Source organism: Diceros bicornis, chromosome X, assembly GCF_020826845.1.
Source record: "Diceros bicornis minor isolate mBicDic1 chromosome X, mDicBic1.mat.cur, whole genome shotgun sequence".
NCBI classification, from domain to species: domain Eukaryota; kingdom Metazoa; phylum Chordata; class Mammalia; order Perissodactyla; family Rhinocerotidae; genus Diceros; species Diceros bicornis.
In genome coordinates this window covers 94,809,026-94,881,114 of record NC_080781.1, presented here as the reverse complement: position 1 = coordinate 94,881,114, position 72,089 = coordinate 94,809,026, and the positions used below count along the sequence as shown (strand labels likewise).

Genomic DNA, 72,089 nt, shown 5'->3' with positions numbered 1-72,089 from the left:
TTTATTTTTAGGGGAACCTCCATACCACTTTCCATAATGGCTGTATCAATTTACATTCCCATCAACAGTGCATTAGAGTTCCAGAGTGTATACAAACACACAAACACACATGCAGTGGGATATTATTCAGCCTTAAAAAGAAGGAAATGCTGTCATTTGAGAAAATATGGATGAATCTATAGGACATTACACTAAGTGAAATAAGCCAGACTCAGAAAGACAAATACTACACAATATCACTTACCTATAGGTGAGATCTAAAAAAAAAAGTCGAATAAAGGTGAACTCATAGAAGCAGGGAGTAGAATGGTGTTTACCAGGGGCTGGGGGGTGAGGCAAATTGGGAGATGTTGTTCAAAGGATACAAAGTTTCAGTTACACAGCATGAAGAAGTTCTAGAGATCTAATGTACAGCACGTTGACTATAGTTAATAATACCCTACTGTTCTTTGAAATTTGCTAAGAGAGCAGACCTACCACAAAAAGAAAGGTAACTATGTGAGGTGATGGAAATGTTAATTAGATTGAGTGTAGTAATCATTAACCATTTCACAACATGTACATATATGAAAATGTAATAATTGTTATATACTCTTGGTGAGTTGACCTGTTTATCAAAATGTAATGACTTCTTTGACTCTTGTGACAGTTTCTGACTGAAAGTCTACTTTGTCTGATATAAGTACAGCCACTCCTGCTTTCTTTCGGTTAGCATTTGCGTGAAATATATTTTTCCACCCCTTCACATTCAGCCTACGTGTCCACTAAGCTAAAGTGAGTCATTTGTAGGCAGCATATATTTTGATCTTGTTTGTTTTAGCCATTAGCCACTTTAGGTCTTTTGATGGAGATCTAGTCCATTTATACTTAAAAGAATTACTGATAGATAAGGACTTCCTATTGCCATGTTGTTAATTGTTTTCTGACTCTTTTGTAGTTCTTTTCTTCCTTTCTTCCTCTCTTGCTGTCTTCCTTTGTGATTTTTTTTGTAGTGCTATGCTTTGATTCTTTTCTCTTTATCTTTTGTGTATCTACTATAGATGTTTGCTTTGTTCTTATCATGATGCTTATGTAAAACATCTTGTAGTTATAAGTCTATTTTAAGCTGACAACTTTGATCTTTTACAAACCTCTACACTTCTACTTTTCCGCTCCCCCCCACCGCCTTTTGTGATATTGATGTCGCAGTTTACATCTTTTTGCATTGTGGGTCCATTAAAAAATTATTGTAGCTATACTTATATTTAATACTTTTGCCTTTTAACTTTTATACTAAAGTTAAATGTGATTTATATACAACCATTTCAGTGTTAGGGTGTTCTGAATTTGACTATGTGCTTACCTTTACCAAAGAGTTTTATATTTTCATATGTTTTCATGTTGTTAATTAGTGTCTTTCTGTTATAAGTTAAAGGACTCCCTTTAGCATTTCCTGTAAGGTGGGTCTATCAGTGAATATCTCCCTCAGCTTTTGTTTGTCTGGGAATGTCTTTACTTATCTTTCATTTCTGAAGGATGGCTTTTAGGAATAGAGCTGTCAGTTGTTTTCTTTCAGCACTTTGAATGTTTCACCCTACTCTCTCTTGGCCTGCAAAATTTCTTCTGAGAAATCTCCTAGTAGGTTTCTGCTGTTCCCTTGTATGAGACAAGTTACTTTTCTTTTGCTGCTTTCAAACTTCTTTCTTTGTCTTTGACTTCATATTTTGATTATAATGTGTCCTGGTGCAATCTTGTATGGGATGATTTTGTTTAGGGACCTTTGAGCTTCATGAACTTGGATGTCCATATCCCTCCAATTATTTGGGAAGTTTTCAGACATTACTCCTATAAATAAGCTTCTGCCCCTTTCTCTCTCTCTCTTCTCCTTCTGGGACACCCATAATGCATATATTGCTTCTTTTATTGGTATCCCATGAATGCCATAAGCTTTCATCACTCTTTCTCAGTCTTTTTTGTCTTTTTTCTTCTCTGACTTGATAATTTCAAGTGACCTGTCTTTGAGTTCATAGATTCTTTTTTCTGCCTCATGGAGTCTGCTCTTGTGGCCCTCAACTGTATTTTTCATTTCATTCATTGTATTCTTCAGCTCCAGAATTTCTGTTTTGGTCTTTTTTCTGATTTTTATTTCTTTGTTGAACTTTGTTTTCTTCAGGTATTGTTTTCCTGATTTCATGGAGTTGTCTAACTCTGTTGACTTGTAGCTGGCTGAATGTCCTTAAACAATTATTTTGAATTCTTTGTCAGGCAATTCATGGACTCCATTTCTATGAGGTTGGTTATTGGAAAATTAGCTCGTTTCTTCTGTGGTGTCGTGTTTCCTAGACTTTTTGTGTTTCCTGAAGTCTTGTGTTGCAGTCTTCACATATGAGGAAACAATCACCTCCTCCAGTATTTACTGACTTTCTTCAGGAGAGAAAGACCTTCACCAGTCAGCCAGGATAGGAATTTTGGGGGTCTCTGAGGCCTTTTCTACGGATGCACCCACTCCATATGTTTTGTTCACTCTTGTGGAGGAGGTGTTAAATTGTATGCTTCTCTCAATTACGTAAAGCCCGGCCACTTGCTGAGAGCGTCCTGTTGATTTTCATTAGGGCAGTGCCCTGAAGTGTTCAAGGTTATGTGCCTTCTCCCAATCCGGCAGAGCCCAGTCAGTTCACTTTGTGTTCTTGCGCAATATCTGCAGAGGTTCCAGTGCACTGTCTGCCGAGGTGCACGTGGGGCACTGGCCCTGGGGTGGGGGGAGTGGCACGTGGAGTGCTGGGGATGCTTGTGGGCTAGTTGGGGGTTCTGTGGGTGATGTGTCCTATGAGGTTTGTGAGTGGGCCTCTTGGAAGAGTCTGTGAGGGGGTTAGTAGAAACTGCAGCCCTTTGTCAAATTTGGTGCCCTGTTTGCTGTGAGCCCTTGCCCCTTTTCTCTGCTCCTTGCTCTCCCCAGACTATTCAGCAGTGCTCATCCTCTCTGTGTTCTGGGTGTGGCAAGAAAGAAGTGGGCCTCTTGGGCGATGTCTAGCACAGCTGAGGAAGCCAAGCACTGACTACACTCTCACTTTTTCCCATGGGAGACATTGCAGGCCGAGGGGGTCTCTCTCAGCATTGAGGTGTGCCACCTTGGAAGAGGATTGACGTTTGTCAAGGAAAGCTGTTCTTACCCTCATCAATGTGTCTGTTCTTAGATTTTTTTCCTCCAACAGGGTGCTGGTATTTCTCCACTGGACACTGGAGCTCGCACAAATGTACTCTCATCCATGATTGATTGGCAAAGTAAGTGTTTGGGTGGATGAGGGCTGAAAACTCCTATTCTACCAACTTCCTGACATTACACTCTAGAACTATTTTTTGAATGGCAAAAAATAGTTTGAGTGAATAACAAGAGGCAGTCCAGGAAACAGTTGATTTTCTGCTAATCATATACGAATGTGTGAACCACAATTGTTTCCTTTAATGTTCTGCACATGGAGGGGGTCATCAAAATGTACTAGAGAGTCATATCATCACAAATGACACAGCTCATAAATAAACATCCTATATAGAATCCTTACCTTCTCACATCTCTCCGTCCTCTGCCTGGAAGGAGTTTACATTGTGGATGTAATCTTCTATTTCCATGCCGTGGTAGTCCCCAAAGAATGAGCCTATCACCTAGAGCTGCTGAATTTTACATTATGATGGGGCGTGTGTGGGCATATACAGCACTTTGTCAGGGAGCACTACCTGCAACTGTTTCTCTTCTTTCCCACTGCTTAACACTGACAATAAAGTTACTTCTGGACAAGGTAATGAATTCCACAAAGGAACAAAGTAAAACATGTTTTGAATGCAATTTCCATAACGATACAGCCCCATCTGATGCCATCTCCTGTATACAGTGGCTAGGTAAGTCAATTTTGCTTTCTCAAAGTAAATTCACATAGGACATCTAGTTCAGTTGTACATATTTGTGTTAGAACCAAAAGCATTTGAGTATTTATATTTAAGTTAACAGCATCACAACTATTCTGTTGTTCCCCTTTCCCACTTCTCTGTTAGATAAAGCCACTCCTCCCAAAGCCACTAGCTCTGACCTCCAAAATGTCCACCACAAAACAAAAAAGATAAAAGAAGGAAAAGTTGTTCCCATTAAATCCTGCCAAATCACAGGCAAGAGAAATGGCTTATCATCCTGCCTTACCTAAATAAGCAGAGTGCCTGATAAATGCAATGCCTAGATTGGACCCCAGACACACAGATCTCTAATCATAGAGTTTTTTCCCTGCCCCTCCTCAATGTGGAGAGTGCTGACAGAGACCCACTTATGGAACCAAATGTTTTCTGAAAGATCCTAAGAAAATCTTGATAGTCTTCTCAGAGAAAGAATGATTGATTAGAGTATCAAGTCTGACAGGATCAAAATCTGACTTAAAGAAGAGTTATAACTAGAACCCCACGATTTGTCTTTTGGGGAAAAAAGTGGATCCTAATCACCATCAGTTGAGCATAGGTGGACTAGACAAAATTCTTCTGCATCTTACACTGTCAACCTGTTCATTTGTTTGTAATTATAAGAACCAGGTTTCCTGTGACTGTATATAGATGCTTGCAAAATCCAACTTAAAGTTTCTTAATAGGCTCTATGGTAACTAAACATGTGCCTCCATTTTTGTATCTTGAATTTATGTGTGTCCCACAAATAATCCTCCACAATTACAGGAGACACACTGACTTGCACAAATACTGTCTTCTCTTACTATTCTTCACTCCAAACATTTTGACTTCCCTCAGTAGGCCTAGAAGCACAAACACAGTCTCTTGTCTTGACTAAATTCCTCATCTTTAACTGCAGTGGAAAATTTGGTGTGTTGCATTTTCTTCAGCTTATTTATGTAGCCACGGCACATTGCAGAGACCTAGCAAAATAATCCCAACACATGTATAGCATTGTTTGCCTAAGCCAGCAAACCAGAAACAGCAAATGAAAATTTGTTTGGACATATAGACGAAGCTGCAGTTTCCCACAGTAGTCAGCAAAAGACGTGTTTGTGGAATTGCAATTTTAAAGAACTACAGTATATATTTTCCTTCTCCTTTATCTGTCCTTTTCTGGGGAGGCACAGACAGAATATAAATACAGCAAAATCTAATGAATTCAGATTCCACTCATTTGTAATTGTCGTAGTGCGGGCAAGGGAACAGGTGTGATGTTTAAACTTTACGATAGTTCCCTTTTCAGTGTTTACTTAAAAGGAAATTTATACACCACTCTTACATACACATATTCCACATATTAGTGATAGGTTTATATCTATACATAAAACCTTAGTTAGAGGTCGTTAAGTAGACTCAACTTTGACTGGGTCTAATTACTGATCGTACTTGAAATTACTTAAGTGACATTTCAGAGATCTCCCATGATCTCAACTTTTCAGTAACTGGGGCTGGTTTTCCAGGTTTTCTGAATTGGTAAGGCTGAACTAATACTACTCTCTGTCAAGGAACCTAGCGGGTGACCAGACGCCGAGTTGGAGCCAGACTGCCTATAGGCAACTCTTGGTTTGCCACCTACAATATCTGTGACCTCTTAGGCAAGTGATTTAATACCTCTGCACTTCTATGTCCTCATTTGTAAGTTTCTGTAACATTACTCACTCTATAGAGTTACCTCTCTTAAATGAGTCATCCTTTTAAAGTGCTTGGCCCACAGTAATCACGGTACATATTTTTTACAAATTAACAACTAAAACTCATTAGATTTGCTTTAATTTCCTTTAGGCTTGCATGGAATTTAAGTCAACCACACTTACCTGTACCCACTGCTTAGGCTCTTAAAGTAGTTTCTACAGTACACCCACGATTATGGTTTTTGGGAGGATGTATTTCGTTGTTCTGTATTAAATTTCATGTGTCATTAGGGAAAAATCACATAAAATTAGCACATTAAGCAGAGATGGGATTAGGTAAAGCCCAAGCTTGCAGTGCTGTGGAGGGTCACCTGGAGGCACCAACCTCACAGAGAAGACCAGGCACGTGGGCAATCTCAGATCTCGGGTCTCCTGAAGATATTTTCCTGAAACATGCAGATCAGGAGAATCCTACTGTCTTGGACCCTACTATCAGGAAGCTGACTCAGCCCTCCCAAGCACCTGAGCATTGCGGGTTCCTAAGGCTATGGGTCATGTGGATGCTGCCATCATGTGGACAATAGTTATGTTGCAGCCCCAGCCCTACCTGCCGTGTCAGCACCATGGGCTCTTAAACCCAAAGGTCATGCAGTCTCTTGGCCCTGTTGCCACTATGGTCATGTGGTAGATCCAGCTCTTCAAGTCACTAGAGCATCCTGAACTCCTAAACCCTGCCTGTCACCGGAATCCTTCTCTAATGTGACATTTACTGGCCACGAACATGTGGAAGCCTAAACCATTGACATCATACAGATGACCTAATGCTTAGGGTCCTGTGGATGCTATGGCTATGTAACCCCCCCCACCACGGTACATGTGAAACTCTACCGTCTCTGCCATGTGAATATCGTGAGCTACTAAACTCTTCAGATCCATGTATAGGCAACTCAACCGTCTCTGTCACGCAAAGATCGTGGGCTACCGAACTCTACAGATCCACCTATAGGCAACAATGTGGCTTCTACCACACGTGGCAGAGAAAGCCCTTGCAGTCACGTGAGCACCACAGCTACCACTATTGGTCACGTGGATCCTGTGGTCACATGCCAGGATATGATCACGCCAGAGTCAGCCGTCTGAGTCACGTGAAGACTGAGGGCTCCTGAACCTGAGGGTCACGGGGATCCCAGGGAGGTCATGCAACCCCTTGTGGTCGTGTAGCTCGGCTTGGCCTTCTGAGGAGGCGCCGCCATCAGGAGAGAAGACTTTAGAACTGCGGTGCACCCCCTGCCTCAGGTAGAACTTTGGTGAGACTGTGGCTCACATTCCCACCTTTCCACCAACTTTCATATCCTGCCGCAGTGAGCAGTAGTCGGGTAGGGGGGCCTGCAGCCGGACTAGAAGTTTAGTCAGAGAATTGGGTTTTTGTGGTTGGCCAAGTGGCCTCGGGCCAAGGCCTGGGCAAACGGCAGAGGGCCCGACAGGGGGTTGGGTGGAGGTAGGGGGAGAACTTCTGAATGTGGCTTCACTTTCGTACGTCTGGCAGAGAAAGCCTATGGGTGTGTGCGACCTGTTCCTGGACTCACGGGAGCTGTTGTCGGTAGAGAGTGAAGTGGAGGAGGAGAACGTCCTGCCTCGGAGGGTGGGGCGGCGGTGGAGGGGGCGGCCGGGGTTCGTGGGCTTGTATGGACTCTCTCAGCAGCTGGGCTCTGGAAGCCCGATGGGACCCCCTTCCCTGCCCCCACACCAAAACCTTACCCTTGCTTATCACCCCGCCATATTCACTGTCCGTGTGGTGTGATGGCCTCCTCTGACCATGTTCTGATTAAGGACATCAGAGACCTCCTAGATGCCAATTTGTATAGAGGAATCCAAACCTGATCCTAATTTCTGCCACGTATTCGATTTTGTAAAGATTGTCTTTATTCCCTTGATGTATTTTTTCCTCACAAACGTTCTAAACATGTGCTCAAGAAAGAGGCAAAGCGGGGCCAGCCCCCGTGGCCTAGTGGTTCAAGTTCAGCGCTCACCACGTGGGCTGCCCGTCTTCATTTCCTGGTACCAGAACTACACCACTGCCTGTCAGTTGCCATGCTGTGGCTGCGGCTCACAGAGAGGAACCAGAAGGACTTACAACTAGGATAAACAATCGTGCACTGGGGCTTTGGGGAGGAAAAATAAATAAAGGAAGATTGGCAACAGATATTACCACAGGGTGAATCTTCCCCTGCAAAAAAAAGAAAGAAAGAAGCAAAGCAGAGCTAGAGGGAGATGGAAAGGGGAGGAGGGGGAGACAGAGAGAAGGAGGGAGAATAATAGAGGGAGAGAATTTATTTTCGAGAATTTGATATTTCAGTAAAAGTGTCAAAGTAGCCATGCTGTGAAAATTCAGACTTTCTTTCTTTTACTTAATTTGAAGTTCATTAGTTTTACAAAGTACATCTGGGAGCTGGGCAACAATCTCTTTTGCACTTAGGTCTCTGAATGGCTTAAAGTAGTTCAACCAGACACTATCCGTTTCTGGTTTCCCCCCTGATTTCCTAACCATTGCTTCTTAGACTCCTTCTTGAAAACTCACTCCTTTCCTTCACTGGGAAAATAATAGTGAATTGATTTAAGAAAATATTCGGTCAAGTCGTAGGTGATACTCACATTTGGTACATCGTGAAAATGGTATTGAATGAGTAAAGTTGAGCAAATAGCAAGATTGTCCTTACATTGATGGGGGATTTAAGTACTTCTTGACACATGATTCAAAAATATTGTCACTTCTGGTAATTTATATTACATGTAGCTTAAATAATACACTTTATTTTTCTCTCATTTCAGCATTTCCAAGTTTGTTCTGAGGAACACTAGGGCCAAGAAACAGCAACAACAAAAATGTACTCTACATTAGAGAAGTATAGGACTAACAGGACCAAAGGTAAATGAATTTCCGTATAGTAGGAATTTTTTAGAGAATATGCTAACATGCAATATGAATCTCAAAGGGAGGGATATTTTCCCCAACTTGTATGGGAATGGAACATTTTTCCGCAGAGCATCTGAGTTGCTAGTGTTCTTCAAAAAACATTCTGGGAAACCCTGTCCAAACTAAATCCTCTACCACTTGAAAACCTTGTGCCTTTGTTTACTAAGAGCGTTGGAATGTGTGTTTATAATAGTTATAATCTACTCTTCTTTTCATTAAGAAATTACTTATTGCTCTTTTATTCATTTTACCTTATCTCATTGGCCAGTCTGTCTCCTGCTTAAATCTTTTCAGTTTTTCATTCTTCAGAGATAACCCCAATTTCTAAGCATGTTTCTGATTGCGTGGTGGCAAAAATAAGTGCACAAGTGCAAATCATTAGGAAGTCTTATCTGTAGCAGCAAGTATAGCGCCCGCCTCTAGAAAGCAAGATACAACTTATCAGGATCAGCAGACACAACGCCTCTCATTTTATACAAATATTCCACACTTTTTCAAAATGGTCTTGTTATTCTTTTTTAATAATTATAGCTGCCATGTTTTGAGCCTCTAGTATATGTCAAGCACTGTGATACCCTCGTCATATAAGTTAACTCAGTTAACCTTCAGAAAAATCCTGAGAGGATTTATTTTAATTTACAGATGAGACATCTGAGTCAGGAGAGGCTGGGTTATGCCATGGTAACAGACAATCCCCAAATCTCAGTGGCTTATTCCTCACACCTATTCCATGTCCACGGCAGGTGCACGTCCATCACAGGATGGTGGATGTTGGGGGTCTGAGCAGTTCTTATTGGAATGACTCAGAGACCCAAACAGAAAAGGAGCCACCATCTAGGAAACTGTCAGTCACTATGCCTGAGGGCAAGAGGGCCCTGGGGGGTCTCAAACCAACATCCATAGGTTCTGGCCCAGAAATAACACATATCACCACCAACCCATTAGCCAGCACTAGTCACATACACGGCCCTGCTCAAACAAAGGGGGTCAAGCAAGAAGTGCAGTTCTGCCAGGTGCCTGGAACAGGGGAGAAATGGAAACATTTGGCAAACAGCACCACCAACCACTGCGTGATGGAACTGAAACTCAGAAAGATTGAGTGCTTGCCTAAAATCACATAGGCAGTAAGTGACAGAGCCGGGATTTGAATCCAGAGAAGTATATTTTCAAAGTCAGTGTTCTTGCCATACTCCTTTCAACATTGCATGCGATATTGTCTTAAATGACATTTATATATATTTATAATAGAGATTCCATTACTTTAATGCTTCAATTCCCTCTTCCTTAATCATCTGATGTTCCAACAGTGGAACTGAATGATCACGAAGGCATTGGCTTAAAACAACACCATTGCTAAGCTGCAGGTCTCTTCCAAACAAACGAATTTACTGGACTTATGAGTGTCCATTATATTCGAGAATAAAAATTAGAAAATAAAACCTGATGGTAGACGAAAGGACTGTTCATTGATCATTTACTTAATAAAAAAATAATCTCATGTCTTTCCACTTTGTCAAGGAAAAATAATAAAAATAAGTGCAGAATGAAATTGATAACAGATATGACAGAGTTCAACAAAAATGCTAGATGGCAGTACTTTAGACAGATAGGATAATAAAGAGAAGCCTCTGGCAACATGGGTCAGGAAAATTAGAGATAAGGCACAGATAAGCCACTTTGGGAAAGAAGAAGCTTACAGTTCCGTGCTTACAGTTACAGCAAAGATTTAAGAGGTAAGATAATATTATGAAAAAGATATGCTGATAAATTAAAAATTTAGGTTAAATAGATAAATCCCAGAAAAAAATACAACTTTCCATACTGAAGAAATAGAAAAATCTTAATGTTATTAAAAGCATTCTTGACAAGGAATATGAGAAGGCAAAATTATTAGCCAATCTCAGTTACATAAACACAAAAAAGTATAAATAAATTAATAGCAAACTAAATCCAGCAATGGCTAAAATAGGTAATGCAGCATGACAAAGTTGTGTTTAATCCCAAGCATGCAATGTTGGTTTAATATTAGGAGTTCCATAATGCAATTTAACACATAGTGGAATAAAGGAAGGAGGAAAGGACGACTATTGCAAAACATCCAGTAAAAAATGATATACAAAAAATGAAACAACCAATCAGGATTAAACAACAACAATAATAATTCTCAGCAATTAATGAATGAAAAGTATTTCAACTGATAAAAGTATTAAAAAAGAACAAACTACATCAAACATCACACTTAATAGTGAAACATTAAAAACATTCCCTTTAAAATCAGAAAAGAGACAAAGATGACTCATACGACCACTTTTCTTCAGCATCATACTGCATCTCCTAAGCAGTACAGTAAGCCAAAATACATACATGCATATATACTACATCAAGAAATAAGTGTATACAAGTTACAATAAACAAAGCTGTCAAGACGATATGGTTATCTTCATATAAATTCAAGAGAAACTACAGAAAATTAAAATTAAAAATAGAGATTAATAAGTTTGTTGGGTGTAAGACTGATATACACAAAATAATTATAACAACTAAAAAGTACCATTTTCATTCTGAATATACCATTTACGATAGCAAAAATGATAACATTCTGTGAAATAAACTGTGAATTGGCTCCCTTGGTGACCATTCCAACATCCGTAAACACTCTTATATGCTTTCCTGTTCTATAGAGACTAGAAAGCTTAAAACATGAAAGGAAACTAGGGTGTGTGCATGTGTGTGCGCGTGTGTGTGTGTGAGATACACACATTAACCAGAGCCCCTTGTGACTAGGGTCGCAAATGGGATCTCAGTTGTATCAAGCATAGGCACCAACCTGAGACTTGGAGGTGTAACTGCATGATGTGGGAGCCACGTATGGCTCCATGAGGTGGTCAGCTATGTGTGATGAGAGAGGTCTCTGGGTTGTGTGGAGCAGCCACAGCAGACGCCTAGGATTCAGTCTCTGTCATACATGTCAAGTAGCGGGCAGACAGCAGTGGTGTTTCAGCTGTAACAGTCCCACAGTGAGAGTGAGCTTCCCCTGGCTGTGCAACATCCAAGCCTGCTTTTCTGGCCCTCACAGAGTTTTCATAAGCTATGTAATATATTTTATTAATATATCTTATTTTTCTAAAATAACTAGAATGAATTCTGGCATATGCAAGTGGAAACCTTGATTAATAGAGTGCTTGACACCAAAATTGGTTGCAAGCATAGGGCCCTGAAGGAAGTAGGGATCTGGGATAGGTTGTGTGACCTATGTGGATCTGAAGATACTAAGGATCCAGTTGACGTGAGAGGATGAAATATTGGTATTCCGTGGCACACAATGGTGAAAGAGTTGCAAAATTTATCACCTGTGGTCACTTGAATTGAAATGCCTTTGAAGTCAGTGTCAGTGGACCAAGCAGCTGCTGTTAGGGACTCAGAGGACACTCCTCTCCCCACGGTATTGAGACACGTATTGGTGAGGAGGGCATCTTCACCTCTGAAGTGTTGTGATATGGCTGACTTGTGTAGGCCACAGATGAGATGGGAGATCCTGCCATTGACATGGTCACCCTCGTTTCAGTGGTGATGTTGGGATCCTGGAGTCATAGGCCAAACAGAAGCACTTAACCTCCTGGGTCAAGGTGAGTGCTGTTTACCTTAATAGGCAGCGGAGATGGAAGGACAGTCACATTGGTTTGACCTCCAGTAACATTTGAAGGTGGCTAACTGATCAACAGATCCCTTGGATCTTGAAATATCTTAACATTCTCTAAAGTTGCATTTAATCAGTGTAAAAATAAATAATATATAAATGAATATTTATTTATAATAAAATGTAAGAACATAAAATATAAATAAATAAAACTCTAGATCTGGTGACCTGAGCCATCTTGATGGCAAATGATGGTCTCTTACTCAGCTCCCACACCTGACCCACAACACCATGAACAAATGGACTACTGAAGAAAGATCCTACAATGAAGTCACAAGTAACTACAGTCAATCTTCTTCCTGGGCTTAGCCAAAGGGATCTCCGGTCATTTACCACAGTTACTGTGCACTTGCTTTCAGGGCACTTGCTCTAAGCCAGAGCTCAACAAACTTGCTGGAAAGGGCCAGATCATAAATATTTGAAGCTTTGCAGGCCTTTTGGTCTCTGATGGAGCTATTCAAATCTGCCGTTGTAGAGCAAAAGCTGCCATAGACACAGCATGGCTACGTTCCAATAAAACTTGATGTATGGACACGGACATGTGAATTTCAAATAATTTTCACGTGTCAGGAAATAATATTCTTGTTTTGATTTTTTTCAACCATTCAAATATGTAAAAACCATTCTTAGCTTGCAGGCCATCCAAAAACAGTGGCCCATGGGCCACTGTTTATCAGTCCCTGATCTAAGCTAATGGAATCACTAGGTCCCTAAAACAGCACAGAGTTGGTAGTCAGCAAAATGAGGTGGCAGCCATTCCTAGAGTCTTCTGGTAAGCATCAACCAAAAGCTGATGCTTTTTAACAGAGTGGTTTTCAAACTTGGTTGCACACTGCAATCACATGAAGAGTTTAAAAATGTGGTTGCCTGGGTCTGCCTCCAATTCTGCTCTAATTGTTCTGGATGTAGACTGGGGCTAGTGATTTCTTCAATCTCCCCAAGTGGCTCTAGTGTGTAAACAAGGTTAAGAACTACCTGAACAGTTTAAATGATGAGAGTGCGAGTATTTCACAATATTTGATTTAAAAATCTTACAATTGTGGTTTTAGAATAATATTCTAATATAAATACATATAATATTCCAATAACAATAAACACGTAGCCATGCTGAAAGTATGAAATAAGAATTCTCACGTAAGAAATGGAGGAGACTCTCTTAAAAAAAAAAGGAAATGGGAAAACACAGTGGTAAAGCAGGGGCCACCAGCGGTAGGGCCAGGGGAGACGCTAAACCACTGGCGAGGCCAGAGCAAGGTGTAGGTCAAAGCCAAGCACCCAGGAGCCCAGGGCTGACTCAGCAGTGAAGCCTCCCCCATAGGAGACATTTGGAACCCAGGGTAAGCATGCAAGGGATGGAACAAACTCAACAAATGGAGTGATTTGTACTGAGGGAATAGAAAAAATAGACAAGGCTGGAAAAGACATTAAGATAATATTTCCCCGGAGAGATAAAGGAGTGATAAAGGAAGAAATTATATCCATTATATAAGAACAGAAGCCTGACCAAAAAGATGGCCGATTGAACACAAGGATCTACTTTCACTTCCCCCTGAAACTTCATTAAAACAACATTAAAGGTAAACAAATCAATACAATGGGATATTCCTCAGCAATAAAAAGGCAAGAACGTGGATGGGTCTTTCAGAAAAAAAAAATTAGTTAAAGAAGCCAGGCACAGGGGCTGGCCCAGTGGCATAGCAGTTAAGTTCGCACACTCCACTTCAGCGGCCCGGGTTCACCAGTTCGGATCCTGGGCGCGGACCTATGCACCGCTCATCAAGCCATGCTGAGGCGGCATCCCACATAGAGCAACTAGAAGGATGTACAACTATGACATACAGCTATATACTGGGGCTTTGGGGAGAAAAAAGGAAAAAAGGAGGAAGATTAGCAACAGATGTTTGCTCAGGGCTTATCTTCCTCAAAAAAAAAAAAAGCCAGGCACAAAGGAGTACAGGATGTATGATTCCATTTATATGAAATCATAGAGCAGGAAAAACGAATACAGAGAGACTGAAAGCAGATCAAGGTGTGCATGGGGCCAGAGGATGAAGCGGAGTTTAACTGGGAACCTTTTGGGGTGTGGTATATGTTCTATATCTTCATTAAGGTGGTGGTTAGCCCTAATCTGTGATTTTTACCTAAGGAACCCAGGACCAGGAGAGGTTGAGTGAATCGTCTAAAGTGATGCAGCTTATTAATCAGCAAGAAGATACTCACATCTGCTTATTAGTGACAAATTGTTCCTATTATGCTGCGTAATGAGACAGTAGGAATAGTGCTTCCTCCACGCACATGGCAAAACCCCGACCCAGGCATAAACATCCTTTTATATAAGTAAAGCACAGATATGAAAGTAAAACTATCATGCATTCCAGTCACCCATTTTTAGACACAGTTGACATTCACTTGTGTCCCTCTACCTTGACTTCTTCATGTTTACATTTACACATAAAGACATAAACATTCACTAACATCTTCTTCTGAGGAACCACACTGTAATATACAGTTTTTTCCCAGACTCTTTTTCTTTCACACTATCTCATGTGGTCTGAGGAATATTCCATCTCACTTTTTGTAATCTACCACTTTAGCCTGAACCATTTCTTGAATAATAATGCATTTTTTTTCAAAGTTTAAAGTTTGGAAATGGGAAGTTAAGCCCCCCACTTAATCCTTCTACTCGTCTGATTCAGTCTCTGATCTTTTAATTTTGGTTCCTTTAAACAGTATGTCAGATTATTTCCTACCAGGGGTGCCCTGTTTTAGGATCGCCACTTGATAAGATACGTTACGAGCTGGCACTGCAACCTGCCCCCATACACCCATCCGTTTTCCTTCTCGTAACAACAGAATGTGCAACTAAACACACATTCATCCCTTACTAAACACCGGACGTTGTGCTAAGTACCTGACTTAGTAATAGTTAACTTATTTGTACTGCTTATTAGGTCACAGGCATTTCTCCAGGGGTTTTCTGTGTATTTCCATATATTAACTCACTTTTAATTCTCACAATTACGTCATGAGGTAGAAACTATTACTATCTTCAGTTTAAGGGGGCAAAAAAGAACTTGAGTCACTGTGAGGTCCAAGTTACTTGCCGTGGACCATTGAATTTAGCAGCAAGATTCAAACCCTGATTGATCTGACCTCAAATCCTATGCCCATAACCAGTAATGTGTGGCTCTGTGTTAGGGCTGAAATGAATGCTGGGATGGGACTCGCTTCGTTCCGGTGGACAGTGATGGGTGTGGTGTCTGGGACCAAGATGCACAGAACTCCAGCCTTCTGCCTGAGAGACTCATCATCGCCCTCTGTTCCCCTGTACTGTCTCTCCTTTCTCAGACTGTGTGGGAACTGTTTCTCCCGTGTTCAACTTGAAGGTGAAGTAACAGAGACAGATAGGATCTACTACAGGGAAATAAAGGAAGGTTTCCAGAAGGGTGCATATTGCCAGGATGGACTCAATTCCTCAGAGGCTTTTTCCATTTGTGTTTCATTCTCTTCCCAACGCTCACTCTCATCTTTCTGACCTTACATCCATCCCTTGGCCTTTTCACTCTCTGTGTCAGGTACTCACATCCCTTCTTTCCCATCTCTCCTTGATTCCAAGGAAAGTCATTTCTACCTCTCTTGTGACAATATCAGCCACTCTCTGGTCCCTTTGTCCTTCTGTGCCAAAGACGCTGTAAAGCACTGCCATATAACTATAGGTATATATTTAGGCAGGGAATATTTTGTATGATAAATCTAAAAAGTGAAATGTCTGGGTCAAAGTGTAAGAATGACTATCGCATGGTCTAAACATACTGTAGGCAGTTAGGCTCTCATACTCTGTTAGTAGAAATGCATATTGGTGTAAATATCATCAAATATCCGTAGGAAACTATCTCTTACGTTTAAAAATATATGTGTGCTTCTTCTGGGAAGCTGTAGAGCAGGGACTGAAATCCTGGACCTGCCCTGAAGCCCAGGCTGTGCTCCACTGGGTCCCTTGGCCTCCACCACTGGGGATGCTCTGTAACGCTGGTCAACCCATGGGTATTGTTCCAGTATTTTTTTTTTTGTACAGAGAACTCTATTACTTTTCTAATTTAAAATAATCAATTCAAATATTCAAACACCAATATTTTTTTTAAAAAAGGATTAAAAAGCATATTAAGGCCAAGGAGCAAAAATCGGTCGTATATAGTACAGTAGGATCCAGAAAATGTACAGTCGGATCTAGTCTCGTGTGGCAATGCATTTACCAACATGAATACGTGTATCTGTAAACGACTTATAAAAGCACATAACGCAAATATTAACACACGCCCATGCACACACACACTCTTCCCTTCCTCTGAGACAGTGGCTGTACTTACTGTCTGTCACAAAGCTGGGCACTCACAGAGACGCCTGCAGGTCCAGACCTTTCTTCCTACACACACCAGACATCCAGGAAGCCGTGTCTGCTGGATTCAAGGAAAGCTTCTCCTCGTTTCTGTCACCGCTGTTTGCAAAAGCCTCCCTTCCTGAGATCAGAAAAGCTATAGTTTTAGCATTAGTCAACAGGGAGGTACTTAGCTCTATTTCTAACTGGACACTAATGAAAAATATTAATTTTGCAAAGGAAAATTCAACACATGCTAGTTGTACAAGCAGGTTATAAAACAGTTCTGCAGCCCAGGTTTTTCTGGAATAAATAGATGTGGATAGAAATGGTTGAGAGGTATGGATTCTCCAAAGTGGCTTTGTTGATGATCCCAAATCTACCTTACATACATTCATTTAACAAATATTAATTAGGCCTCTGTTATATGCCAGACACAGCTAGCCCAAAGTGACTTCTAATCTGCAAACCTTGTGATCCAAACAGATTTCGCCATCTGGTGCAAGACAGATATTCCACTTGATCCAAGACACCTGGGCCCACTCAAGCAGGAGTGACTAGCTCCTGGTCACAAAACTTCATCCCCCATAGCTTACAGGAATCTGTCCATGAGACCTGAAAGTTCACCATTAAAGGAGAACCAGTGCAGTAGCTGGAGGGCCACTCAGGATGTGGAGGCAGACCAATAGGTGAGGAAACAATTCCTGCTCTGCCACCTGCTTGGCTGAGAAATCCTGGGAAATGTACCTAATCCCTGTGAGCTTAATATTCATGATCTGAAAAGGGGCCGTGGCTACAATCGTCACAGGATGTCTGCGTGTAAGGAGGTCAAAGAAATCTAGTGAGTCTGCCCAACACTGAGCAACTGTTGGTTACCGCTGGCTTATTGGTCACCCCCTTCTTTCCCTACCATAGCAGGGATGCTGTTGCCATGTACTGAGTGACATAGCAATGATGTAGGTAGAATTCTAAAATGACACAGGAAGTAGCCGTATGAACACTCATGATGTCATAAAGGATACTCACGACTATTTCTTCGTGGGAGGATCAGCTAGTATATGGTGGAGCCCGAGGGGGAACCCAGGCAGCCTGGGTGACAGGCACTAGCTGCTGTATAATGCTCCTGTTATCACCTTTGATTCCGGCAGGAATGTGAGAAAGGGATTGTGCGGAGATGCAAACACACAGTAAGTGGATGCATGTCTCTGTGTGGGCGTGGGGTCTGTGGTTCCCCTGTGGCTTATCACATGCTCACTCTCCTGTGAGGTTCCCAAAACAAGGCCATGCCTGAGATGGCTCGTGTCTGAATCACCTTGATGAGGGAGAGCTCTGGCCCTGTTCAGGCACCCGACTGAGTCGGTCAGTCTGGGGATTGCTGTAGCCGTCAGCTGGCTCACTTGGACACTTCCCCTCGGCGACAGTATTTCTGAAGTAATGTTAGTTCTGGAAAATGACTCTGATTCTCCTATATGCCATGAGTTGACCGTGTGCCCTTTCTCCTCCCTTTAATATTTGATTTTTTTACTTTCATTGATGCACTGTCAGGAAAACAAGTTGGTTGCCTGGCATTCTCCAGTGGTCAGCAATAAGGTTCCTCTTTGCTGTTTAGTATCTTTATGAAGTCATGGCTTTTTAACATGGTGATGGGCTTCAAACCATTGTTATATGGTTTTGAGCAGAGGAGTGAAGTTATTTGACTCATGGTCTGCTGCCGGGTTGAAAACAGATGGTGAGGGAGCAAGGATGAAAGCAGAGGAACCGGTTGGAAGGTGGTCTAATTCAGGACATAGATGTTGGTGTCTTGGCTAGGGCGGTAGTAATGGAGGTGGTGAGAAGCAGCTCGATTCTGGATATCCTTTGAGAGAGGGGCCAAGAGAATTTCCTGATCAGTTGGATGTGGAGTGTGAGAGAGAGAGAACACTCCAGGCTGCCTCCAAGTTCTGGGGACTGAGCAAGTGGCATTTCTGGGTCAAATGCTCGATTCGTGTCTAATTTCACTTCCAGTGCCACACAGGGAAGGTCCCAAAGGGTGTGAGCAGCAGGATTACCCTGACAGCGGGCCACACAGTGAAAGCAATCACTTTCCAGAGGAGTTCATCTGAGGCCTGGTCATAATCACTACATCGTGGAGTGATCAGCCGTGAAGGGACTTTTACTGATAAGTGTGTCCTGAGACAACATGGAGTAATTAATGTACAAAATGCACAACACACAAACCTAGAGAACCTTAAATATTAGAACCCCAAAGGAAGCTGCTTTCTAACAGCCTAGTTACCTGAGTAATCCTCCCTCCCCCCAAACCACTAGGATTATTATCTACTGGTACATTGTTTCACTTGAATGTGGTAAAAATAAAACACCCTTAGTGAATCCACCCATGGGAGACAGGACTGAGACTATGTTATTTCTGTAGATGCCAAAAACAACTTCTGAATCTCTCCATATGGTGAATTACAGGTGTTGATGGGGAATGTTTGGGGAGGGGGCGGTGAACAGCAACACAAATCCTAGGAGTGAATACAGGGTGAAATATAACCAAGACACTTTACAAGCATACCTGTGGCTACAGTATCCAATAAAGTAGACACCAGAGCAAAGACAATTAATAAGAGACAAAGAGAGGCATTACATAATGATAACAGGATCAATCCACCAGGGAGACGTAACATTCCTAAATGTGTATGCACCAGACAACAGAGCCTCAAAGTACACGCAGCAAAATCTGATGGAGCTGAAAGGAGAAATAGCCATGTCCATACTTAGTGTTGGGGCCTTCAACACCCTCCCTCTGAGCAAGTGATAGAATTGCTAGAGACAAAACCAGCAAGGATATAAGAGGTCTGAACAACACAATAAACTAAGAGGATCTACACGACATAAATAGAACACTGTGCCCCACAACAGCAGAGTACAATTTTTTTTCAAGTGTCTATGTAACATTTACCAAGATAGACCATCTCCTGGGCCATCAAACAAATATCAACAAATTTAAAAAGAATTGAAACCACACAGAGTATGTTCTCTGACCATAATGGAATCAAATGAGAAACCAGTAATAGAAAGAAAAAAGAAGAATCCCTGAACACTTGGGTAAGGTAGTTGATACATCATTCCAGTTGGTCATTCAGACCCTTGTAGAAGAGCTGAAGTTAGAAAGAGTTGTCTCCTGAGCTGAAAGGCATGTCAGGCTGGGCAAAAGGAAAGCTCACTCTGGATATTTCAGAGTATTATTGAGACCAAGGCTGTAGGTTGTTACATCAGTCCCACCCGACATTAAAGCTTGTCCTACGCCAGCGAAGGAAGGACAGCTTGCTGATTGTTAGTGGAATCACTTTGGTGGCTGATTGGATTTTGGAAGCATGAGAGAGGTTCCCTCCCAGGTACTGGTGTGGTTGTGAGAGGTCTGAGAGAAGGCAAGATTCACGTGCTTTCCTGGTGTATGGCTGGTGTCCAGTCTAACCCATGGACGCACACACCTCTGTTCTTTATAAATCCTGCTCCAGTTTTTAAAAGGTTCAACACAGTTTCCCTCTCCCCCTCCTCCTTCTCTTCCTCCTCTAAGATTCTTTGCCTGAGAGTGCCATCTGTCAGATAATGCTCTCCTATCTGGACAGGCAGAGGAGTTTCCTTTCTGGGGTTTGTGGGATTGGTCCCTTAGGGCAGATTGGCACTTTGCTTGCCCTCCCATGGTGTTAGCCTAAGACGTAGTACATGGTAAGTGGACCACTGATGTGTCTTCAAACGTGTATTTTTGTTCCGCTTCTCAGAATACAATGATGGTGGTAGCTCACCTCAAGGAAGAAATAAAAATTGGAGTTCTTTCCGAGGTAATTTTGGCAAAAGGAACCCTCGTTATGAACATGGTGGATATGAGCCTTGGCCTTCACACCGCCGGGAGGATGATGGAAACATGGTGATGAGGGATGTCCAGGAGGACCCCCAAGTAAGACGGTAAGTGACCAGGCATCCTGGTTTGCATGTAGCAGCCCCTGGGACTATGCAGCTCTTTCACTCTCTATGGTCTTTTTCTTCTCTCATTGGAAAACTGAAGAATACTGGAAGTGGAATAATGGTTGAGCAATCCTAATTGTAGTCCTTCTGTCAAAGAGGCAAAGGTGTATAGAAGACTTTCTTAGCATTTATGGCCACCCACTTTCTCTCCACTTCCCCCCTGCAGCACTCCCTACACCATTCGACGCAAAAACAGAAGAGGGATATGGTATAATGAAGACCATATCCATATGGCTATGTGGAGAAACAGAAAACCTCTGGGGAGAGAAGTTGGGGGGAACACAAGAGATGGACCCCAAGGGAGCTGGTTCAAGATCACAGTGAGTGTCCTAAAAGAATGTATGGAACGTGCAGGAGAGAAAGGTCAGGGAGGGTTGTGTTGATCTCATGTAGAGACGCTAGGTACTTTGCTGGGGACAGTTTGTAATCTGCCCTTTTTATTACAAGAAGTTAACATTCTTGTTCATCTAAGGGCAAATTCAGAGGAGCCATATAAAGGGAACAGGCTGACTGTGGGGAGAACAGAGGAGACTGCCTAAAGACAAAGATGGAAACTACTGCCAAGAATATGGAGCAACTCCACAATGGATGTCTCAGTTTGGCTCAGAGTGTGGAGGATGCGGGGGCGGGGGTCCAGTCTCTGGAGACCTTGTTTGAGGTGCAAGCAGGGTCTGCACTAGGTAGAATCACCTGGAACTTTATAAAAGGAAGATCATGCCTAACACCTTAAGTTGATTATTTGGAGGAGAGCTTTGGATGGGGAGAAAAGGAATTTAGGAAACCCATATTTGGCACAAACATAAGAAATCATGTCCATAGTCCCTTCTTTAGAAATCCTTTAAAGCTCAATAGAAGGTTGGAAAGGAACACTGCTGGGTCAGTTCTCCACGCTTAATTCCATGTTGTCTCTCTTCTCTCCCATCCCTTCTTTTCACCCTTAGATACCCTATGGGAGAAAGTATGACAAGACGTGGCTAATGGATTCAGTCCAGAGCCATTGCAGTGTCCCCTTCACTCCAGTGGATGTAAGAGAAGATGGTGAAGGCAGATGAGTGGGCACAGGGAAGGGGGAGAGACCTGGCTCGGCAGGGACCATTGGCCTCTGACATTGTTGGTGTTTCCTTTAATCCCTGTAGTTCCACTACGTGGAAAACTGGGCTCGGTTTTTTGTCCAGGATGCTGGTGCTGCCTCTGCATTGATGGATATCAGCTATAAGATTTGTGACGACAAGAACCAAAAGGTGTCTGCTGAGGGCATTACCTGTACCTAGTCTCAAGGGAGGAGGACAGGCCAGGTTTTTGTCTTTGGAATTAGAGTTCCTGGTGCTTACTCCACCTCTCCTTCCTGCAGATATCTATCTTGGTCAGTCCTTCTGCTGAACCCCACTCTGTGCGGTATAAATTGGAGCCCAAAGAAATGGAGCAGCTAAAGGTAATGCAGACTCAAGGTACATTGTGTGCCCGCAACCATACCCACTTCTTCTTCCCCCAGCCCTCAATTTCCCTATCACCACCACAGCCTCAGAGCGGCTCTCTCCATCTCTCTCTGCAGCTGACCATGAACAAACGATATGATGTCTCCCGGCAAGCTCTGGACCTCCAGAGGATTCGCTTTGACTCAGGTATGGCTGACAGCAGTAATTCTGGGGTAGGTGAGGGCAGAGAGATCTGCCTGGGAGGGAGATTTAGGGCTGGTAACATGGGGAGGAGTTGGTGCTGGCCCTGGACTCCTCTCAGCCTTCTGATTCTCTCTTCTTGGCTTTCTGAAGACTTGGTGGATCATGATATTGATATAATCCTGAATCGAAGAAACTGCATGACTGCCACCCTGCAGATCATCGAGAAGAATTTCCCCAAGGTGAGGCCCTAGGCTTAGTGCTGATATTATGGTAGGGGGCGGAACAGATGGGATAGAGGGCAGATTTGTCTCCCAGGCCCTAGGTAGTAACCGTCACTCTAACTCTTCTTCCTCACAAGCTATTGTCTTTAAACTTGTGCGACAACAAACTGTACCGGCTGGATGGCCTGTCTGACATTATACAGAAGGCCCCCACAGTCAAGATCCTGAACCTCTCCAAAAATGAGGTGGGAAGAGGGAGCCAATCAAAGTTGGTTGAGAGTGGGTGGTGGTGCTCATCAGAGTGATGACAGGAGTCAGGTGAAGGGACCTGTGGGGGAGAGTCAGGGCTGGAGGTGCAGGGGCCCGGGTGTCTCTCTTTCCTTGGGAATCCTTTTATAGTTTCCTCCCCATATTTCTCAGCTGAAGTCAGCCAGGGAGTTGGACAAGATGAGAGGACTGAGACTTGAAGAGCTGTGGCTGGAAGGGAACCCCTTGTGTTACACCTTTCAAGACCAGTCCACCTACATAAGGTCAGTGTGAACCCCTGTCACACTTCCTGGGGACTTTCACCCGTAGGAGCCTGAACGACCCTTGACAATGCCCCTCTGCAGGAGGTGGAAGCCTTGGTCCTCTGGGAGGACCACAGGCCCTGTCTTCTCTTTTCTGTGTCCCTCATCTGTGCTTAGAGGGCTACTTTCCTTCCTCTGACCAGCTCACCTCTTCAAGTGCTCTGGGGACTGTTTCCAGACTCTGCACCTAGCTTTCTCTAGCATGCTCTCCCAAGAGCGTGCTCCAGGCAGCAGGGCTCCCTCTACTCACCAGAACCAGGAGTGACCAGCCTTGAGCCAGATGCTGGTGCCCTGGACTGAGAAGGGTCCTCCAGACCAAAGTCTCATGCTGACACATGCCTTCCTGCTTCTGAGCCAATATGGAGTTTGCCTCTCCTGCCCTGAGATGGGGCCTCTTTCCCTTGCTCCAAAAGGGTCTCCTCTCCAATCCCAGGCTGCTGTGGGTGTTTCCCTGCCCCATGCTGAGGTCCAAGGCCCCAGCTGGCTTCTTTCCAGCTGGCTTCTTTCGTGACATCCGTTCCTCTGGCGCAATGCCAGGAGCTGCGTACACCTTGAGAGAAAGCTGGGTTCCCTGAGTCAAGGGGCCAGAAGTGGGCCACCGCCAGTAAGAGGGCTTCCTGAGGCAGGAGTGGAGGGCAGAGGGCAGAGGTGGTTGAGGAGACAGAAGGACAGGCCTCTCAGGGGCATGCTCCTCCCTGCATCCACACATCACGTCATCCTGCCTGGTCCTTCAGAGGAGCCCTGGGTCACCCAAGATGGGTGTGATTCCTCAGAAAGGAATCAACTAAGACAGGCACAGGCGCACAGGGGCCATCAGGAGACAAGGTGGTGATCATAAGAGGGGCCACAGACCTGCAACCCCATGCTGAGCTGGGGCCTGAGCCTTGCCCTTCTGGGGAAGGTCTCCTACCCCTGAGGCTGCTCCCCTTCCCATGCCCAGCTCAGACTGAGTTCACACAGGTGACAAAGTGTCAATCAGTATCCAATGGGCCCCCAGCCCAACAAGTGCATGTTTTCTATTTCTGTCTTGGGTCCAGGGCCAAGCAGGGCAGATGAAGGACAGGGCTGCAGCAGGGGAGACATTACCCCTTTCTTCTCTCTTCTTCCCTGACCTCCACCACCACGGCAGAGCTTCTTTCCCTTCCCTTTGCTTTCTCTCTCTCCCTTATCTCTAGAGCCCTGTGTCTCTCTCATGTCTCTCCTCTTACCTTCATTCCCTCTCTGTCCTCATCCCCTCCCTTTCCCTCCCTGCCTCCTGAGCCCAGCCTCACTCACCTCCCTGCTCCATCGTCCTGGGCCATCTATGGGGGCTGTCTTGGTCCTGGCAGAATGCTGTACTCTCAGCAAAGTTGCAGAGCCCTGGGCTCCCACCCTGTTCCCTCTTCTCTCTGGATACTTCAGTGGGGACTTGGAGGAAGGAAGGGAGTTAGGGAAAGAAGGAAGCCCTGGAGCCTGGGCTCCAAATGCTATGTTGTCGGTGGGAAAGGAGTCAGAGCAGTCTAGGTGAGAGCCACCCATGAGGAAGGAGAGGGAGGGAGGGAGGGACGGAGGGAGAGAGAGACAGAAGGGAGGGAGAGAGAGAAGAGAGGGAGGAGTGGAGGGAGAGACAGAGGGGAAGGAGAGAGGGAGGGAATATGAATGTGAAGGTGTGGAGAGAGATGAAGAGACTATACCTTTCACACAGTCCATATGGCAGATGCTCAGTGCTCATCAGGGAAGTGGACCAAAAACCCTTGAAATCAGAGGCTGAGGTGGGCAAAGGGGCTTCTGGATGGGCAGAAGACACTGTGCTCTGTTTATGGTATCAGTGTTTTAAATCAAAGGAAGCATTTGCAGCCCCGAACTATCAACCACTTCTTTCTATTTTTGGTTTTGGACAGTGCCATCAAGGAATATTTCCCTGACTTGTTACGCCTGGTAAGTGCCTACGTTCATCATTGTCTCTTACTCACATAGATGACCTCCACACCTGCCCTCAAGCCCTTTAGGTCTCCCCTAGATTATAAGTTTGCATCAGACCCTTATCCACTTTAGGGGACATGGACTCCTGAAAAAGACGCGAATATACTCTCTGCAAAAATGTCCATACAAACAGACCCACGTTGCATATAATAGTAGAGACTTCCAGGACCTCATGTTGAAGACGCCCACTGTAATCTTGCCCATGGAATTTCCAGGGCCCTTTCACACCTGACCTCTGACCCTCACCCTCTCCTGGGCCCATCCTTTTGACTGATCTTCCAGGGCCACCTCCCTGGTCTGCACTGCTGACTTCCTCTTCCCTTCTCCAGGATGGCCAGGAGTTACTCCAACCAATTATCGTTGACATTGACACCCCCTACTTAATAAAGCCCTGCAAGGTGAGGAAGAAGGATCAAACAATATGTGAGGTATTACAAGGGAGGCTTTATCAGCCACATGGTCTCAAATGTCTTTTGATTCCAGGAAAGCTATAAAGGACCCGAGACCCTGAAGAATCTAGTCCTGCAATTCTTGCAGGAGTAAGTACTCCTGGGACCACGAGGAGTGGGGAAGGCTGAGAGAGGCAGGGCCACCCAAGCACAAGTCTGCTTGTGGGAATGTTCAAGTCTCATCTGAGGTCCAGACCACAGAGATAGACTGTCTTCATTGCTTCCCCACAGGTATTATTTGATCTATGACTCTGGAGACAGACAGGGTCTTGTCGGTGCTTACCACGACGAGGCCTGCTTCTCCCTGACCATTCCCTTCAACCCCGAGGATGCAGCCCCGTGAGTATCACAGCTCAGACTCTGCTCCTGGGCTCTGTGGCTCCCCAGCAGACACAGGCCAGCTCCTGGAAATACCCACACTGGACAGACCACCACTTCCTGTTCCTCTTTCTCTCCTAGAAGCAGTTTGTGCGAGTACTTCAAGGATAACAGGAATATAAAGAAGCTCAAAGACTCCTGTGCGTGTGTGATGGGGGAGACTGGGCAGGGAAAGGGGGCGTGGACGGGTCAATCATAGGACACAGGGTGTGGCAGCCCCTGACCTTCGCTCTCCTCCCGCCACAGACCTGCGGGTTCAGCTGCTGAAACACACAAAGGATGCCATCGTGCGCTCCCTCTGTGTGTTGCCCAAAACTCAGCATGACTTCAGCTCCTTCTTGGTGGACATGTGGCTCCAGACGGTGAGCACCTGCTTCCTCCATCAGGCAGGCCCAGAAAGCCGCAGGTGGGTAGGAGTTTAGGTGGTGACTGAGCACCTGGGTTCTTCCCTTTCAGGAAAGGATGCTCTGCTTCTCTGTCTATGGGGTGTTCAAGGAAGGTGAGTGTGTGTGGAGTCCCCACCCCAGATGCCCCACTTCTCCCTCCCCCTGGCTGGGCTCCCTCTTGGTACTTTCCCAGCTTCCCTGATCTCTTTCCCTCTCTTCCTATTCCTTCTGTGTTCTTCAGTCACCACTCTACCTCCAAACCATCGTGGTCTGACCTGCCTCCATGCCGGTCTGCCCCTCGCAGCTCAGGCATTAGGGACACAGGCTGTGGAGTTTGATGGCTGTCATCCCGGATCCGTACTCTGTGAACTTGGGCCATCTACTTAACCTCTCATTTGCAAAATGGGGCTAATAATACGCACCTCTTGGGTAGCTGTGAAAAATGAATCGAATGATCTTGTAAAGTGGTTGCCACAGAACCCGGCACATAGTAGGGCCAGTGTCACTGAGAGCAGATTGTTCCTATTGTTGCCCTCCCCATTTCCAACACCCTGACTCCCAGTGAACAACTGTCCCCTTCAGCATGAGTGTCAAGTCCGACCCTGACTGGGCAACACTGTGTGAGCATGTAAAGCACGTGCAACTCTAAGGAGGTATTGTTGTTTGTTGTTTGGTTTTGATGTGGTAGGAGAGTCTCAGAGTTCTGTCCATGCCTTCACACGGACATTCATCACTATCCCTGCCAGCAGTTCCAGGTGAGTACTGTGCTATGAGTGGGAACACCCATCCCAGCCTGGACTCAGGGGTGTGGGAATGTGGTGGTGCAGGGTTTTCTCAAAACTGTGGAACGCCAACAGGTAGATCCAAGGAGCAGTGTAGCCTAGTGAGTAAGAGCATGGGCTCTGGAGTCATAACACTGGGTTCTCTTCCTGGCCCCAGCACTCACTAGCTGTGTGACCTTGGTCAAGTCACATGACCTCTCTGTGACTCAGTGTCTTCCTCTGAACGTGGAGATTAGACTGTCCACTGCTTGGGCTGTTGTACAGGGTAAATACGAGCGTAAAATTGTCCCTGTGTTGCAAGTAAAGTACAAATCCAGTGAAGCTGGTAGACAATCTCTCCAAAGATGGGCTCTGTGAGAGGGGTAGAGGTACCAGCCGAGGAATCTGGGGGGCAGGCACAGCAGAATATGGAAGGAATCTGGTTGCTGAGTGGTGGTGGGAGGAGGATCATTGTTGGGGATGTGGGGTTGTCCATCCATCAGTTGTCTGGGGGCCCATTTTCCCTTCAGTCTGTGCATCGTGAATGACCAGCTGTTTGTGAGGGACGCCACCCTCAACGAGCGTCAGAGTGGAGTCTTCATCCCAGTTCCCACACCCACCTCCAGCTCCGTGCCCACCCTCTCCCAGGAGCAGCAGGAAATGGTGCAGGCTTTCTCCACTCAGTCTGGGATGAAACTTGAGTGGTCTCAGAAGTGAGTACTGGGTGTGCATGGGGGTGGGGCGATTTGGGACAGCTGGGGAGTGAACCAGGGAAACTCGCAGGCAATTTGGAAAAATAACTTTTTGGATATTTTGCTTCCAAAAACTATTGGGCCCATGAAAAAGGTAGCATACAATTATATATGTAAAGGATTTTAAAAATAGTATAACGTTCAATCACATTATCTGGTATATGCAAAATCTGAAAGAATCCACCAAAAAACTACTAGAACTAATAAGCAAGTTCAGCAAGGTTGCAGGATACAAGATCAATATACAAAACTCATTTGTACTTCTATGTAGTTGCAATGAACGATCCAAAAGTTAAATTAAGAAAACAAGCCCATTTATAATAGCATCAAAATAGCAAAAGACTTAGAAACAAATGTAACAAAAGAAGCACAAATCTTATACTCTGAAATCTGTAAAACATTGTTGAAAAAATTAAAGAAGAAATAAATAAATGGAAAGACACCCCATTTTCATGGGTTGGAAGACTTAATATTGTTAAGATGCAGTAGTACTCAGGGCAGTCTACAGATTCAACACAAACCCTATCAAAATCCTTCCATGCAAAAATTGACAAGGCTATCCTAAATGTCATATGGAAGTGCACCAAAACGATCTTGAGAGAGAATAACAAAGTTAGGGGACTCACACTTCCCTATTTCAAAACTTGCTGCAAAGCCACAGTAATCAAGACTGTGTGGTACTGGCGTATGGAGAGTATATGAATCAATGGAATGGATCAAAGATGTAAAAGTAAGAGCTAAAACTATAAAAATCTTGGAAGAAAATATAGGTGTAAGTCTTCATGAATTAGGCAATGATTTCTTATATATGACACCAAAAGCACAAGAACCAAATAAAAAATAGATAAATTGGACTTCATCAAAATTAAAAGCTTTTGTGCATCAATGGACACTATGAAAAAAGTGAAAATCCCACCAACAGAATGGGAGAAAATATTTGCAGATCACATATCTGACAGGAATATAAAGAACTCTTGCAACTCAACAATAAGAAGACAAACAAACGAAGTAAAAACTGGAGAAAGGAATTTGTCATCAGCATGGTGGTGTGAGAGGATCCTTTTGTCTGTCCCCTTCGGTCTACAGTGAATAAAACATCCATAACCCAACAAAGCCTACATTGCACAACACACCAGGATGCTGGAAAGATCCACACTTTGGTACGTACAAAGATGGGTGAATTGGAGCACATATAGGAGGCTAAACGGGGCAACAGCAGAGGCAGAGCCCAGGATCCTGGATCCCTAACAGCAGCAGCTGAGCCAGCCACCCTCAGCCCCAGAGAACTCAGTGGGCAGCTGCAGAGGTGCAGGTGTGACACCAGCCAGCTAGCTGTGGTGGTACCTGTGGCCACAGGAAGCAGAGCAGCAGCAGAGTTGAAGCCCTATGATTCTGGGCCCTCAGCCTCAGCTCAGAGCCTGGTAACTGTGGCAGAGGTATGCACAGGACCCTACATCCCAACTTCTGCAGCACCTGTGACCACAAGGTAACGGGCAACAGCTGAAACAGTGTCCGTGAACCTGGCTCCCTCCCCACCTTTCCCCTCCCCCAACCAGAGAGTTGGAGCTTCTGACCCAGGTGATCCCTGATGAGGCTGAGGCTGAGGCTGTCAGCCATCCCTGTGCCCCCGGCAGCAAAGCCAGTGACTGACTGCAACGAAACCAGCAACAGCAAGGCATTGGTGACCCCAGAAGCACAGGCAGTGACGCAGAGAGTATTAGCAACACCCCAGATAGAGGTGGTGGAGGGTTGACCATGCATACCCTCAAATATAGCCTGAGGCAGCTCAGGTAACAGAAACCAAAATCTAGCACTATAGGACCACCTACCAAAAAACAAAAGAAAGGCTTCTAATAACCAGGCAGTTGAAAAGTTTGAACCAAAACAAAGCTATACCTAAGTAAAAAATGTGTTTGCTACATGAAATGTGCCGGTAGAGGAATAGCTCAGCAAGCACCACAAAAAGCCATGGTACCATGGCATTACAGAAAGAAAACAATTCTCCATAAACCAAACAAAAAGGCATGGAAGATTATGATCTACATGATAAAGAATTCAAAATAGCTATAATGAAGAAATTCAAGGAATTATAAGAAACCTCAGAAAAGCAGTTCAGTGAGCTCAGGAATAAAATCAATGAACAGAGGGAATACTTTACCAAACAGACTGAAACTTTACAGAAGAACCAAACAGAAATTCTGGAACTGAAGAATTCAATAAATGAGATTAAGAATGCATTCGAAAACATTGGAAATAGAGCAGATCCTATGGAAGAAAGAATTAGCAAGCTCAAAGATAGAAACCTAGAAATGATGCTTGTGGAAGAGGAGAAACAACTAAGACTTAAAAAAAAATGTAGAAATTATATGAGAATTATCCGACTCCATTAGAAAGGGCAACACAAGGATCATGGGTATCCCAGAAGGAGAAAAGAGAGAGAAGGGAGCAGAGAGCTTATTTAAGGCAATAATGGCTGAGTACTTCCCAAACCTGGGGAAGGAACTGAATATACAAATCTACAAAGCTAATAGAACACCTAATCATCGCAACATAAAAAGACCTTCTCCAAGACACATGATGACAAAAGTGTGAAAAATCAATGACAAAGAAAGAATATTAAAAGAAGCCAAGGAGAAAAAGAAAACAACTTACAAAAAATACCCATTAGGCTATCAGCAGATTTCTGAGCAGAATCCCCACAGGCCAGGAGAAAGTGGAAAGACATATACAAAATATTGTAAGATAAGAACTGCTAGCCAAGAATACTCTATCCAGCAAAGTTATCTTTCAGATATGAAGGAGAAATAAAGGCTTTCCCAGACAAACAAAAGCTGAGGGAGTTCATTGCCACTAGACCTGCCATATAAGAAAAGTTGAAAGGAGCCCTACTACCTGAAACAAAAAGGCAAAGGTATACAAAAGTATGAGCAAGGTGATAAATAGATAGAATCAGAAAATTGCAAATCTGAATCAGAATAGGACAACATACATTTAATTATAACGTAAAGGTTAAAAAGAAAGGAAGCATTAAAAATAAGTATAGCCACTTCGATTTGGTATCAACTCACCATACAAAAAGGGGTAATTTGTGACAACAAAAACAGAAGAGGAAGAGGAAAAAGATAGAACCTGCATAGTCAAACGGAGATAACATGCTATCAGCAGAAAAAGGACTATCTTATCTATGAGATCTTTTACTCAAACCTCGTGGTAACCACAAAACAAAAATTCAGAACAGAATCACAAAACATAAAAAAGAGAAAACTGAGAAACACGTCACAGAAAATCACCAAATTGAAACAGCAGGCAGAAACACAAGGAAAGAGGCCCGGGGAAGTCAAGATGGCGGTGTAGGCAGACTCTGAACTCACCCCCTCCCGCAGACACAGCCAATTTACAACTACTCATGGAAAAATTGCCCCTGAGACAGAACTGAAAACTGGATAAGAGGAACTCCTGCAACAAGGGACAATCCTGATTGAGGTGGAAGAGGCAGAGGCTCCCTTCTGCAGAGAAAAAACGCGGCCTTCACAAGCCGCCAGCTTCGCAGCCACCTAGGAGCAGCCCAAAGGTACCCAGCCTCCCTGGAGATGTGGGGCCCTGAGCCAGGGAGCACCTCCGCTGTAGGCATTTTGTGGACCCAGCACAATCGAAACCAGCAGCATAATATCTGACTTTGCCTGCTACTAGAACATTGGGGAGTACCCCCAGAAAACCTGGTTCACAAAGAAATTAAAACCGGCTCTTAAAGGGCCTGCGCGCAAACTCACCCATTTCAGAAAGCATCCTAAAATCACCAGAAAGAAATGTGCATAGTGCTTTGGTGAAAAGAGACTCACCTGATAGGCACTGAGTGCATCTCGGTGAGAGGTGAGACCTCTCCAGGGACTGGGACATTGGAGGTGGCCATTGTTGTGGCCTGGTGTGGGCATGCTAACACAGACGGCATTGGAGTTCTTCCTGGGGCCTGCTAGCCCAGGTCTGCCCCACCCACTAAAGCACAAATTTAATCCAGCTCAGCCAGGGCGGGCAGCCCACCCTAGAGACTGCCCCCCCCCACAACTAGCCCTCGGGCAACTTGTGGGCCTGCAGAGATTGGTGACTGGATTCTCTGCAGCCTGGCAACTGAGCCGACTTCAGTGGGGCAGGGCGTGCACAAGGAGCGAGTGGAGAGTGTGGGGCAGTGGTGGAGTGTGTGGGGCTCCTGCCATGGAGAGACTGGGTCCACGTCGGGAGGTCAGGGTGTGCACACGGGGCAGGACTGTGTTGACTGTGTGTGTGGACCTGTGGGCGGCAGGGCTTGTCAGCTGCAGAATACTTGTGCTTCTCAAAGACCCACATGGGGGTTTGCCCCACCTTCCAAAGTCTGAAACAATTGGGGGCTCCTGTGCCTGAGGCCAGCCCCACCCAGCTGCAATCCTCAGAGAACTGACAAGAGACCTAAAGGATGGAGGCTTATAGCAATTGTAAGCCCCTGAGCCTAAGAACCTGCCAAGCTGGGGGCCTACTCACTTAAAAGAAATACTGCAACACAAATGTGGTATTAGAACTTGCAGCCAACTGTGCTGGGGCTCCTCACACCTGATAAAGAGACTGAAGGGCCCACAACAACTACAAGCAGCTGAGCATTACAACAGCTGATCAGGAGCATAACTTGGCCTCTCTGGGCGCCTACAGGGAGAGCAAACAGGCCACAACAGAAGGACACACGTAGCCTACATAGGGGTCACCCCTGGAACATTGAGAACTGAGGGAAGCACACTGCAGGACTCCTAAGGCATCACTTGTATAAGGTCACCTATCCAAGAGCAGGAGACATAGCTGACCTACCCGATACCGATACGTAGACACAAGCACAGGGAAAGAGGCAAAATGAGGAGGCAAAGGAATACATTCCAAGTAAGGGAACAGGACAAAACTCCAGAAAAGGAACTAAGTGAAACAGAAATGAGCAACCTGTCCGACAGAGAGTTCAAACTAAGAGTGTTAAGGATGCTCACTGATGTGGGGAGAAGAATAGATGAACTCAGTGAGACTGTCAACAAAGAAATGGAAGATATAAAAAAGAACCAATCAGAAATGAAGAATACGATACTGGAAATGAAAAATTCGCTGGAGGGACTCAAAAGCAGAGTAGAGGATACAGAAGAACGGATCTATGAGCTGGACAAAAGACTAGAAGAAATTACCCACGCTGAAGAGGTAAAAAGAGAAAAGAATTAAAAAGAGTGAGGAAAGTCTAAGGGACCTCTGGGACAACATCAAGTGCACTAACATCCGTGTTATAGGTGTCCCGGAAGGAGAAGAGTGAGACAAGGGGGCAGAGAATCTATTTCAAGAAATAATAGATGAAAACTTCCCTAACCTAAGGAAGGAAACAGACATCCAGATACAGGAAGCACAGAGAGCTCCAAACAAGATAAACCTAAAGAGGCCCACACCAAGACACATCATAATCAAAATGTCTAGAATTAAAGATAAAGAGAGAATCCTAAAAGCTGCAAGAGAAAGACAAGTTACATACAAAGGAAACCCCATAAGGCTATGAGCTGACTTCTCAGCAGAAATCTTACAGGCTAGAAGAGAGTGGCACGATATATTTAAAGTGCTAAAAGGAAAAAACTTACATTCAAGAATACTCTACCCAGCAAGGTTATCATTCAAAATGGAAGGAGAGACCAAAAATTTCGCAGACACGCAAAAATTAAAGGAGTTTGTCACCAAGAAACCAGTCCTACAAGAAATGTTAAAGGGACTGATTTAAGGGGAAAAGAGAAGATCACAAATAGGAAAAATTATCTATTTCCATGGTAAGAGGGCAATGGATACAAATGCACAAAAAAGAAGTTAGATATGACATCAAAAACATAAAATGAGGGAGGAGGGGAGTTAAAGAGCAGAGCTTTCAGACAGAGGTCAAACTAAACTATACTATACAGAGGTCAAACTAAACTATACAGACCATCAACTCTGTATAGAAGGAGAAAGGAACAGAGAAGGACTACTAAAACACTGAGAAAAAAAGTTAAAAAATGGCAGTAAGTACATACTTATCAATAGCTACTTTAAACATCAATGGACTAATGCCCCAATTAAAAGGCATAGGGTGGCTGACTGGATAAAACACCAAGACCCATATATATGCTGCATACAAGAGACACACTTCAGACCTAAAGACACTCTCAAACTGAAAGTGAAGGGATGGAAAAAGATACTCCACGCAAATGGCAATGAAAAGAAAGCTGGGGTAGCAGCACTTATATCAGACAAAATAGACTTTAAAACAAAAACTGTAAAAAGAGACAAAGAAGGGCATTACATAATGATCAAGGGAACAATCCAACAAGAGGATATAACACTTGTAAATATCTACACACCCAATGTAGGTGCACCTAAATATATAAAGCAATTATTAACAGACATAAAAACAGAAATAGACAGTAACACAATAATAGTAGGGGACTTTAACACTCCACTTACACCAACGGATAGATCATCCAAACAGAAGATCAATAAGGAAACATTGGCCTTAAATGACACACTAGAACAGATGGGCCTAGTAGATATATACAGAGCATTCCATCCAAAAACCGAAGAATACACGTTCTTTTCAAATGGACATGGAACATTCTCCAGGATTGATCACATATTAGGCCACAAAACAAGTCTCCATAAATTTAAGAAGATTGAAATAATACCAAGCATCTTTTCTGACCACAACGGTATGAAACTAGAAATCAACTATAGGAAGAAAATCAGAAAAGCCACAAATACATGGAGATTAAACAAAATGCTACTGAACAAAAAAATGAAAGTAGACCCTTACCTTACACCATACACAAAAATTAACTCCAAATGGATTAAAGACTTGAATGTAAGACCTGAAACTATGAAACTTCTAGAAGAAAACATAGGCAGTATGCTCTTCGACATCAGTCTTAGCAACATATTTTCAAGTACCATGTCTGACCAGGCAAGAGAAACAATAGAAAAAATAAACAAATGGGACTACATCAAACTAAAAAGCTTCTGCACAGCAAAGGAAACCATCAACAAAACGAAAAGACAACCTAACAATTGTGAGAAGATATTTGCAAACCATACATCTGATAAGGGGTTAATCTCCAAAATATATAAAGAACTCATGCATCTCAACAACAAAAAAACTAACAACCCAATTAAAAAATGGGCAAAAGACCTGAACAGACATTTCTCCAAAGAAGATATACAGATGGCCAACAGACACATGAAAGGATGTTCAAAATCATTAACTATCAGGGAAGTGCAAATCAAAACTACAATGAGATATCACCTCATGCCCGTCAGAATGGCTATATTTAACAAGACAGGAAACAACATGTGTTGGAGAGGATGTGGAGAGATGGGTACTCTCATACACTGCTGGTGGGAGTGCAAACTGGTGCAGCCACTATGGAAAACAGTATGGAGATTCCTCAAAAAATCAAGGATAGAACTACCATATGATCCAGCTATTCCACTGCTGGGTATTTATCCAAAGAACTTGAAAACACCAGTGCGTAAAGATACATGTACCTCTGTGTTCATTGCAGCATTATTCACAATAGCCAAGACTTGGAAGCAACCTAAGTGCCCATCGAGGGACGAATGGATAAAGAAGATGTGGTATATATACACAATGGAATACTACTCAGCCGTAAGAAACGATGAAATCCAGCCATTTGTGACAACATGGATGGACATTGAGGGTATTATGCAAAGCGAGATAAGTCAGAAGGAGAAGGTCAAATACCGTATGATTTCCTTCATTATGTAGTAGATAATAACAACAATAAACAAACACATAGAGACAGCGATTGGATTGGTGGTTACCAGAGGGGAAGGGGGTAGGGAGAAGGGCGAAAGGGATAATTCGGCACATGTGTGTGGTGATGGGTTGTAATTAGTATTTGGCTGGTGAACATGATTTAATCCATGCAGAAATAGAAGTATAATGATGTACACCTGAAATTTATACAATGTTATAAACCAATGTTACTGCAATAAACAAAAAATTTAAAAAAAAGAAACACAAGGAAAAAGAAACAACAGAAATATTGAACAATCAGAAAACAAAAGATAAAATGGCAGTATTAAGTCCTCATCTCTCAATAATTACCCTAAACGTAAATGGATTAAATTCACAAATCAAAAGACACAGAGTGGCTGGATGGATTAAAAAACAAGACCCAGCAATATGCTGCCTCCAGGATACACATCTCAGCTCTAAAGGCAAACATAGGCTCAAAGTGAAGGGATGGAAGATGATATTCCAAGCCAATGGCAACCAAAAGAAAGCAGGTGTAGCCACAGTTAAATCAGACAAAATAGACTTCAAAAAAGATAACAAGAGACAAAGATGGACATTATATACTGACAAAGGGGACAATCCACTAAGAAGACATAACTTTTTTTATTATATATGCACCTAACATAGGAGCACCAAAGTATATAAAGCAGTTATTAACAGATCTAAAGGGAGAAATTGATAGCAACACAATAATAGTAGGGGACTTTAATACCCCACTTACCTCAATGAATATGTAGATCATCCAGACAGAAAGTCAACAAGGAAACACCAGCCTTGAATGAAATGTTAGACCTGAGGGCCTTAGTAGATATACATAGAATATTCCATCCAAAAGCAGCAGAATACACATTCTTCTCAAGTGCACATGGAACATTCTCAAAGACAGCCCAGATGTTGGGAAACCAAACAAGTCTCAATAAACTTAAAAAGATTGAAATCATATCGAACATATTTTCTAACCACAATGGTTTGAAACGAGAAATCAACTACTAGAAAAAAATCTAGAAAAGTCACAAATATATGGAGACTAAACAACATGCTACTGAACAACCATTGGATCAATGAAGGAATCAAAGGAGAAATCAAAAAATACCTGGAGACAAATGAAAATGAAAACACAACATACCAAAATCTATGGGATGCAGCAAAAACAGTACTAAGAGGGAAGTTTATAGCAATTCAGGCCTACCTCAACAAACAAGAAAGACCTCACATAAACAATCTACCATTACACCTAAAGGAACTAGACAAAAGAACAAAAGAAGCCCAAAGTCAGTAGAAGGAAGGAAATAATAAAAATCATAGTGGAAATAAATAAAATAGAGACTAAAAAGACAGTAGAAAAGATCAATAAAACTAAGAGCTGGTTCTTTTTGAAAAGACAAACAAAATTTAGACTCTAAGAAAAAAAGAGAGAAGGCTCGAATAAATAAAATCAGAAATGGAAGAAGAGAAATTACAACAGATACCACAGAAATACAAAGGACTATAATGGAATACTATGAAAAGCTATATGCCAACAAATCGGGTAACCTAGAAGAAGTGGATAAATTCTTAGAATCATACACCATCCCAAACAGAATCAAGAAGAAATAGAAAATCTAAATAGACGAATCACAAGTAAACAGATTGAAACAGTAATCAAAAACCTCCCAAAAAACAAAGGTCCAGGACCAGATGGCTTCTCTGGTGAATTCTACCAAACATTCAAAGAAGATTTAATACCTATTCTTCTCAAACTCTCCAAAAAATTGAAGAAGACAGGCACTTCCTAACTCATTTTATGAGGTCAACATTACCCTGATACCAAAACCAGTCAAGGACAAAACACAAAAGGAAAAATCACAGGCCAATATCGCTGATGAACATAGATGGAAAGCTCCTTGACAAAATATTAGCAAAGAGAATACAACAGCACATTAAAAGGATCATGTACCACCACCAAGTGGGATTTATTCCAGGGGTGCAAGGATGCTTCAACATCCACAAATCAATCAATGTGATGCACAACATTAACAAAAGGAGGAATAAAAGTCACACAATTGTCTCAATAGACGTAGAGAAAGCATTTGACAAGATTCAGCATCTATATATGATAAAAACTCTCAATAAGTATAGAAGAAAAATACCTCATCATACTAAAGGCCATATATGACAAACCCACAGCTGACATCATACTCAAATGGTGAAAAACTGAAAGCTATCCCCCTAAGGACAGGAACAAGACAAGGATGCCCACTCTTGCCACTCTTATTCAACATAGTATTGGAAATTCTAGCTGGAGCAATAGGGAAGAAAAAGAAATAAAAGATATCCAAATTTGAAAGGAAGAAGTAAAACTATCACTATTTACAGATGACATGATTTTATGTACAGAAAACCCTAAAGAATCCACCAAAACACTATTAGAAATAATAAACGAATACAGTAAAGTTGCAGGGTACAAAATCAACATACAAAAATCAGTCACATTTCTATACACTAACAACAAACTAGCAGAAAGAGAAATCAAGAATACAATCCCATTTATAATTGCAGCAAAAAGAATAAAATACCTAGGAATAAACTTAACCCAGGAGGTGAAGGATCTGTACAATGAAAACTATAAGACATTGTTGAAAGAAATCAAAGAAGACGCAAAGAAATGGAAAGATATTCCATGCTCATGGATTGGAAGAATTAACATAGTTGAAATGTCCATATTACCTAAAGCAATCTACAGATTCAATGCAATCCCTATGAAAATCCCGATGACATTTTTTATGGAAATAGACAAAGAATCCTAAAATTCATATGGAACAACAAAAGACTCTGAATAGCCAAAGTAATCCTGAGAAAAAAGACCAAAGCTAGAGGCATCCCACCTCCCAATTTCAAAATATACTACGAAGCCACAGTACTCAAAACAGCATGGTACTGACAGAAAAACGGACACACAGATCAGTGAAACAGAATTGAGAGCCCAGAAATAAACTCACGTATTTATGGACAGCTAATTTTCAATAAAGGAGCCAAGAACATATGTCGCGACATGAGTACAGCCATGTTTGGCCGCTCCATTGACCTACAGCCACCAGCACAAAAAGAAATATAAAAGCTGCTTTATGCGTGGTGGAAACTGGCCCTTCTCCCATGGAGATAGTTGCAATGTGTAAAAATTTCAAGGCCCTTCGGGTGTCTGGGGCAGACTGGCCATCTGTGCCAGGCTGGGACGATAAGCAGGATAAACAATGCACGTACACAACTACTGGGCTGGAACGATAGCCAGGGGGCTCAGTGCATGTACGCCACTGCTAACGATTTCTGCATGGAAACACTGGATGCTTGCTCTGAAAAAAGCTCTGTAACTGCTTACTCTGGGAATTATTGATGCTATAAAAAACTGCTGGAGACTGAGACCCGGTGAGAGTTCCACCTGTGGAAGGGACGCCTTGCCCAGGACGTGTGATCCCCACCCAGCCATGTCGATTGACAGGACTCTCCTGGCAGTGGGGCGTGGATGTTGTGAGTCATTGATTTATTGTGAGTCATTGATTTATTGTGAAGTGATTGATCTGATGTGTTCTCTTTTCGGTCAACCAGGTGTTTCTCTTTCCTGTTGATTTGTGTCATTTCCCTTCAGTCGATCTGGTGTTTCCCTTTCCGATCGAGCTGGTGTTTTTCCCTCTTATTATTTGACCTATTCAGATCTGTTTGCGGACTATCACCTTTACTGTCCTCTATATAATAAAATATACCTTCAGTCCATTTGTTTGGAGTGGAAAGTTTCTTTTACATCTCCGATCGAATCCCCGAACCTCTCATAACATAATTGGCGCAGCGAGCAGGGTTCGATTAAGGAGATGCCTTTCCTATTCAAACGAAAGGTAACTGAAGCCAAGGTGGAAGAGATCCCAGGATGGGAGGACCCTCCCTTTTGCACTCTGGCTGGGGAGTGGGCTCATAGGTCAGGGTTATGTGAATCTTGGGATGTTCTTCTGCGATGATTTAAACCGTTGGATGTGACCAAAGCTTTGCAGACAGTGGAAAGAAAAAAGAAAGATGATGTTTCTTTTTTGACATGGCGAGGTTGGTGTTTGTTGACTGCTTATCGTCGGGCTATAGAAGATAGGGATAAGATACAGAGAGAAAAGGTACTCTTGGAGAAAGAAGTTTCAGATTTGCAGTCTCGATTGGCTATGATTCAATGTCAATATCATGCACTGGGAGATCAGGCTCGAAACTACCAAGCTATAGCAGAAAAGGCTTCTGTAAGAGTGGCCAAATATAAATATAGAAAGAGGAAAGGAAAGGTAAATAAACGAAAAGTTCATACGGCCATAACATCGGCCGGCCCTAAATGGGACCCTTACACATGGGATGGTGATATCTGAGATGATGATTCTAAAAAAACTGATTATGAGGAAGAGAAAAAACCGCCCAAACGCACAGAGGCACGTCCTCTTCGCCATTGGTGGATAGAAATGGATGGTAATCATTCTGTAAGGAAGGATGTGATTGAGGGTTTTACCCAACAGGAAACTTCTGATATCTTAGCCTGGGCTACACAAAAGCCTGGAGAAGCCATTATAACCTGGTTTGTTCGCCTATATGATATGGGCGCTACAGGAATTAATCTGGATGCAGGAGATGCTTTCAAATTTGTAATTTTGTCCAATGATCCAGTAATACGGGGAGCTTTCAGATATTGGAGCATGAATGCTTACCCCCCAAATGATTGTGGACAAGACACTGATGGTACAACTTTATTGGCTCTTACAGTAAAAGGAGCTCAAGATAAATACCCCAAGGATGATATGTGGCCGGACACTAATAGACCGTGGTATACTTTAAAAGATTGTGTCCAAAAGATGAGAGAAGAAACCATGAAACGGGCTGTGTTTTTGGGGTGTGGTGAAGCTTTAAATGAAATGACTTTAAGTGTCCAGTGCGAAGCAAGTTGATAAAAACTGCACCTCCGGCATACAAACAAATAATTACAACCCTTCTCATGAATGAAACTAAAAACCCTATATCAACACTTGCAGACAAGATTATACAGCTGGGAGACTTAGGAGACTGGCAGACAACTGAAAACTCTCCAGGAAGGGAAAAAAGAAAAACATTCTTTAAAAAGGATAAAATTACTCAAAGTGATATGTTTTTGGCCTTACTCCGGGCAGGACTACCCAAAGATCAGATTGATGGAGTTGACACTAAAGAATTATGGAAACTATATAAAGAAAAAGGGCTAAATGTAAAACAAGTAAATAAAAAGGACAATATAGAGAATGCTTCCAACCCAGTGCCTACTGTACCTAGTACACCACCTCCTCCCTCGGATCCTCTTCTTGTTGACTTATGTGATTGAAGGGAAGGCCAAACCTCTGTATCGATTAGTGCCACTATAAGAAAAGATATTAGACCACATGTACAAATTAAAATATTTTGGAAGAATGGATCTACAACTAGCGTGCAGGCACTTGTGGATACAGGGGCAGAGGCCACCCTTATCTATGGGAATCCAACTAAGTTTCAAGGGCACATCAATTCTGATAACTGGATTTGGAGGAAAAAAATCCAGGCAGTCACCACTAATCTCTCTATCCAAATTGGGCAACTACCGTGGCGCCCATACCAAAATATATAATTGGGATTGATATTCTAAAAGGATTGACATTAAATTTGGCTGATGGACGATACCAATTTGCTGTCAGAGCTTTGTCTTTACATATTAATGCTGTAATTGTGGGATGTTTGCATCATGAAGTAAAAATTCCACCTGCCATGCAAGTAGTCAATCAAAGACAATATCGCATCCCTGGAGGACAGCAAGAAATATCTGAGACCATAGATTATTTAGCTGTGAAAGTCTTTCACAGAGTAACTACAGCCTGGAATAATCCTATCTGGCCTATTAAAAAAGGTGATGGGACATGGAAAATGACTGTAAATTACAGAGAGCTAAACAAAGTGACTCGGGCCATTCAAGCTGCTGTCCCTGACTTGATTACTCTTATAGAAAAAGGGCAATGTTATCCAGGCGCTTGGTATGCTGTTATAGACTTGGCTAATGCCTTCTTCACCATACTTATATCTGAAAGTATCCAAGAACAGTTTGCTTTCACGTGGCTGGGACAACAATATACCTTTACTAGACTTCCTCAGGGATATGTGCATAGTCCCACTATCTGCCATCGACAGGTTGCTGAAACCTTGGCAAAGGTACCTGCTCCTGATGATGTCCAAATAGTACATTATATAGATGATATTATGATCCAAGAAAATGAAGAAAAAAAGGTACAACAACAGTTAAAAAAAGTAATAGACACACTTGAGGAGGATGGATGGAAAACTAATCCAGCTAAAATTCAGGGCCTAAGTTCAAGTGTTAAATTTTTGGAAATACTTTGGAATAATGGAAAACAAAAAATTTTACCCAAAGCTAGACAAAAGATATTGGATTTTGCAGCATCTCGTAACAAAAAGGAAGCACAAAAATTTATTGGTTTATTTGGATTTTGGAGGGCACATATTCCACATTTAAGTCGGCTCCTTACACCTTTATACAAAGTCACCAGGAAAAAATATAAATTTAAATGGGGAATAAAACAAAAAAAAAAGCTTTTAAAGCAGCCAAGCATGCTATTCAGACTGCTTTAAATCTATGGCCAATGAAACAGGGACCCATTAAATTACAGGTAGATGTCATTGATCAATATGCCAACTGGAGTTTATGGCAAAAACAAGGTGCCCGACGTTATCCTCTGGGATTTTGGAGTCGCAAGCTTCCTTGTTCCAGTGAAAGATATAGTCCTTTTGAAAAACAGTTGTTAGCCTGCTATTGGGCTATAGACTCAAAAAGCCTTACCCTGGGACGTGAGGTAATTATGCGACCCCAAATACCCATTATGCAATGGATTCATAACACGCCTGTTACTCATAAAATTGGGCATGCACAAGAATTTAACATCATCAAATGAAAATGGTATATTCAGGATCAGGCCAAACCTGGCCCAAAGGGGTTGTCTCTATTACATAAACAAGTATCTCAATATAACAGTGACCCAACTATGTCACCTAAGACTGATATAACAGAATCTCCTGTTAAATGGGGTGTCTCATATGATCAATTGACTAAAAAACAGCAAAAACATACCTGGTTTACAGATGGTTCTGCCAAAATGATATCGGGCTCACGGAAATGGAAAGCAGTTGCCTATAACCCATCCACCCAACAAACAGTTGTCACCACCGGAGATAATATGAGTAGCCAATATGCTAAACTTTATGCAGTGTATCAGACACTTCAACAAGAACAGAGCCAACAATGTCATATGTATACTGATTCATGGGCAGTGGCACAAGGTTTGGCAACGTGGATGTCACAATAAAAAAAACATGACTGAGGAGAGTGACGTCAGCATCATGGCGGAGTGAGCTTTCCCGTGAATTCTTCCCCCACAAAATACAACAAAAGTAACAGCCACAGACAAACAACGGAATCCCAGACAGTCAAAAGCTGGAGCGGAGGGATCCACACTGCCGCACATCTGAGAGCGGAACGTGCTGGGCCCCCGGAGGAAGTGGGGAGAGGTAAGGAGAACTCCGCTCCCTCCCCATCAGATCAGCGATCCGGTCCGCGCGGCTCCCAGAGAGGGGGGAGGGGCGGCCCTCGGCGGGAAACTGCAGCTCTTCGGGCGCTCTCAGCCAGTGGGAAACTCCCGCACAGAGGGCTCAGAGGAGCCACAGGGCTACCATCAACATCTGAGCAACCCAGAGAGCGGATAAAGAGGGGCAAACGAGAAGCCTCCCACGTCAGGGACCCAGAGGGCAAAAGAGAGAGCTCCCCCCTCCCCACAACCCGGAGTCTGCAGCTCGACCAGATCTAGCGGTCCGAGGCAGACCTGAATAAATTGGACTGGACCCGTGGATCGCAGTGGGGAAAAGAAACAAAACAAAACCGCGGATCGCAGCAGAAAAACTGGGGCAGAGCGCAGGGGGCTTAGACTACACAGCCCTTCACCACCACACAGTGGCGGCAGGTGGAAAGTGCAACCAGAGACTTCCAGGATGAGGAAAACCAAAACCAACACAGGAACCACAATGCAAAAATATATGAAATCACCAGACCAGAAACAAAATGACAAGCAACCAGAAATCAACCCCGAAGACACAGAAATCCATAAACTAAATGACAGAGATTTCAAAATAGCTATCATAAAAACACTCAACGAAATACGAGACAACACAGACAAACAATTCAATGAGATTAGGAGTTTCTTCACAAAAGAGATTGAAATCATAAAGAAAAACCTATCAGGGCTGATGGAGATGAAGAACACAATGGAGGAGATAAAGGAGAATCTGGAATCTTTAAAGAACAGAGCTGACAATATGGAGGAAAGAATTAGTACTTTAGAGGATAGGAATACAGATATACTCCAGATGGAAGAAGAGAGAGAACTAAGACTAAAAAGAAATGAAGAAAGACTCCGAGAAATATCGGACTCTATTAGAAAATGTAACATAAGAATTATAGGTATTCCTGAGGGAGAGGAGAGGGAAAGAGGAACAGAGAGCCTATTCAAGGAAATAATAGCTGAAAATTTCCCAAATCTGGGGAAGGAGCAGGAAATACCAGTAAGCGAAGCCAACAGGACCCCTATATATATTAACAGACAAAGGCCTTCACCACGACACCTAGTGGTAAGGCTAGCCAGGGTCAACGACAAAGAAACAATATTAAGGGCAGCTAGACAAAAACAAAAAATAACGTACAAAGGAACTCCCATCAGGCTCTCAGCGGATTTCTCAACAGAAACTTTTCAGGCTAGAAGAGACTGGAATGATATATTCAAAATACTAAAAGACAAAAACTTTCAGCCAAGAATACTCTATCCAGCAAAAATATCCTTCAAATATGATGGAGAAATAGTAACTCTCCCAGATAAACAAAAGCTAAGGGAGTTCATGGCCACGAGACCGCCACTACAAGAAATACTCAAGAAGGCCCTCAGGCCTGAAAACAAGAAGAGAAAGGGAACACAAAGCTTGGAGTAAGGAGAAAAGTAGGCAGACAAAATCAGAGAAATAGTAGATCTTTACCGGAATAGGTTAGCAACCACTTAAATACTAAACTCAAAGATCAAAGGAAGAAATTCACCAAAAATAAATTTAACCTCATCACTGTAAACACACAGCCACAACACAAGATAGAATAAGGTATAACAAGAGCAACTTAGAAGGGGAAGAGGAAAGTGACTGAATTGACTTAGTATAAGGAAATAGGAGGCTATCAGATAATGGACTATCTCATACAGAAGATTTTTTGCCCAAACCTCAAGGTAACCACTAAACAAATAATCAAATTAAAACCACATATGATAAACAAAGAGAAAACTAGAAGAATCATAAGACAGAACAACCAAACTGAATTGGCAGTCCAAAACAAATGGGACAAGAAACAAAGGAAATGCAAAAGAACCAGAAAATAAGTGACAAATCAGCAACATTCAACCCTCATATTTCAATAATTACCCTAAATGTAAATGGATTGAACTCTCCAATCAAAAGATACAGAGTGGCAGGATGGATTAAAAAGCAAGACCCAACAATATGCTGCCTTCAGGAAACACATCTTAGCACTAAAGACAAGCACAGGCTCAGAGTGAAAGGATGGAAGACAATACTCCAAGCTAATGGCAAACAAAAGAAAGCAGGTGTTGCCATACTCATATCAGACAAAGTAGACTTCAAGATAAAACAGGTTAAGAAAGACAAAGAAGGGAAATATATAATGATAAAAGGGACACTCCATCAAGAAGACATATCACTTATAAATATATATGCACCCAACATAGGAGCACCAATGTACATAAAACAACTATTAACAAACCTAAAAGGAGAAATCAACAACAACACAATAATAGTAGGGGATCTTAACACCCCACTTACAGCAATGGATAGATCATCCAGACAAAAAGTTAATAAAGAAATATTAGACTTAAATGAAAAACTGGACGAGATGGACCTAGTAGACATATACAGAGCACTCCACCCAAAAACAGCTGACTACACATTCTTCTCAAGCGCGCATGGAACATTCTCTAGGATAGACCATATGTTGGGAAACAAAGCAAGCCTCAATAAATTTAAGAGGATTGAAATCATAACAAGCATCTTTTCAGACCATAAGGCTATGAAACTGGAAATGAACCAGGGAAAAAAAACTGGGAAAGTGACAAAAATGTGGAGATTAAACAACATGCTACTGAACAACCAATGGATCATTGATGAAATTAAAGGAGAAATCAAAAACTATCTGGAAACAAACGAAAATGATAACATGCCATATCAAACCATATGGGACGCAGCAAAAGCGGTCCTGAGAGGGAAACTCATAGCGATACAAGCCCACCTTAACAAACAAGAAAAAGCCCTAATAGGCAACCTTAAATTACACCTAACAGAACTAGAAAAAGAAGAACAAACAAAGCCCAAAGCCAGCAGAAGGAGAGAAATAATAAAAATCAGAGCAGAAATAAATGATATTGAGACCAAAAAAACAGTAGAAAGGATTAATGAAACAAAGAGTTGGTTCTTCGAGAAGATAAACAAAATAGACAAACCCTTAGCCAGGCTAACTAAGAAAAAAAGAGAAAAGGCTCAAGTAAATAAAATTAGAAATGAAAGAGGAGAAATTACAACGGATACCATGGAAATACAGAGGATTATAAGAGAATACTATGAGAAATTATATGCCAACAAATTGGACAATCTAGAAGAAATGGATAAATTCTTAGACTTATACAACCTCCCAAAATTGAACCAAGAAGAAATGGAGAATCTGAATAGACCAATCACAAGTAAAGAGATTGAAATAGTAATCAAAAACCTCCCAAAAAATAAAAGTCCAGGACCAGATGGCTTCTCCAGTGAATTTTACCAAACATTCAAAGAAGATTTAATACCCATCCTCCTCAAACTATTCCAAAAAATAGAGGAAGATGGAACACTTCCTGAATCATTCTACGAGGCCAACATCACCCTGATACCGAAACCAGACAAAGACAATACAAAGAAAGAAAATTACAGGCCAATATCGCTGATGAACATTGATGCAAAAATCCTCAACAAAATATTGGCAAACCGAATACAACAATATATTAAAAAGATCATACACCATGATCAAGTGGGATTTATACAAGAGACGCAGGGATGGTTCAACATCCGCAAATCAATCAACGTGATACATCACATCAACAAAACAAAGAATAAAAACCACATGATCGTCTCAATAGACGCAGAGAAGGCATTTGACAAGATACAACATCCATTTATGATAAAAACTCTCAATAAAATGGGAATAGAAGGAAAGTACCTCAACATAATAAAGGCCATATATGACAAACCCACAGCTAACATCATACTCAACGGGGAAAGACTGAAAGCCATTCCTCTGAGAACAGGAACGAGGCAGGGCTGCCCACTCTCACCACTCCTGTTCAACATAGTACTGGAGGTTTTGGCCAGAGCAATTAGGCAAGAAAAAGGAATAAAAGGAATCCAAATAGGTAACGAAGAAGTGAAACTCTCACTATTTGCAGATGACATGATTGTATATATAGAAAACCCTAAAGAATCTGTTGGAAAACTGTTAGAAACAATCAACAACTACAGCAAAGTTGCAGGGTACAAAATCAATCTACAAAAATCAGTTGCATTTCTATATGCTAATAATGAACTAACAGAAAGAGAGCTCAAAAAGATAATACCATTTACAATTGCATCAAAAAGAATAAAATACCTAGGAATAAATCTTACCAAGGAGGTGAAGGACCTATACAATGAGAACTACAAGACACTATTGAGGGAAATCCACGATGACATAAAGAAATGGAAAGATATCCCATGCACGTGGATTGGAAGAATAAACATAGTTAAAATGTCTATATTACCTAAAGCAATCTACAGATTCAATGCAATCCCAATCAGAATCCCAATGACATTCTTCACAGAAATAGAAAAAAGAATACTAAAATTTATATGGGGCAACAAAAGACCCCGAATAGCTAAAGAAATCCTAAAGAAAAAGAACAAAGCAGGAGGCATCACAATTCCTGACTTCAAAACATACTACAAAGCAATAGTAATCAAAACAGCATGGTACTGGTACAAAAACAGACACACAGATCAATGGAACAGAATTGAAAGCCCAGAAATAAAACCACACATATACGGACAGCTAATTTTCGACAAAGGTGCTAAGGACATGCAATGGAGAAAGGAAAGTCTCTTCAATAAATGGTGTTGGGAAAACTGGACATCCACATGCAAAAGAATGAAAGTGGACCATGTGCTATCGCCATACACAAAAATTAACTCAAAATGGATCAAAGACCTGAAGGTGAGACCTGAAACTATAAAACTCATAGAAGAAAATATAGGCAACACACTATTTGACATTGGGTTTAAAGGAATCTTTTCGGATGACATGCCTACCCAGACTAGGGAAACTAAAGAAAAAATAAACAAGTGGGACTTTATCAGACTAAAGAGCTTTTATAAGACAAATGAAATCAGAATCAAGATGAACAAACAACCAACCAGCTGGGAGAGAATATTTGCAAAACATACATCTGACAAGGGGTTGATCTCCATAATATATAAAGAACTCACACAATTGAACAACAAAAAAACAAACAACCCGATCAAAAAATGGGCAGAGGAAATGAACAGACACTTCTCCAAGGAAGATATACAGATGGCCAATAGGCACATGAAAAGATGCTCAACATCACTAATCATCAGGGAAATGCAAATCAAAACAACACTAAGATACCACCTCACGCCCGTTAGAATGGCTATAATCACCAAGACAAAAAACAACAAATGTTGGAGAGGATGTGGAGAAACAGGAACCCTCATACACAGCTGGTGGGAATGCAAATTGGTGCAGCCTCTATGGAAAACGGTATGGAGATTCCTCAAAGAATTAAAAATAGAGATGCCCTATGATCCAGCCATCCCACTACTGGGAATCTATCCAACGCACCTGAAATCAACAATCCAAAGAGGCTTATGCACCCCTATGTTCATTGCAGCATTATTCACCATAGCCAAGAAGTGGAAGCAACCTAAGTATCCCTCGACTGACGATTGGATTAAGAAAATGTGGTATATATATACAATGGAATACTACTCAGCCATAAAAAAAGACAAAATCGTCCCATTTGCAACAACATGGATGGGCCTGGAGCGTATTATGTTAAGTGAAATAAGCCAGAAAGAGAAAGACAAACACTGTATGATCTCACTCATATGTGGAATATAAACCAACACATGGACAGAGAAAACTGGACTGTGGTTACCCGGGAAGTGGGGGTGGGGGGTGGGCACAAGGGGTGAAGGGAGTCATATATGGGGTGAAGGACAAACAAAAATGTACAACCCAAAATCTCACAATGTTAGAAACCATTAAAATATCAATAAAAATGTAAAAAAAAAAAAAAAAAAAAAAAAAAAAAAAAAAAAACATGACTGAAAAATTAATAATAAAAAAAAAAGGAAAAATTTATGAAAAGACATATGGTTATGGTGTCAAAACACAATTATTACTATATTTCATGTTGATACTCACAGTTCTTTAATTTCTGCAAAACGAAAGCATAATTCTCATGCTAATCAGCTGGTGCAGATTCGTGCAACGCACAATCCAGGTTTAGCACGATGGGTCCACGAGAAGAGTAGACACTTGGGAAAACAAGCTTCATACAGCTGGGCACAACAAAGGGGAATCCTTGTCACCCATGATGATATTGCCACTGCAATACAACAATGTCAGTTATGCCAACAGTTAAACAAACTGAGAGTTCCACACCCCTACCAAGGTCATATCCAAAAGGGATTATTTCCTGCCCATACCTGACAAATAGATTTTATTGGACCCTTGCCAAATTCTTGTGGATATACTTATGCTTGCACTGCTGTTGATACATATTCTGTTTATTTATTGGCTATGCCGGCTAAAGTAGCCACCCAAAGGAGTGCCATAAAATTATTAGATACAATTAAGTTATATTATGAAACACCAAGGCGGATTCAGAGTGACCACGGTTCCCACTTTACAAGTAAGTTAATTCAAACTTATACAAAGAAAAATCATATAAAATGGACTTATCATATACCTTATTACCCCCAAGCTGCAGGCCTCATAAAACGAATAAGTAGATTACTTAAACAACAATTGAGGAAACTCGGTCAAGGCTCATTAAAGGGGTGGCACAACCAACTAAGTACTGCTCTAAATATGTTAAATAACAGGCCACTAGGCCCTAATGAGACTCCTTTGTCAAGGTTATTACCAGCAAAGATTACAAAAGTGGCAGCCGCCACCCCATGAGCTTATGACCTTAATATATTGGCCATTGACTCAATCCGCTAAACCACCTTTTCGTGCCATGGCCGAAGCAGCTGGATTGGATTTATCTACTGTTTATTCCATTCAATTGCCCCCTAAGGAGCAGTCTATAGTCCCTACTGGGATAGGGGTACAATTTTCCAAAAACACTTTTGGTTTGTTAAAAGGACGCTCTGGATTAGCAGCAAAAGGTATTAATGTACTAGGAGGAGTCATTAATCCAGATTACGAAGAAAAAATAAAATTTATATTATATAATGGTAGTGACACAGTACTAACTATGGAGTCTGGGGAATGAGTGGGACAATTATTAGTGCTTCCCCTCCTGACTCCAAGTGTGTCACAAGGACAATCTCCAAGTGAATTAACTAAAAGAGAAATGCAAGGATTTGGGTCTACAGGTGGATGGAAACCTGGAGCAAAGGTGTGAGTGACACATCCACCCAATGCGGCTCCCCGCCGCAAAAGTAGTGGCCCAAGAATCCACTGCAACACTCATAGTTATGTATCCAAAAAATAAACAATTATATCATGTTCCTAAAAATTCTGTCTCTTTGCGTGAATAAATATTCCTGCTGTGTTCGTTATGCTATGCTGCACTTCCATGTCTGCTGCAGACCTCCATACCAACTAATGTCTCCGTAGGACAACCTTGGACCCTGCACTGCTGGACCAACTGCTCTACACCAGTGGGACCTATAACCTGCACTATAAATGGCCGAAAAATTTGGTCTGAGAAACATCAAGCAACTTCTCGGTATAAGCCTATATCTGATCAATCACACAAAACTAGTTACAATTTCTCTATTGCCCTGCCTTCTGCTACCCTCCGTGATGGGGGTTGGTATTCTTGTATTAAATGGAAAAAGGGGAATCTAGATTCCCCGCTTCTTAAAAAAACTCGATTTGTTAACATCCTTCCTAATGCCACTACTCCTCTTAAAAGCACTAATCTGTGGTTACATTTAGCTCATACAGTTCTTAATGAAACTGCTTTTTGTCTTAGAAACAGTAATAATCCTTCCGGACTTCTACAAGCTAATTTCTTAGGCCTAGGTCTTACCTTATCTAATGTATCACATGTTCAAGTCACTATTCCTTGTTCTTTAGTATCTATGCCTATATCAGGAGTGACTTCTACCACGTGTTATTGTATTAATTGTACATATATTCCATTCTATTGTAATAAGACTATCCCTGTTAGTATTCCTACTCCCTCACGACTACCTGCTGGATATTTCTGGTTATGTGATAATACTACATACTCACACATTCCAACCGACACATCTGTTACATGTGGTATTGGCCCAATAGTCCCTCTTATAGCTGCTTTCCCTACCAAGAATTCCTGAGTAAGACGAGCACTCACTAGAGATTGTGACCCTCATGTTAACCTTCTTCCCATCTCTACTGTGGCAACGCTTGCCGCCCTCCTACTACCTGATCCTGGCTTGATTGTAGACACCCATGGTCAAATTAAACACCTTTCCTGCTTGTTGACACATGTAATGAATGATACTGTTAGAGCCTTCTTAGCTATATCTCAGGAATTACAAAAACTGCATAGAGAGACTCTTATACAACGAGCTGCTTTAGGCTATTTGTTTCTTCTTCATCAAACACCTTGTACTAAAATACCGGATATATACTGTTTCAATATATCAGATCAAACTAATGTTATCTTTGATGCTGTACATGACTTGCAAGATCGAGTTAATAATATTTCATATTCTAAGAGATTATTTGATTAGTTACCTTGGGGTTTAGGTCCTTTATTGCGAGATAGTTTTATAATTATTGTAGTCATTGGATTTTTGGTTCTTGGATGTGCCTTATATACTTGTGTACAAAGTTCATTGTCTGTGCATGTGGTGTCTTATGGTTAATAAAAATGGCTACGGCCAAAAATGTCATGACATGAGTACAGCCGTGTTTGGCCACTCCATTGACCTACAGCCACCAGCACAAAAAATATATATAAAAGCTGCTTTCTGCGTGGTGGAAACTGGCCCTTCTCCTATGGAGATAGTTGCAATGTGTAAAAATTTCAAGGCCCTTAAAGGTGCCGCAGGCTGGGGCAGACTGGCCATCTGTGCCGGGCTGGGACGATAAGCAGGATAAACAATGCACGTACACAACAACTGGGCTGGGACAATAGCCAGGGGGCTCAGTACACACACGCCACTGATAACCATTTGTGCATGGAAACACTGGATGCTTGCTCTGAAAAAAGCTCTGTAACTGCTTACTCTGAAAATTATTGATGCTATAAAAAACTGCTGGAGACTGAGACCCAGTAAGAGTTCCACCTGTGGAAGGGACACCTTGCGCAGGACGTGTGATCCCCGCCCGGCCGTGTCGATTGACAGGACTCTCCCAGCAATGGGGCGTGGATGCTGTGAGTAATTAATTTATTATGAGTAATTAATTTATTGTAAAGTAATTAATCTAATGTATTCTCTTTTCGGTCAACCTGGTGTTTCTCTTTCTGGTTAATTTGTGTGATTTTCCTTCAGTCGATCTGGTGTTTCCCTTTCCAAGCAATCTGATGTTTTTCCCTCTTATTATATGACCTATTCAAATCTGCCGCTATCTCAGCGGATTTGGTATTTCCCTTTCCAATCGAGCTGGTGTTTTTCCCTCTTATTATTTGACCTATTCGGACCTGTTTGTGGACTATTGCCTTTACCGTCCTCTATATAATAAAATATACCTTCAGTCCATTTGTTTGGAGTAAAAAGTTTCTTTTACGTCTCCGATCAAATCCCCAAACTTCTCATAACAACATACAATGGAGAAAGGAAAGTCTCTTCAATAAATGGTGTTGGGAAAACCGGACAGCCACATGCAAAAGAATGAAATTAGACCATTATCTTACACCAGGCACAAAAATTAACTTGAAATGGATTAAACACTTGAATGTAAGATCTGAAACCATAAACCTTCTAGAAGAAAACACAGGCAATATGCTCTTCAACCTCAGTCCTATCAGTATCTTTTGAATATGTCTTCTCAGGGAAGGAAAACAAAAGAAAAAATAAACTAATGGGACTATATCAAACTAAAAAGCTTCTGCACAGCAAAGGAAACCATCAACAAAACAAAAAGACAACCTACCGATTGGGAGAAGATATTTGCAAATCATATATCCAAGAAGAGGTTAATACCCAAACTATATAAAGAACTCATACAACTCAACAGCAAAAAAAAAAAAAAAACAACTCGATTAAAGAATGGGCAGAGGATCTGAACATTTTTCCAAAGAAGATATACAGATGGCCAACAGGCACATGAAAAGATATTCAACATCACTAATTATTAGGGAAACGCAAGCAAAACCACAATGAGATATCACTTCGCACCCGTCAGAATGGCTGTTATTAAAAAGACAGGAAATAACAAGTGTTGGAGAGGATGCAGAGAAAAGGGAACCCTTGTACACTGCTGGTGGGAATGTAAACTGGTGCTGCCACTATGGAAAACAGTATGGAGAGTCCTCAAAAAATTAAAAATAGAACTACCATATGACCCAGCTAGTCCACTTCTGGGTATTTATCCAAAGAACACAGAGACACCAAATTGAAAAGATATTCGCACCCCTATGTTTATTGCAGCATTATTCACAATAGCCAAGGCTTGGAAACAACCTAAGTGCCCATCAATGGGTAAAAGGATAAAGAAGATGTGGTGTGTATATATATACAATGGAATACTACTCAGCCATAAAAAAAAAGATTAAATGTCACCATTCACAACAACAGGGATGGATCTTGAGGATGTTATGCTAAGCAAAATAAGTCAGACAGAGAAAGACAAATACCATATGATTTCACTCATGTGGAAGATAAACAAACAAACACATAGATGCAGAGAACAGATTGGTGGTTACCGGGGGAAAGGGGAGGTGGGGGGAGGGCAGAAGTGGTAAAGGGGCGTAAGTGTACAGTGACAGATAGAAACTAGACTTTCGGTGGAGAACACGATGTAGTCTCTAGAGAAGGCAAAATATAATGATGTACACCTGAAATTTATACGACATTATAAATCATTGTTACCTCAATAAAAATAATGGAGAAGATCTGAATAGACATTTCTCCAAGGAAGCTATACAAGTGGCCAAGGAGCGCATGAAAAACTTCTTAACCATCATTAGTCATTAAGGAAATGCAAATTAAAACCACAATGAGTTACCACTTCACACTCACTAGGATGGCTTTAATCAATAAAACCAATGAGAACAAGTGTTGGTGAGGATGTGGAGAAACTGGAATTCTCATGTATCACTGGTGGGAATATAAAATAGAGCAGTGGTTGGGGAAAACATTTTGTCAGTTCCTCAAAATGTTAAATGTGGAGTTACCATATGACCCAGTAATCCCACTCCTAAGTTTCTACCAGGAGAAATTACTACATGTGTTCACTCTAAAACTTGTACAGGAATGTTCATAGCAGCATTATTCACAACGGCCACAAAGTGGAAACAAGTCAAATGTCCTTTAGCTGATGAACAGATAAATAAATCTGGTACATCCATATAGTAGAATATTATTCAGTTATAAAAGAGAATACAGTTCTGATATATGCCATGGCATGGATGAACCTTGAAATCATGCTAAGTGAAAGGAGCCAGTCACAAAAGGTCGCACATTATGTGATTCCATTTATATATAATGTCCAAGATAGGCAAATCCACAGAGACCAACAGCAGATGAGTGGTTACCAGGGTCTGGGGTGAGGGGAGGAATAGTGAGTGATCTCTAATGGTTAAGGAGTTTCTTTTTGAGGTGATAAAATTATTTTGGAATTAGATAGTTGTGATGGTTGCACAATCTTGTGAATATACTAAAAGGCACTGAATTGTACACTTGAAAATGGTATGTGCATTATATCTCAATAAACAACGATTGGAAGCTTGTATTTTTAAAATTTTCATTTGTTAGTTTCTTCAACATCTTTCTTTATCAATATATATTAAGCTCCCTTGTTCTTCTGAACAGCTCTATTACTCGGTTATGCATTCTGGTGGGCGTGAATGCTAGTGATAGACATTTTGGTTTTCACTAGATCTTTCTTCGTCACTACACAGTGCTCATTCTGGTACATGTGTCCCAGCAAATATGTGGCATAGATTTAGTGGCGGCATTGCATGGTCAGCGTGTCTGTACTGCGGTACTAATGGAGATCACCTGTTCTTCTCCCACTCCAGGTGCCTTCAGGACAATGAGTGGAACTACACCAGAGCTGGTCAGGTCTTCACTATGCTCAAGGTGAGGTCTGGGAATCAAGTGGGTTCAAGAAGGCCATTTCTGGGCCTTCAGAAAGGCCAGGAAGGTGGAGGCAGGTGGCCTGGGAATGAAACTCAGGGAGCCGGCTCTTCTGACATCCCGACTCCTTCCCTCCAGACTGAGGGCAAGATCCCAGAGGAGGCCTTCAAAGAAATCCCCTAAAAGGAGCCGTTGGATGTAGTCTTTGTCTTCATCCACATCATCCTTGTTTCTCTTTTGTCCATCCTAAGGCCATGCCCATGACTGGGGTTGGAGGCCTGGCTGACCAAGACCCCAAAGTTAACTCGTAGGCCAGGTAACATAACAACCTGAAGGGTCAGTTGTTCTGTGTATTTTCATAATAAATAGTGATGTTGCACATTGTATGTTGTGTGTCCTGGATCGCTCTTCCCCTGCCCCAACCATGAGGCAATGGGTCCAGGACTGAAAGGCCCTGCCCTCTCCTCCTGCCCTCCTTTCACCCTGGCAGTCCCTAGCAGATACATCAGGCTTGACTCCATAGGTGGTTTGTCAGTAAATCCTATGAGAAGGGATACGTGCTGCTTCCAGGGATTGGCCTCTGGAATCAGTGTGACTCAGCCCGATGCTCTACCTGGAGGCCCTCAGAAGCAGGCGTGTGACCTGGCACAAAGGGGCTTTGCAAGGGATGCCTACTGGCTGGTGAGGGCTGTGGAAGGAAGGAAGGTGAGGACTCACATATTTCACTTCTTATACCCAGTCATTTGAATGTTTTCAAAGACCACACCGTGAACAATTTCATGATTTGCACAGCTCTCACCATGCTTCCATCTGTCTTCTCATCCATCCACTGTGCTGCCTCCTCCTCGTTTCTGAAGGTGCCTTGTGGGAGGGATCTCGCTTTAGTGCCTGAGAGGGAGGGAGAGCCAGCCTGTCTGCCCAGTGCCTTTCTTAGAGAGCTGACACCGGGTGCTCCATGTCCATGTGCTGGAGGGGGTGCAGTCCCTTATTTTCACTTCCACACAAACCACAGTGGCACCTGATCTCACATTCTGGTCAGTTCTGTGGGATCCTTCTCATCAACTGGCAATTAGTAGTTCAGAATTGCAGGCAAGAGTCGAAACGCACACCTGCATAATTTATTTTCCACACTCTGTGATGTTTGCACTTCCGATGACAAGCAGGCATAATTTTTGAAAGTAAAACAATAGTAGTACCAAATTTCAACTTACAATCCTATAAATGATGACATAGGTGAGGTACCACCTGTTTGCAAATTATGTCTCTATTGTGGGGTCTCGTATGTGTTATTTCCTACTACTTGCCACTTTTCCTTTCTTTATGTATATTTACATGAGGGATCCATATATTGGCATGTGCATGTCTTAAAAATATGAACTAAGGGATAATTGCCATTATGTAAGGAATAATTCCATGTTATTCCGCGTAGTACCTCAATGATCAAAGACTAGTCTCAGCCTTCTCACCTAGAGAACAGAGACCACTGTGCACATCTCTCAGCTGCATTGTGAGGAATAGAGGCAGTGTCACATGTCAGTGAACAGTCGCAGTGTCTGGCTCTCTGAGCTATCTGAGTTCCCTCATGGGCAGAGACCATGGAACCCATCACATGGCCCCTCTACTTCCTCTCTGCACATCATCAGGCTTCCACATCCTTGGACTCCTTCCCTAGCCAGCTCAGATGCCATGGTCTTCCAGTCACTCATTCTCCTGCCATTCCCTCAATTCCCTTGGTCCCATGACCTGGGCAAATGCTAACCCTGCTGTCTTCCTCCTCATACACAGGTCTCTGTGCAAACTGTCTCACAGGACAGGTTTTTGGAACTATAAATGCTGAGGCAAAATGTGTGCTTTGCAAGATTATGTCTGAAGTTGGGGAGCAACAGATACTCTCATACATTGTTTCTGAGGATGGAAATAAGCATATCAGTTTCTTAGTGTCACTTGGAATAATTTCATCATTTAGGAACACATAAATGTTTACACACATTTGATATAAATAGAATCATAATGCAGACACAGTTTTGTATCCATTTCATTTTAGTTTTCAAATGTATTGTCACAAAACTTTATAATATTCACTTGTTATGCCTTAAGTTTTTGTAGGATGTCTAGTAATGACCTTCTTTTATTCTTGACATTGTTAATTTGTGTGTTAATTGTGTGGAGTGTGAGTTAGGAAGGCTGATAAGGAAGGGAGGGAGAAAACAGGAGTCCCAGCCAGGAGGGTCCAGCAGCAGCTGCTCTGTTCATTTCCCTGGGCACTGGCACACCCTGCTGGCACACAGATAGGGTGGCAGGGAGGCTGGAGCTGTGGAATTCATGTGGGATGAGCTTCACGAAGAGGCATTATTTCCTGTATGTCACTTCTCTTCCTGCCCATCAACTACAAAGGCATCAAGTTCATGGACATCCCCAACAAGGTGCACTTCTTACAAAGGCTGCTGGGGGGGAGTGGACCCCTTGCTGTCCTCCACCAGGTCCCACATCTGTGGGGAAGGAGCCCCAGAAGTAGCTGCAGGAACTGCAGGGGATGCCCTTTTCCATCTCTCATCTTCAACTAACTCGTGCCTTCCCTCAGAATACCTCTCCGGCTCCTGTGTGGTACTCTCCATTCCCAACACTTTGTCCCAGAACTTGTCTCTGAACTGCTGCCCTTGTCCCTGGGATCCCTGCCTGTAGCTCCCACCTCCAGCCCTGGTGCATAATTGCTGCTTATCTTCCTAAATATGGATTCCATTTATGCTATTTGCCTGCTCATAAGGCTTTACATTCACTTAATGGTCACAGAATTTCCCTCCAGCCGCTGCTCCTTAGGATCCTCCCATCCTGTAGCCCCTGTGCTGAAGAAAGCCAGTGGTTGGATGTGAACACTTCATCCCCTCAGTGGCCATATCCAAGGGCATAAACCTCAGACCTACGTCATGCAAGGTTAGACACTATCCTCCACCTCCACCAAAATAAAATAAAGCAAGGAGAAGTGGTGTTTGGTTTTTCTGAGCACCCTAAGCTGCATCAAAGAAAGATGGTGAAGTAATGGTAGAAGGGCATGCTTTCTGGGGGTTGAGGAGAGCAAGTGTCTGTGGCAGGGCCTAAAATTCTGCAGTTGCAACAGGATCCCAGGAGTGATGGTTAATTTTATGTGTTAACTTGGCTAGACCATGGTACCCAGATATTTGTTCAAAGAAACAATGTTTCTGGATATTCCTGTGAAGGTATTTTTTGGATGAGGTTAATATTTAAATCAGTAGCCTTTAGTAAAGTGGATTACACTCATAATGTGGGTGCATCTCATCCAGTCAGTTGAAGGCCTAAATAGGAAAAAGACTGACCTCCTCAGAGGAAGAGAGAATTTTGCCAGCAAATGGCCTTCAGACTTGAACCGCAGCTAGGTCTTCCCTAGGTTTCCAGCTCCAGCCTGCCAGAATACCCTGCAGATTTGGGACTTGTCAGGTTCTAAAATCACATGACCCAATTCCTTAAAAAAAAAGAATGAACAACTATATGCCAACGAACTGGACAACCTAGAAGAAATGAAAAATTCTTAGAAACATGCAACCTACAAAGATCGAATCAGGAAAAACATAGAAAATCTGAACATACCAATTACTAGTAAGGTGATTGAATCAGTAATCAAAAGACTCCAAAAAGGGGCTGGCCCGTTGGTATAGTGGTTAAGTTCACACGCTCTGCCTCAGCAGCCCAGGGTTCACAGATTCGGATCCCAGGCATGGACATACGCACTGCTCATCAAGCCATGCTGTGGTGGCATCCCGCATACAAAATAGAGGAGGATGGGCATGGATGTTACTTCAGGGCCAATCTTCCTCACCAAAACAAATGAAGACTACCAGCAAAGAAAAGCCAAGGAACACGTGGTTTCACTGGTGAATTTTACCAAACATTTAAAGAAGAATTAATGCCAATCCTTCTCAAACTAAGAGGCCAGCATTACCCTGATACCAAAACAAGCAAAGGACAATACAAGAACATAAAACTACAGGCCAATATCCTTGATGAATATAGATGCAAAAATTCTCAACAAAATACTAGTAAGCTGAATTCAGCAGCACATTTAAAAGACCATTCACCATGATCAAGTGGAATTTATCCCTGGCATACAAGGATGGTTCAACAAACACAAATCAATAAATGTAATTCATCACATTAATAGCATGAAAGAAAAAAAATCATATGATCATCTCAATAAATGAAAAAAAAGCACTTGACAAAATTAAACATCTGTTCATGATAAAAACTCTAATAAATTAGGTATAGAAGGAAGGGAACTCAACATGATAAAGGCCATATATGACAAACACACAGCTAACATCATACTCAGTGGTGAAAGTTTGAAAGCTTTTCCTCTAAGATCAGGAACAAGACAAGGGTGCCCACTCTCACCACTCCTATTCAGCATAGTACTGGAAGTCCTAGGCAGAGCAATCAAGCAAGAAAAAGAAGTAAATGGTATCCAAAAAGGAAAGAAGAAGTAAAATTGTCTCTATTTGCAGATGACATGATTTTATAGAGAGAAAATCATAAAGAGTCCACCAAAAAAACCTGTTAAATCTAATCAGTGAATTCACAAAAGTAGCAGGATACAAAATTAACATACAAGAATTTGTAGTATTTCCATGCACTAACAATGAATTATCTGAAAAATAAGGAAAGAAAATAATCCATTTACAATAGCACCAAAAACAATAAAATACTTAGGAATACATTTAATCAAGGAGGTAAAAGATCTCTATGCTGAAAACTACAAAACACTGATGAAAGAAATTGAAGAAGACACAAATAATTGGAAAGGTACCTGTTGCTCATGAATTGGAAGAATTGATATTGTTAAAATGTCCATACTACCCAAAACCATCTATAGATTCAACGTTATCCCTATCAGGATTCCAATGGCATTTTTTACTGAAGTAAAACAAACAATCCTAAAATTTATGTGGAACCACAAAAGGCTCTGAATAGCCAAAGTGATCCTGAGAAAGAAAAACAAAGTGGAAGGTATCACACTTCCTGATGTCAAGCTATATTATAAAGCTATAGTAATCAAACAGTATGGTACTGACATAAAAGCAGACACATAGACCAATGGAACAGAATAGAGAGTCCAGAAATAAACCCAGGCATATATGGTAACTAGTATTTGACAAGGGAGCCAAGAACACTCAATGCTGTGGCGGCATCCCACATAAAGTGGAGGAAGATGGGCACAGACGTTAGCCCAAGGCCAGTCTTCCTCAGCAAAAAAAGGAGGATTGGCATGAGTGTTAGCTCAGGGCTGATCCTCCTCACACACACACACACCTCTAAGGGGAAAGGAAGGATGGTGCAATTAAGAGGATGGACTCAAAGCATTTGTCAAGTTTATTGCTTAACCTGGGTAGAGGGTTACACAAATGTTCATGTTATAGCTTTTTATAAAATTTTGTGTATTTGATATGTTTGATAAGTAACAAAGCTTTTAGGGGCTGAAGTTTTTTTAATCATAAACGTAATGTATATTCATTTTACGAAATGATTAAAATACAATTAACTACAGAAATGAAAACATCAATAATCAGCAATCCCACCATCACTGGGAAAAAAAACAAACTTAACATTTAATGTGTTCCATTCCCTTATTTTTTATTTGCTTGCGTATGTGCAAATATATTGTATATACCTTACATCGACATTTCATAGACCTGTGATATCACATATGAAGTTTTTATATTACTACTGTCTTGAAGTTTTTATATTATTACTGTCTTGATTTTTTAACTAATATTAAATCACGTGGTATGGGGAAAGTATTTAACTTTGGTTGTTTAAAAAGACTATTGTTTTAGAGCAGCTTTAGATTCACAGGAAAGTTGAGAGGAAGGTATGGAGATTTCCCACATACTCCCAGCTCCAACTCATGCATAACCTCTCCTATTATCAACATCTCCCACCAGAGTGGTACATTTGTTACCATTGATGAACCTGCACTGATACATCAGAATCACCCAAAGTCCATAGTTTACATTAGGATTCAATCTTGGTGTTGTACGTTCTATGGTTTGGGACAAATGTATAATGACATGCATCTATCATTTTAACTTTGATTTTTATTAAAACTTTACAGCTGTACCTGTCCCATTTCTTGAACAATGCACCTTAATCCACATCTGTGGAAATGCCACGTGCATTTCATATTAAATAATGTATATGTATGGTCCTGCTCATGAGCTTTCTACAGTCTTCCCTTAATCTGTATGTCAACCAGTCTGTTCCCAACTGTGATGAAATTACAGCACCACAGAGCAATTACATTACCTGGCAATGTGAATCCCATCTTCACGACTCTCCTTTTGGATGGCTAGGAGGAATAATGATCGTTACAATGAATGACGCAAACATGTACTCAGCACTGAAGATGCTATATATTGCTCTGAGTACTTTCAATGTAGTGTTTCGTTTAATCTTCACTACAACCTTAAGAGGCAGGTACCATCCCAGTTCCCACTTAACACAAGAGAAAAGGTGAGACTCAGAGGAAGGAAGCTGCTTACTAAAGACCATGCATCCTGCAACTAAAGACGCCCAAGGGCAAATCTATGCCCTGAACGACCATTTCTGTACTGAGCGTTCTTCTGTGTTAGGGCTGAGGCCGGCACAGGGGAAGGGACTCACCCAAGGGACTCACCTGTGGTTCGGCATGGGCACAGGCCTCCTGAAGTCAGTCCTCCATCCAGCAGACCTTTTATTGCTTTGTTCCCATATATGCTCTCTTTTTCTGAGGCTCAGTTGAAAACCACTCCTCCAGTATCAAACTAGAAGGTAGAAGAGGGAGACAGGAAATCACCTGGAATAAAAGCAAATTATGTTCTTCCCTTTCTCAAAACTCCTTGCTTAATTCATCCCACAACACAGAAATGACACCAAAGCTCATGCACTAGGTAAATGTTTGTGCATTTCTCTTCCTTGGCTACATTTCCAGATGCTCTCGATGACAGATAAAGCTCTTTGGTTTATTTATAAGTCATCTCTTTCACGGGAGGAAGGAGGCAGACTGGGCAGTACTAATGTTTGTCCAAGTCCTACAGTGTGCCAGACGTTTCTATAGATGTTCTCCTTTTCTTCTCACCAGAGCCCTGTAAGGAAGGTATCATTATTCCCATTTGATGGACAATCAAGGATAGGCCCACAGAGCACTATATTTTTCCAGGGTCACGTATTGAGTCAGGAGTGGGAATGGGGTTCTCTCTCTTTCTCTCCCCACAATATACCAGTCAGCTTCCTTTTTCAAGAATGGGCTTCCAAAGCTTGAGAACTGATGGTTTTAAACTCTCCTAGAATTGTGTCCACATGGGTACCCACTCAACACGATATGATTACAGACATGAAACCTTGTGCCAGGAGGGTTGAGCTGGTCCCTGAGGTGTTAAGCAAGGCTGATGTGAAGGCAGGGCTGTTGCTCTCTCTGGAGGGTGACCTGAGAAAAAGTTACTGACATTTACACAAGAACTTTAATCAATAGGTACTTTATACTTTATCTGATTTAATCCTTACAGCTATTCAAGTTGCTGTTCATTGTTGACGTTATTTAGATCAGGCTACAGGACTCATGAGAAGTTAGACAACTTTCCCCAGGGAAAAGAACCTTGCAAATTAATGCTCAGGAACTCAAAACCTAGAATTATACAGAATGTCAATGTTTCTCTGCTCTGTTATGTGGGCAGGCAGTCAATGAAACTAACTGTATTGTTTAGGGTTTCTCTTTAATCAAGAGCTTTACTGCCTTTGTATCTGAATATATACATATATATGCACCGTGTGGTATAGATCTGTGTATATACACTGCATATGCATATATCTTTATATATGTTAAAACACCATCTGTATAGCAAAATTTAAAAGTACAAAGTATATAAAAAGGTGGGAGAAAACATTTGCAACTTGTATTGCAGATACGGGGTTAATATCTTCAATCAACAGAAATGAGCCAAAGATTACAACAAAGAATGCACATTAAAAGCAATATAAATACCCAGTGAAACACTTGAAAACACGCCCAATCATATAACTGATAAAATACCAAATGAGCTCTCATACTACATGAAACAGGTGAATATCACACACAGAGAGTGATCCCAAGTTTGTAAAAGAATATGCTTTTATATTTGGATAAATATCTGTGCATTTTATTGATATATACTGAAAAAATCAACAGAATATGCATCAAATGATTAATAATATCTTCTGGTTGGGGTGGGAGTCCAGGCCAGAGGATTAATATCCTGCTATACTAATTTGGCAAAATAAATAAAATCCCAAAAATGTTATTTTCAAATACTGGCTATGGAACACTTTTCAATAAGATAACGATTACTTCTATTCTGAAATGACTGCTTTTCCTTCGTCTTTCTTATTTTAAAATATGTAATTCATGTTGAGAACTACAATATTTAAATGGCTACAACCCTGTGCTGAGAAAGCCAGTGGACAACACTGCCTAGGGTCAGAGCAAAGAGGCCACAATGTGCGCAGATGTAATGCTCCTAGAGCAGGGGCCCGGGTCTCAGAAGTAAGCAGTGGGTGCCAGTATATGTCACCTCTCTGAAGGCAGAAGGGACCAGTCACAGCTCAGTAGTGCTAAGTCCAGCGTGGGTGCCAGACCACCCCTTCCCAGGAGAGCATCCATCAAGTGTTTGTGCAGAGAGAAAGAAGTAGATACAGGACCAGTGCAGAGGGAGGGTACTGCACTGGACACATTTGCAATGTAATTTACAGACACAATTAATATGCCATTAATTTCCATATAAGGAAATCTGACTAGCTGAAAGAGTCATGTTCACATGTGCCAACAGGTAATTCAAAGAAGAAAAATGAATGGCAATCAAACGTGTAAAATTGCTCAGCCACATCAAAAATTAAAGAAATGTAATGAAAACATTGAGAGATATATAAATATAGAAACAAGATACAGAACATAATGTACAACATGATCTAACTTAGGAGAAATACATATATTTTCATAAGAACACACATATGTCATTTTTAAAATATAAACAATCCCACACAAACATATCTGGAGAATATTTACAAATATATTGAGTGGTGATCTTGAGGCAGGACAAAGTTGAAAAGGGGAGCTACAAGACAATTCCTATTATAAATGTATATTTCTCCAGTGTTTCCACGGGCTTGGGGGAACATGTACACTGATTTTTAATTAGCAAAATAACTAAGATAAAATTATGACAGCATAGGATAAACCTAGCTCTGTTTTCATTTATAAAACTAATGCTGAAAAAATATTTTTCTGGACGTGAAAAGATAAATATAGTGTAAAATAAAAAGGTTACACACAGATTTATATTTAGGAGTGCACTTAGGACGCTGCCTTTATATTTAGGAGTGCACACCTGCACTCCTTTATTTAAGTTGAGAGACGGGCCAAAGAAAACTTCCTGTCACAGGAGGTAATACCCATGGGCTCTGTCTGCATCACCATATAATAACTCCTTTGCCACATAAACCGCAGAAGGTTTCCTCTGGTGGGCTTCCACAGGAAAAGCCCTCTTTCTTTCCCTCTCTTCCTCCTTCCTACACCTCTGGCTAAAAAGTGATGTCAAACCGCAATTCTGGATTTGGTCACCAGATGGCGCTGACCTCTAATTTTAATTTTATTTTCCAATGAAAAAATACTCATTTGGCAAAATGAACAAATTCTTTGAATGGAGGTTATGATACAGAATGTAAAATAAAATCATGATTAATTACTTAACTCAGCAATAAACACTTTTCAAAACACTCCTTCAAAAGTTTGACAATGAACCATACTGATGTCTTCATCATCAAAATCAATTAGATTTAAAGATTAAAAGATGTATGAAAAATTGGAGGGAAAGTTATCCACATATACCTCAGAAAACACTTTGTATACCAGCAACTCTCTTGAACTAGGAGAGAGATAAATAAATGAAAACTAAAAATCTTATAGAAAACTATAGGAATAAAAGTAAACTTATGAGAAGATATCTAACAATAAACATAAAAATAAAAGTTCTGGTAATTTTATTCTCAGCTAAAAAGGGTAAATTGCTTGATAATGTTTGCTGTAATCTCATTCGCACAAAAAAAATGTGTGTATATCTGCTCATACGCATTGTGCACCTGTAGGTATTTTGTACGTATATATTTGAGAAAAGCATATGCAGAATGTGCTTCACACCATTAACAAAGGATATCTCAGCAGAGGGAAAGGAGGTAGATACAGGGTCATTTCATTTTGCACATATACATATCTCTATTGTTGGATTTCTATCAGTTGCAAACATACATTAGTTTTATATGTGAGGAAAGTCAGTGAGATAAATTTTTGAAAACAGGAAAAGACTTGTTATGATCTGATTCCAGAAAATGATTTCATATAAATCTACTTGCCTGGAAAGGAATTCACAGTTAATTAAGTTAAAAAAAAACAGATTACATGATGTATGCACAAGAGAATCCCAGTTATTGTTGATAATACACATATGTGTATGTATAACTACATGTATAAAGCAAATGTGCCCGAAAGGATATGACCAAAAATAGCCTCACACACACACACACACACACACACACACACACACACACACACACACAGATACACTCCCTCAGAGACCTTCACATTGGTAGCTATCTCTTCACGAGACAGGGGTGGAACTTTCTGCCAGAAGCTCAGAGAACCAGCATCTGATTCTGCAGAAAGGCCCTCCTGCGCCATTCAAGCCTCCAACAAGCCCTGTTTGGTGGGTCAGACCAGAGGCCCCTCGCTCCCCAAATTCTGGCATAGCCGCCTCTCAGATACTGAGAGATGTAGTTGAGGATCTGACCAGCAGGTGGCAATTGTCCCAATATTTGCTTCAAAGGAAAGGTATCAATTTTTGCTAAGGGAGACAAGGGCAATATGAAATGAATAGTCTTAAATATATTTGAAAAATTAATATATATAAAGACTTGAAGTGTATGTACAGTTTCATTTGTTGATAACGACTGCCAAAGCTGAGTGTCTCACAACCATTCATTCATTCAGCACACATATGTGGGGAAATGGTAGCTCAAGTCCATTTGTCCATCCCACTCTTCTCTCTGATCCCCAGACTCTCATTTCCAACTACCTACAGGACATGTTCACTTGGAGAAAGACGACTACAGCTCCTTTCCACATGTGTGGAGTGAGTGTGTGTGTGTTTCTCTGCTGTTAAAGAGGAAATAATCAGACAGGGTAACTCACTAAATCATTAAAAAATGGCACAAATATCCTTTCTTCTTCCCAACCCCATCAGGAAACATGTACCCCAACAACAAAAAAGCACCAAAGCTCATAAATGTGTGTACATTTCATGTCTCGTGTGTATATTTTCATATGCTCTTTATTACAGTTATGCTATTTATTTTATATAAAAATCCCCTCACTTATGGAAGGGAGGACTCTGGGACTAAAATTTATGACATTTCTTAAAGGCTTAGAATGTGCCAGACACTTTCTATAGTTTCTCTGATATTCTCCATAAAAATCCTGTTAGGCAGGATTTTTGCTACTTAGCAATATCTATTTCCTTCGTTATTATTTTCCATTCATATGTACATAAGACAAAATGTATATATGTACATATGATAATAAAGATACAATTAACTGACTCTCTATGAAGACACTGCATTGATGGAAGGGCTGGGGACAAAGCAAAAAGGTCACAGCCAAGATTACACCTCAGCAGTCACCAGTGCAGGGAGCAGACTAGTGCCACAGAGTCAAGTAAGCCACTGCTCACTGCCCCTTGCCTCCCCACCCCACCCCACAATCACCCACATAATCAAAACCTCATGCTCGAGAATGGTTGGGTGGAGGGCAAGGCCAACCTGAGAGACCGTGTGTATTCTCAAGGGGACAGACAGAGAGTGCTGGCGTAGACAAAGCCCAGGTGGCCTTGGAGCCAATGACGACGATCAGACCAGTTATACAGAGATGAAGGTACTACATAGTTTTGCTCATCTGAGTGCATAGTGAGCAAATTTGGGCACCTCTGTGCTAGAAGGTAATCAAATTGGAATTCTCAGTTTAATGCCCAATGTATAAGTTCATATTTTCAAGTAGAAAGTCTATTGCCTTTTCATTGTGGACGCTCACCTCTTCACTTTAAAATAACACCCTGTACTCATGCCTTCTGTCAAACCACTTCTATTTCCAGTGCATATGGATTGTCTCAAGGGAAGAACAATGGTGCTTTGTATTCAGCCACATTTATTATGAGAATTTAATAGAGAGTATTCATAGTGAGACCTGGTTTTGTTATTTTGTTTTTTGTTTTTTTTTTTTGGTCAAACATTCCTTAAATAGGAATGAAGGCAACCTAACTTTGTTCTCAATTTGTATGGTCTGAATTTATATTACCCACAAGCAAATATATTGTCATTCAATCTTTCATGGGTGATTGCATTAAAATAAAAATATTTAATTTTGAGAAAAATAATTCAGTAGGAAATTATGTTTTTATAAGCTTCCTGCCTAGTTTTGACGATTGGTGGATTTTTTTTGAGTTAAATGATAAATAGGGTTCTCTCTTTGTAAACAATGTCCATGTATTATCAGATAAAACTTTATAAATGAGGGCAAAAGGTGCCCTGAGTCTTGCATATTAATAGAATTTTAAAAATAGTATTTAAGGCTCAGCAAAGACTAGTGCTGACTTGCCGTGTTCTATACATCCGGTTGACATTTCCGCCTTCACTGTGCGCACTGGTCGTTGGGACTTGCATGAATAAAAGTTTACTGATTCCAAGTCCTTTTTCTGTAACATGGTTTATGCCCTTGATTTCCTGATCTATGAAATGCAAATCATCACTCTTGGCCAAAGAGGGGACTGTGATCATTACACAAGAGTCTATGGACTGAGAGCCCCTTTACAACACAAGAACGTGGTCTTTACACTACTCACGGCAGGTCACAAATGAGAACCGTTCTCACTTAGGAAGGCTCTTAGGGGCTGGCCATAGTGTCCCCACTTTTCTCATGGAATATTATATTTACCCTTGATAGTTCTGGCTTTTTGGTAAATGTTTTCATTAACCTCCATAATAACCCAAGCAATAAAAACTCTTCTCATATGCTATGTCTGGAAGAAGTATGTAATGTCAGCTTCTTTGTGTTTCTGCTCTTAGTTTCACTCCCTTTCTTTTTCTACTCCCAATTCTCTAATTGACGTTTTGTTTATTAAAAATTATTGTGAAATGTTAATAAAATCTGTCTCTAGTGTTTTGATTTTAGCTTATCTGTTTTTATTTATATTTATATTCCTCCGATTAATATTAATTTACAACAGAGGATAAAAACTGGTGATTGGAGGAACACAATTTTTTGCACATCATGTTTAACTTTTTAACTAGTTACCAACAACTAAAAATTGGAAGCTTTCATATATAAATACAGCCCCCTGGCTTATCTCGAAACATAAGGCTTGACTACACCGGCCTACATTTCTACATTCCCTCAAAGAAACAACTGGCTGGAGCTGATAGCCGCTTCCTCATCCCATTCACCACAGTTCTCACCACTCCCTAGTGTGTGACTCCCCACACCGACACAGAATGTTACCTTCTATTTTACTACTACTGCTACTGCTTTCCTTACAGTCAAGAGAAAACTGAAATATTTCTTGCCTTCACTCAATCAATCAAAAGTGGGGGACAAAAAGACTGAGGGTGTTGTTCATTTCAAGAAAACTGGAGGAAGAGCATTTACCTATGGAAACAAAGGCTCTTCCCATGATTTTTATATACACCTGCTTCCATTATTTACATTACCAACACGGCCCCCACTGAGTTTAGCTTTCCTGGGGTTCAAAGTTTTTCCATGTGACATCACCAATGTGCCACATAGCCTTTCTGAGGAGAATATGACAAATATGCAATTCTAGAATCTTTAAACAAGTAAAGCACAAGCATATTGGAAGCAACTTTTTAATGACAGATTAGAAGAACGTTTGATAGGATATAATGAACTTTCATTTGCCATATTTAGTGCTATAATATTTTCTTATCAGAAAAAGGATTATATTCTTCCTGTTTACAGGTCACAATGGGGTATTTGTAGATAATACATATTAGATAAATTCAGTTCTGTTGCAAATTACCTCTGGCCATGATATTTTTCTCTGACCCAATGAGTGAAGTTATGCGGGGATAGCATTTCAATGGTGCCAGCTCACTTTCAGAGGTAGACATTGGCCTGGATTAGGAAACTCTAAGACAGCCTTTGCCTGTTTTCAGAGTGGTTTGCTTTATGCCCTTACAAGAATTGTATCGCAAATATTCAAGATAACTCTGAGTGCCTAAAATCTTAGAGAATGAATTTAATGGATCTGGATTGTAGGTAACAGAAGCAACTCCTGCTGCTTTCTACATTTGTAACTTTTATTTGTGAACCGTGGGAAAGCATTAGCCTGACTGCTAGATGCCCTGTCTCAAAATTTCAGGTATTTTATTTGTCCATATTCCCTGCTGGTCCTTGCTCATTTCCAGCCATTTGGTAATACCATGAAAATAGGTTTGTTTACTTGTTTGTCCATTTGTTTTGATCAATTATGCACAGATATTACCATATCTGCTTTGGTTCAAAAATGAACACCTGGCCTGCAATTCCACTCCTAGGTATATACACAAGAGAATGTAAGACAGGTGTTCAAACAAAAACTTTTACATGAATGTTTATAGCAACATTATTTATAATAGCCAAAAGGTGGAAATAACACAAATGTCCATCAATAGATGAATGGACCAATGAAATGTGGTATATCCATATAATGGAATATTATTCAGCCATACAAAATACTGATACATGCTACACTGTGGATGAGCCTTGAAAACAGTATGCTAAGTGAAAGAAGCCAGATGCAAAGGGTTACGTATCGTATGATTTCAATTATATGATACATCCAGAATAAGCATAGCTATAGAGGTAGAAAGTAGATTAGTGGTTGCTTAGGGCTAGGGGGAGAATGAGGGGATAGGAGAGTGATAGCTAAAGGGCACAGGGTTTCTCTTTATGGTGATGAAAATGTTCTAAAATTGACTGTGGTAATGGTTGCATATATCTGTAAATATACTAAAAACCATTGAATTGTACACTTCAAATGGGTGAATTGTCATGTCTGTGAATGACATCTCAGTAAACTGTTATAAAAATATAAATTTTAAAAAAGAACACATGACCCCAGTGGTTTTGATCACTGAACTTTCAATTCAAGGAGTACTTGGGTCCACCATGTTCAAGTTTTCAGATTGACCCCCAGTGCAACTCCAGCAGGGCAGAGATTTTTGTTTTGTTTACCACTATATCTGCTGTGTCTAGAACAGTGCCAGTGAATTCCCTTTTGAACACGTGGGTAATTCTCCAACACTTAAAATCATGATCTGGTAGAATATAAGCTTCAGGATGGCAAGGGTTTGTGTCTGTTTTCTTCACTGCTGATTCTCCTGAACTGGCACAAAGTGGGCAGTCAACAAATATTTGTAAAATGAATGCACTGCTTCTTCTACCCCCAGCTCATTGGAAAACTATGTCTAACATCCAATCAGGCAGTAAAATGGTGGAAGTGGAAAGTAAATGAAAGAAAAGGAATTAGCAAGGAATAAAAACAGATCATTCAAAGAAGAACTGGCAATCAAATGTGTGGAAAATTTTCCAAACCTTTCAGCGATTGAAAGAATTAAAGGAATGCAAAGTGCAGGCTAAGTGCTCTGTGCACTTGCTGACACTAAAGCTCCTGTCACTGCTGCACTGAGATATTCAGTTTATGCCTCCCTTACAGACACAGCAACAGCTGGAGAGAGAGACAGGAAAGACAAGGGACTTCAGGCTTGGTGAAGGTGGAGGTGCATTAAGGGTGGTCCTGATAACGGACTCTCCCGATAGAGGGACTAGGTTGTCACACAGTTCACACATCCAGGTCCTCTCTTCTCCTCCTTACACTTGACACCACCATTGGGATGTGTGCACGTGTGTGTTTGTATTTACACATCTGCTGTGGAGTGAATCGGATCCAGATCTTGGAAACCCACTTCAGGTAAAACCTCTCATCGCACATCTGTTCATCAGGTAAGATTAAGTTTAGACAAGGTCCACACCTGATGTTCTCAAGTGAGTGACTGCACATTGTTTCCTTCATTGTCCAAAGGAGGAGACCATGAAACATAAAGCTGATGTGAAAAACTCAAAGGGAACTTGAAGATCCACTCCAAACTCAGGGCTTTTACATGTAATTCAACTGGAGAATGAGAAGTTTAATGGATGTCCAAGATGATAGGGTTAATTAATCAGAGAGAAAAGTCTGGGACCTGATTATCAGAAATAAAGCGTACCCTTACCCTGCACAGTAAGTCAGCACGTTTATATCGCCTAGTTTATAACCATGGGATTTACAGTGGAGGCTGCATGGTCTTCTGAAAGGAACATAGGATTGGTAGTCAGAAGGACTTGGGTTCTCATCTCTGTTATCCACTTAGTGGCTATACGATTCCAGACAAGATAAACCACCGATTTGTGCCCCAGTCTCTTCACCTAGGAAATGGAGGTGATAATTCCTCACATCACAAGAATGTAGAGGATAAAACTGACAGCACAGAGAAGGCAGCAGCCACAGCGCCTGGCACACAATAGGCACTCAGAGTTCCCTCAGCTCCCAAGCAGGCAGAAGCCATGTGCTCTATTTCTTGACTCCTCTGCTTGTTCCTTACACCTCAGCCTCCTGAGGTCCTAACTGCCTTCCCCAGCACCGTGACGAAACGCAGAAAAGAAAATGACGTTCCTCCAGGAGGGAGACTCCC

At 41.6% G+C, this 72,089-nt stretch overlaps 1 protein-coding gene across 1 annotated transcript; it reads left to right on the top strand.

Annotated features, from left to right (window-relative positions):
* Positions 1-20,418: 20,418 nt before the first annotated feature.
* On the top strand, positions 20,419-55,431 carry LOC131401249 (nuclear RNA export factor 2-like). The gene is given in 20 exon segments (XM_058536371.1): positions 20,419-20,591; positions 20,818-20,971; positions 21,593-21,676; positions 21,788-21,892; positions 22,003-22,083; positions 22,204-22,273; positions 22,421-22,509; positions 22,629-22,736; positions 22,912-23,021; positions 24,941-24,977; positions 25,352-25,420; positions 25,506-25,561; positions 25,703-25,810; positions 25,931-25,989; positions 26,096-26,211; positions 26,306-26,354; positions 26,924-26,990; positions 27,527-27,709; positions 55,184-55,244; positions 55,380-55,431. Coding segments are annotated over 20 exon segments (1,692 nt in total). The 5' UTR covers positions 20,419-20,550; the 3' UTR covers positions 55,425-55,431.
* The last annotated feature ends 16,658 nt before the right edge of the window (positions 55,432-72,089 follow it).